Raw genomic sequence first — 59,440 nt, forward strand, 5'->3', positions numbered from 1 at the left:
AGGAGACGACCGTGTCCAAGAACCCAGCTAAAGTCTGGCATCTTGGAGCGTGTTCTTTCTTTTCTGCGTTTCTTTGTCCGCACCTAGACAAAGCAGAGGGCGCTTCCTCCGCTCAATGAAAAGGACTGTTGACGTTTTTAGTGTAAACATGAATTTTGAGGGAATATTTTACCTACCTTGAAATTTTAAAATTCTAGCCGGCCATGATTCATTTTTTAGTATTGCTAGTAGCTTTTTTGACAAAAGAAGAAAAGTATTAAATTGGAATTTGCAGAAAAGTCGGAACTCCCCTCCCAAAAAACTTTTTAAGACAAAATAAAAAGAGCCGTTTTCCCCTTACCCTTGTCAACCCTGTTGAGTAAGGCTTTGTTTGACAAAGAAAGTGTTGGCCAATCTTGAGCTTAATTGAACGTTTATTTCTTTTTTACGGGCTCTTAAAACACAACGCAGGCAAAAAACGATTGAGCTAGTACCACGTTAGTGAGATTTTACCAGTACGAGTAAGTTGCTAGCTCGTTCAGTTTGTACCATGGTTTGGCTAAGTTTTAAACAGTAATGCATAACTAATATTGACACAGATGTTCGGTTGAGCTCAAAATTGGCTGTAGCAGTCTCTCTAACAAAGCCCAAGTCAAGTGAGGGATGGATACTTAATTATGAGGATAAAGTTCCTTAATTCTTCCGCTAACCGTCTCAGTCCAGTGATGGCGTGGTCCTTGCTCAGGGTAAGATTTGGCTTTGGGAATCGATGATAGGAAAATAAAATATTGCACTAACAATTGTCGTGGATGACAAATGCAGCTGATGAAGGTTGCCAGGGACACAAATGCCGGGGGGAAAACGCGTAAGAACATTACTTTCGTTATGCGTTATTGCGGGGACAAAATCCGAGCAAACAAGTAATGTCACCTTTCCATTTTGAAGTTTCAGATACCAGAGCTCTTAAGATAACAACTCTCCAGAGCTTTTTTGCCGATAAACAGCTCAAGCGACATTTATGTTTTCACGTTAAAAAAGGCTTTCCCTTTATGTCACACTTCCTTTTCTTTTCAGAGGAAAAGCATTCAGAGCTCGCAAGATTTACGTTCCTCTGGCATTCTTGATTTCAAATCGCACCCTCTTCCCATATTGAGGGATTCCAACACAACTAAGGAAATGCGGCCTTGTCTCGTTTGTGTCAGACCGGTTGGGATAAGGTAAAGGCTGTCTGATGGTAAACCCCAGAATGTTCAACGATCCTTTATCCCATTTATGATCAGTAGAATACGACGCACATTTGCCATATTGAAGAAAAAGGGACGTTGGGGAGCTACTTGGCCTAAATTTTTCCACCAAAAAGGCTCGTACCGCCACATTATATCCTAGTGCGAGAATGTTGTTTTATTCTAGACAACCTTCGATTCGTTCCTTTCATTACTAAGAAAATACTCCTAACATAACCTTCTAGTTCTGTCAACTTCCAAAATTGTCAGGAAACTTGTAGATCGAAAGACAAGTTCCAGCGTTGTATACAGTAGGCCAGAGATCAACAGTCGTTCTTCGTAGGTAACTGGTAAGCCCCCTTGAACGAAAGTGTCGCTTTCGTTCCGGAAGAAAAAGTTCCCATGTTCTTCTTTGGCGAACAAGTAGGAAAAGGAATCCCTCTCACTTTGGATTGGCAACTTGACATGACCTGTCGGGCCATCCTTGCCAACATCTACATCCAAATGAGAAACTGGCATCCACGAATGGTACGAGCAATCTCGAATCCGAGTCGGAAATGCTTGTGTTTTTTTTTTCAAGATTCCTAACTCCACAAATATCTATTAGTAGAACAATGTTGGCCAATAACATTCTTTGAAGCTTACTATTTAACTTCCGTTCCTAAATTTTGGAGTGGGTAAGAAATGTCTTGAATGATATTAGAAGCAGTTCAAGTTGAAGGCTTAAAGCGGCACAAATATTGTTTTACTGCTTGAACCGTAATAGAATTGGAGTATTTTGTTTTTAATATGGAAAAGTAGACCCATCTCAAATCCCGACTCAGTGGCACAAATCTGGACTCGTCATAATTTTTCCACACTTTTTGACAACTTGAGTTCCGTATTTAAAAGAAAGGTAAATTTTTATTGCGTGATCATTTCTCATTAGATCGGCATTTAGTACGAATTCGATATATATTACAATCTAGTCTTCTTGCCCGTTCTGGGTCTTCCAAGGTCGAAGCCTGAGAACTTTAAGAAGGATGTGGTTTCCCTTTTCGATTAAACGACAAACTTAGGTTTGTCGCCCATAAGTAAACAAAAAGTCTTAGTTAACGGGAAGAATATTTGCTTTGCAGGATGAGTATTGGTCTGAAGTTTAAGAGGCACTAATACTGCATCATCTTTAGCTTGGACGATGGTCTGTTCCAAAAGTTACGAGTCCGTGTGGCACTCTCAGGCCATCGTCGCAAAACTCTCTTTCTTGGCATCAACTTCAGCTAAATGGTACATTCAAATTGCCCCATTGTGAAAATACCCAAAGCACCCTTTATTGTTCCTTCTGGCTGAGTTGTTACCAAGCATAATGAAATCAGACCCCCAATCTTTTAAAGCAATGAAGTGAATCTTAGATCGAGAAAAAATGATACTATAGTACATAAGTTGGATGTTTTCCCCCATCTAAGATTTATTTTTTTACTCTATGAAAGGGCTGGGCTCAGGTTGCGCACCGTAAAAGAATAATTTTAAGCCAGTTCTTGAACAAGTGGAATATGGCCGGATTTAGAATTAACATGTTGGAAGAAAGTGAAGAAAATACGAATTTTCTTCAAATGTGAAGCAAGTTGCTTGAACATTAATATTCAACTTTTGGAGGCAGCTACCTGAACAAATAGTAGTCAAACTCATAAGTACAATTTTGAATGTTTTGGAGCATATAAAGAGGAGTTCGATTTTGGGACACCCTGTAGACGAAATGATGTGATGGAAGAACTCGTTTTCCTGTTAGGGTCCAGTAGTTTTTACAGTGGTTGCCCTTCTTGTAAGGAAGGCAGACAGTGCCCAAATGGAGGGCCAATTTGTACGATAGGATAATATGCACGGTCAAAGAACTCTTTGGACCCTTGTACAAAGTCATTAAAAACAATGGGCAGAAGGTGAGTTTAGGGTAGAGAAGAATTTAAGGGCTATACACTTTTTCTGCGAGACAGCACTTGAGCAGGATTTTTGGTCCCATCCTTACGCATCAAAGTATTTTGGAAATGAAGACAATTTGCCCATCTGTACCTGGTAAGTTTGATCTGTTCTCGTTATTTGAATGAAGGGTCCCTGTGTGAGATGGGAGAACCAAGTTAGAAGTTCAAAGTCATAGTGAAAGGACTCTTTTGTTACGAACCTCCCGACGAAAGAAGATTCTAGACTGGCCTTTAGATTAACCTTTCAGCACCAAATACTTTAAAAGCATTAAGCGAGTCTTCTCAAATTAGAAATGAACCAGAGTTTAGGGAATGCAGGAAGTTGCTTGTTACACTTACTTCCGTACATATTTTGAAAGCGATGAGGTGATGATTAATGAAGCTCGGAAAAATAATGTTGTAACAGAAAAGTTATTTTTTTTAGTTATTTTTTCATTTTTCATTTGCCGAATGTGACGAATTTGCGAGCTTTGAGATCAAAACTTATTTTTTCTTGGCTATTAATTTCTGAATCTAAACTTCAAAATGCACGCTTTTCCTCGGTGGTCAGTTGGTGGCGAGCATCAGTATAGAACGTACACTGCATGTTGATGTGACTAAAGTCAAAGCACTGGATTTGCCTAAAGGAAGAAATATCGAGTCTCAAAATCTCCCTCTACCGGTTGAAGGGTGCAAAACAGGAGACGTTGCTGAGTTCACAAGGGTTGTAGTTTGACAGCATTTTTCATGATTTTCTTTGCCTTCCCCTTTCCTCTTTTTTAGTTATACTTCGTTGATTGGCGCATATTTGAGGATCATTTTGTATCCACTAACCAAATTTTCTAGTTTTTTATTGCTTAGGCAAGCAACAAAAGCCCCAAAACGTGCAAAGAAAGATGAGAGCCCTTTTAAAAGATCAGTTATTTGCATGCTTTCAATCAGTTATTTCCTCCCAAAAATCAATCAAAAAAAGAACAGATGTTTATCCTCTGAAAGCAAGTTATTTTTCCGAGCCTTAATGATTAATAACATTAAAACAATGCTCCCAGAAGATCCCAATGCTCCCCTTTTTATCGCAATGGAATGACTTTTAACATGAAAAGTGCGTAGTTTCACGTTTCGTTTTTGCTCGCCATGTAGGCCTCTACAATATTGAAGGGAGGGCCCTAACTCAAGTGGCTCCAGATCAAGACCTTGAGAAAGTGATATATAAAATGTTGACGTTTTCTGGTCACGTCGCTTACGTGACAACAAAGGCCAACAAGGCTGTGGGTTTAATCAGACGTCACTTCACCACTCGCAACCTATCAATAATGATAAAGTTGTTTAAAAGATTCGTACGATCATCCCTGGAATATGGATATCCAGTTTGGTCCCCGTCCTTGAAGAAGGATGAAGTGAGGTTGGAGTCTGTCTTGAGGCGTTTTACGAGAAGTTTGCGTGGAGTTCAAAATCTCACTTTTTAGGAATAGACTCGTTGAAGGCCCGTCGAATAAAAACTGAACTTTAGGAGACGGACAAACTCCTAAATGGCCGGAAAGCCCGGTCAAAGGCCGGATAATTTTTTTCTTTCTTTGTTCCATCGACAAACACAACAAACAACTGGTCAAAAATTCCCTCAAGCTATTCAAACGGCATGTCCAAGTCCTTTAATTGACCGTGACCTCTTCAGACAACCGCACCCCAAGCGGGTTTTGTCTTTTCATCCCCCAAGTTCTACACCCAAAATTGGACTTCATAACATCACACAGTTTTCACCAATACTCCTGAATCAACCGGAACTCGACGTTGGAGTGGTTAGACATTGAAGCCCTAGAATTGAGGCTTACGAATGAGGGGAATCCCAAATCCTTATAAGCAAAATGAGGACGAGGCTAAAACGAGGAATCTGTCTGAAGGCCATGCGCAGGCAAAGCCTTCGTCCATAGCCTTTGAAAATCATGATTCGATACTCGTTCAAAGTACATCTTTCACTATTATCTATAACCTTAGATTTGATCATCCCTGCAACAGATTTGCAATGTTTGTCTTTCTTGGATCTTGGGGTTTTCTATGGGATAAGCATTCTGGTTGATTGGAAACCTTGTTTCTTGTACCATTAAAGAAGTGGCTGATTCAACGAAAGGCCACGAAAACATTGAGAAGGAAAGATGTACTATAAGTTTGTCGGGTTATCCTGAACACGGCAGAAATAAAGATCGTTAATCCGGATTACAAGTCTGTTATCTTTCAATTGATAGTACTTTGTTCACCAAAGAGAATTGAACTTGAGTACAGACTACATATGTCCACGGACTTCTAGAGACGTGAACTGCGAACGGAAGCCAAAATTTCGTATCTCCTAAACCGTTCATCTTATTCCAAATAAGTGCTTCATACGACCACAATATATTGTTAAATAGATGACCTTGGGCAAATTTCAGCCCAAATCTATGCTTAGGGAACTCAGGAGACATGGTTCAAGTTATGTAGCAAACACTACATAAAATTCGAATTTTCGGCCTGCTCTTGGTCAGCTACACAAGCTTTTGACAACATAACTTTGAAACGATTCACTTTACAAGTAAATGATATAAAAAAGACCTACCTTTAATTGAATAGGACTACGTTTCTTATTTTACTACTTTGATTCGAAAAGTGGCTCAGAGTTGCTATGACCAAGAGCAGGCCGATTTGGCGGGAACTCGTTTGCAGTCCATATTTCTAGAAGTCCGTGATATATCTTAGATTAACCAAGGAGAACTCTGAACACATATAAAGTTCTCCTTGGAATAACCCATTAAATTGTTAAAATAGAAAAACCCGTAAACTTTACACTGAAGGCCAAGATTAGAGGGAGAGCACATGTTCCAGGAAAATCTTGGAAATGCTTAAATGCTCAGCTGACGAGTCAACAAGTCCAGACTGTTCCAAACAAGCATTACTCCTCGCCGGATAATTTATTGTCCACAGTAAAATGAGCATGTAATAGCTCAAAGACGAACTCAGTCAAACAGAAGTTCAGCGGAAAAGAGTAACCTTTCAATGAAAGTCGAGGGTAAATGGTCTTGAAGATTTATTTGATTGTCAAGAAAACATCCAGATCAGCACGATTTTGGTCCATCTGTTTTCTTATGTGAGTTCTTGGAATCATTGACTTCAACCAAAAGAGCATGCATAACACATAATGAAACCATAAAACAAGATTTTGTCGGGTTCATCAATGCATCAATTGTGTCATGCTCTTTTCAATAATGTTATGACAAAGTGCAAAACGGCAAAACCTTTTAGACACAAAAAGGTGCGAAATTTCGGACAAAATGGACATCAATTTGTTTAGACTGATGTCAAGGAATGTTCACCTTGCATTTTTCTTGTTCTTGTAAATCTGCACCATTAATCTTCTTAAAGAAGAAATGGAATTAATCTTTTTCAAAAAGATAAATTAGTTACCCAGGAGGGAATAAGGAAAAAGCTATGGTGCCTGTTTTGTACTATACTACTTAAGTATCTTTACGCCTTTCTTAGCTTGTCTCTTTGGATCTGAAACTGGCAACTTTTCATAACTGTTCTCACTTGTTTCTCAATCATGTCCCGCTCATAACAATGATGGGTTGAACTTCTTTTGGCCCATGTAATTCAATAATTGACGTCAATTGTTAAAGATATAGCTCTTCACATATTTATTTCGGGGGCAGCCATTGAATAATAAAGTGTTAACGAATTCTAACGCCAAGAAAGCTCTTATTTCAATCAAAACACCGTTTTCAGGCCAAATATGCGAATGAAATGTAAATTAAAAGTGAAGAGTACTAATGTGTGAAAAAGTGGGCTTTAGCAATACAAGTTCTTTTTATATAATTTGCCCCTCCCTAATGATAACCACGCCAATCATTAGTCGAAGTCGAGGCTTCGTTGACAAGCAATGTGGAGACCTCGAAGTGCAATCAACTAAGTCTACCGAATGTTGCAAAAATGGGATTTTTCTATTATTAAGTTGTACTAATAATTCCTCGACATTATTGAGTATATTTGAAATCAGTATGTTACTAGACAGGTACTCTCACTGGTACATCAACAAATGATATTTGGCACTAGAATCGCCCACAAATTCCATTTGATCTAAGGTTGGCAATTGAAAAAACAAAAAGTGATGGTTGTTGCAAGTCATGGCAACTGAAAATTGCGCTAAGAGCAAAGCAACCCGTTTTATACTCGTACATTGGAATATCTTTATTTACAAGAAATCGAGTTTGGGCAAAGCGCTTGATTACAATTTTTCTGATTTTTTATATATTTCATTTGCTGTAATCCAGCACTTGGATTGAGATAAACACCTTGAATGCAGAACCGGGTCTAGGTTTGACAAGTGGTGCCACTTAAATGAGTACAAACTAACTTCCAACCCCGCCATCGGAAGGGAGATGTCATGTAGTTAGTGCTTGTGCTCTCTCTGTATCATCTTCATAGTCGCATATAAATTAATAAATTGATTAATTTATGAGTACATGCGCATGTCCTTTGGTTTGTGGAACGGAGCCTAACTCTCTCAGCGATTGATGGATCGAGTATTTTGAGTTTGTGTGTCTGGAGAACATTTCCATCGCAAGCACTAACCCAACCATACATTAGGATCACTTATACACGTGTTTTAAGTGAGGGCAAACAAGTGGCCCTAGTGGGCAAAAGTAGACTTAAAATAGTGATTGGAGGTGTCGGAAATTCACTTCTTCGGTCGCCCCTCGGAATCTGTCGGAGAGAGAGTCAAGTCAGTGTAATCTTCTAATATCCCATGCCAATTAAACTTGCATTCCAATAAAACATTTTTAGACGTGCTCAAATTGCTAGAGCTCTGGCTCCTCTGCATTCGTAGGTAAGTGATAAGGACAAAACGAACCATGGATGGGTCTCTCGAATGTCAAAGATCACTCAACTTGGCCAAGAGGGCCTTGTCATCCACCACACTTTTGCATCATCCGAGGTCCAATTCATTAAACAGGATCAACCCGGATCCTTCTACATCAGTCAGATATGCTCAATTTAGCAACTCCACCGTGGTGTATGGGTTCCTTTACGTTGTGATCATTCGGCAAAAAAACATTAATACGTATACGGCATTTATGAGAGCTAATTGCTAAGTGATGTAAAACATTTTAGACACTCTGTGGAGGAGGTAACATTTATCCCGTATATAGGTAATATATTCTTCCAATATGCACTGAAATTCAAAGCAAACGCACCACTTAAATATTTTACTTGGCTGAATTTGCCTCTGATAATCGCCGAGTAAAATGGTAAATTCAACGCCGTGGCAGATGTTATTACATTTGTTCTATAACTTCTCAACAGGATATCGATTATCATGCACTTGCCATAGAACAAAGCTCTTCCAATGTAATGTAGGCCTATCAAACAAAGCTTTCTCCTTTGAAGCTCCAAGACGTATCCCATGGTTCAATGAGTATTCCGCAGGCCCATTATATCCCAATCGTGGGCACGGCAGATATTTGGCAAAATGCATTTCCTATGCCATGGAGGTGTTCGACTTGATCCACTGTCAATCTCATCTGATTATACTTGGCATGGTATGAAAACTATATTCGCCTTTGGTGTCTAAGTAGAGATGGTATTCTAGTCATGCCTCAATAATTGGTCAGCATGCACACGCACCTTTACAGGAACCAGCCTTTCCCATTGGTCGGTTTCTTAGTATTCACGTGAACTTGTTGGGGGCTGATCCCGGCAAGTGAACAAATGTGTTACTGAATACTGACAATTGTGGATAGGCTCAGTCGTTGGGCCTTTTCTGTGCCCGGGGCCCCAAGCGGAAACATTGCGTGCGAGGTCTCTTATGGCATTGGATTGCCCTTTTAGGGGTCCGAGATGATATCAAGACTGATCGTGGTCGACACTTTGTGTCGTAACTATGAATAGACTTACTGGGAGCTAAATTGCATTTTACTACATCCTATCATTCCCAATCCAATGGGTTGGTAGAACGATTGCACAAATAAAATGAAAGCCACCAATAAGGCCAAAACCACCATGGTAAAGGGTAGGGACCAACTTCCACTCTTAATTCTGGACCTTGGAACCCCTTGGCGTGCTAATTCGGCTAATTTGATACATGGGACTGGTGAGCTCTTTCAACCTGGATATTCTGCTGTCCGACCATCCAAGCTTCTACACTGCTTAAAAGCAAAAAATCACAGAACTCAACTTCTCTAACCTGTATATTTCAACATGAACTGCCTCCTTTCCTTCAAATCTTGGATCTATTGGCTTCGTGATATTCGCATTGGTTTGCTCTTCCGGGACACTGAAATGGTCTCTTTCGTATTCTCGCTTCTCTCCACAGATAGTTCCTGGATTTTCGACTGCGGTTTTAAAGGAACAATATTTGGTTCTTCACTTCCAAAGAAAATATCCTTTGTAATTGTGTGATTTTGTTAGATCTCTGTAGGTCAGGTGGTTCATTTAAACTAAGAAACAAGGTAATTCAAACGTGTCGATTTACGCAGGATAATGTTTTTTTGCAATGACTTAGCGAATGCAAAAAGCATGCCATCTTTTTGTATTCGCTGAGTGATATTTTTCTCCCTTGAAACCTGAGGCGTGTTCCTTTGAAGGCATTCAATCGAGCCTAGTCGTTAATTAACTTTGATGTAAACCCGGATTTTAGTGGCGCCTTCAAATTATGTGTTTTCATTCATACCCTGAGTATTTCTCACGGAAAAATTATGAAGTGTTTTATCTTATTCGTTTTGTTCTGTCTTGTTAAGGTGACACTATTAGGTCAAGTAAAGAGAGATATTACCAATCGTGAGAACAAGGATACTACTCTTTGCAGCATTGAATGGATCATCTTAAGTAAAAGTAAACGCAGTCACTGGTCCACACGTTTAAAAAATGAAGAATGCAGGAGTCAACAGAAAAGTTAAAGTTGTAAAGCTTAAGACAAAATTTTGCTTCATCGTTGTTATTCGGACCTTGATAACTTCAATTGGGGGGTATAAAACATACTTGGTCTAACGCAGGCGAAAGAAGACAAATTACCGTTTACAAGCATCAGAAAGACCATTTTTTTGGTTTTTTATCATGTTTTTGATTTTCATTCATGACCACTCAAATGGCGGTCAATTAGTAACATTTGGAATTAGCAACAGCGTTTGAGATTGCGAAAGATTGAAGACGTCTAAGTTGCAAAAAAACACTTCAAATGGTTGGGAATGGCAAGCGTAGGATGAGAATGTTGCCCCAATCCACTTGGAACATAAAACTCTTGAACCCTCTTATTCTAATTTTTCATCCGCTTCAGCAGAAAATCAGCCTGAGGGCGTTTCATAATTGTGGTTTCTCAAATGCCCACATTCACAACTTGAGCTTGAACAGAATTATTTGATTCGTTGATCGATATGACATTCATGAATATGTGCATCAAGTTTGTTTTATTTCTGACAAGTAGTAGAAACCAGCACATTAGACAATACCTTCTGAGCTCACAGTTTTTCTGTTTCTAATGTCAACGATATCAAAGACTCTTCAGCACAATGTGCCAGATACATATGATCCAAAACAAAATTCTTGATGTCTGGCAAACAGTTTTCAATACTAAGAAGATTAAGAAAACCTATGGTACAGTTATAACTAGACGCCCAAAATATGCGGTTACATGTAGAAGGCCTTGACTTGATTTTATGATTTCAATTTTTAAGACCTTTTGCCTGAGACAAATGAAACTTGATACACATATCCTTCAAAATATCAATTATTATTGTCTCAGCTTAAGTCGGTTATCAGCCACATGAATGTATTTTGAGTAGCCGCAATTATAAAAACGCCGGGCATGTTGTCACAATTTTGCCAGAAGAGGGCTAGATCACTTGTTCCCTATATCATTCCATGTATGTAATGAATTCGACATGTCAAAACTTTTCATTCCAACATTTGAGTGAGGCCCAAGATAAGAATCAGAAATGACTATAGATGCTCACTGAATAACAAGAAGATACTTCTTCGGCCACTGACCACTTCAATGCAATTCTACGGATATTGGATAGGCAGGCCAATTCCAAACTTTAACACTCGATCCAGAGATTTACGAGAGCCGACTTGTCTCGATTTCGCCGACTCTACTTCTATCTTTATTTCATTGTTCGGCTAAACTTCAATTGTTTTTCTTATTCCTCTTCCACTACAATTGGTTTGTGTCTTTGTACTACACATTGCAGTTGCTTCTTTTCCTGAACAATGTTAGCCAAATAATTTATGTACAATTGTTCATCCGTCCATAAAATGTCCTTCTGTAATCAAATCTGATCACAGTGCATCTCTTCCCCATGAATAAGGCTATCGTGCCCGAATCGTTAGCAAGTATTCATTTAGTTATAGAGACATTGTCCAATTGTCGTTCTCGCCAAAACATTTACTTATTTATATGCTACTACTGTTGTTGCCTTTGGCTAAAAGTCTTGTTCAGGATGTAATATAACTATTTCTCAGTTGCAAAGTAGATGAATAGCTTTACATGAGTTGTCAAAATCATCAAAACAAAAGACATTTTTTTTGCACTTTTGGAACAAACGCTTTGAGAGAGGCCTAGTGTAAACACTTTGTCAAGTCGATCTAGTCAGAGTGCTTGAAGATTTATTTTCGCACATACATTCCAAAGGCTAATTTCTATGAACTGCTTAATCATACATCGTTCGTTGCATGCGATCCAAAACACTCCTAGATCCTTGTTTGTCCTTCATTATCTCATTTAATGATTATTCACAACTGCCATGAAGTAGATAGGCGCTTGGTCGTTTTGGAGGTCAATGAGCTGATCAAACCTAAGTTTTGGTCCACTTTTGCCTTCTCGATTGAACTTCGATATCCCTACCCCAAAATATTTGGATTCTATAAACCAGACCATATGCCTGATAATTTAAATTATAATACAGCTGTCAGGGGTCTTACGTTCAGGGATGCCGTGGTAGTGTCGATGGTTGTGACAACCGAACGGGTCGTAAAGTCTTGGGCAGCTGTAAATAAGAACACCGAGGCCACGCCTAGAGAGGCCACCACAATAAACAACCACACAAAACGCCCGTGGGAGCTCACGCGGTTCAGGTGATGCCACCCATGTAAACTGGTCGAGGCACAGAATTCCCGAAAGGCCACACCCAAGGCCAGTTCGCCATAATTGGAATCTCGTCGTGAGATGACCTCTTTGGTCCTCGGGGTCTCTCTGTCTACATTGAGAAACGCCACATTTTCTCTTAAGTTGTTTTCAGTCATTGTAAAGCCTTTGGTAGGGTTTCTAGTAATCGAGTTGAAGCCACTTTCCAGGAGCAACTCACTTGAAAAATAACAGCCTTTTTGTCCCCTGTCTTGATTAATGTTCTTAAAAAACGAGTGGTCTCTTCGACCCTATTATTGGTGGGTCTTCGTGAAATGACTTCCCCAGTTTGGAGTCATCGCAGATATCAATCACCAACCTATGATGATGAAACAAAAAACGAAGACTCAGAGCGAGCTCCCGACTTCGCCTCAAAGACTCGGGGCGGCCTTCGTCAGCTCCTCTCTCGTTCACTCTCCCTTAGGAGTTTTCTCTCGGCAAAGTTTGCGTTATGACCACGAAAAGGCCATTTTCTCGGAAGAGAGTCGGAGATAACGGTTAGAAAGTGGACGCTCGAAACATGTATTCGGAAAAAGAAAAGTTGTTCAATCTTGGCAATATGAAAACACATTCATTTCAGGAACTTCAATGTACACTGAAAAGTGTATTTTGGGATGTATCTCTCTGTCTTAATCTTGGGCAATTTAGGATCGAGGCTGAAAATCTTTTTAGACTCTGCTTAATGCATCATGATTTGGGAAACCTTCGCTTCAAAGATTGTCCATTGATAAAAAATGCTTAGGCTTTAAGGTAATCGCCCAAATTGAATCAACTTGACAAAAGACAAGAGCCAGACCATTTTCGTTTAAACAATTGGAACCACATAAGTGAATCAGCAATGGCTGATAGGCGGTTAATTTATTACTTTAAAAAGGATGAAGTGCCTTTTGGGACCTTTCAATTCGATCTCCTTTGGTCTAAACTTATTTACCTGGCAAATGTTATTAAGTTTCTAAGGTGATCTAATCAAGCGATGAAGCTATTCACGCTGTTTGAAAAGAAAAGCTGAGGTAAAAATATAACGTAACCAACTTTTATCAAAAAAAAAATCTTTTTTCAAATTATTGAACGAAATCCATAAAAAAATGCAAATAGATGAAACCTCTCATCGGGGGGAAAAAGAAAGATTTGCATCTTTTGAGCGGCCCAGTTAAAAAACAAAACAGAGAAGGTTTCGTTTAGACAACCATGTGCATTAGAACCAAACGCAGGATGCAATGACAGAACCTTCTGTAGATGGACGTCTAGATGAGCAGATGATCTGTCAATGCTCCAGACATACACAAGTTATGGTTGTGGTCAGCAATGACCTGATTATATTATTTTTCCGTGTCTGAAATGAACCACCTTTTTGATTGGTGGATGGTTTGTTGGAACTTATGGGTCCCGCCTGGGCATCGAAAGTAGCTTTCCCATTGTCCATAAACACTTACATAATCATCATCAAGTCCAGTAGGCTTCCTACGCTACACAAAATATGCTTTACGTTCTGCACTTGAGAAGGCGCTTTGTGAGCTAGCCTTTTCCAAATGTACGACCGATTGGGCTGATTCCTTTCTGTTGAACTGTAATACGTTTGAGTAGTTTTTGGCCAGCTCTATCAAAATCTTATGTATAATTAGTGATCCAGGTCACATAATGTCCGGAAATGAATTGGCATTCATGGCTTCTTGCGATTAGCTTATTTAGCAATCTACCGTGTCTCTTCCTCATTTCGCTTGGGCTGTGTCTATAGGGCCGCTATAGTAAATACATTTGCTCTCACCAAAGGTGGTCGTTGGAATGTTCCACGTTGAACAACAACACTAACTTCTCCGTTACGGATTGCGTACTCCCTGGTTTGATTTGAGTCTCATGAATCATTTATCTTCCATCAGTATTCTTCAAAGTGTGTGGATAAGCATTGTTTGCATCTAGTGATGAGGGAGAAGGGGGATCATCCCCTGGGCAACGCATCATCGGCAAACAATTTAAGGTTGGTGTCTGCATGAGGTTGGTTCTTCATGTATTGTACTGCATGTCTATTCAACGTCCAAATGCTTCATTGAGAAAGGTCTGGGACCTCTCTTCTGTCAGAAAACGGCGGTAACCACTCAACAACAATAATGGCTTCACCTTCCTTTGTTTGAAAAATTTGGCCTGATTCTCCATCAAAAGGTGACTGATTCGTCTTTACATTTGAGTTTTCGATTGCGTGAAAATTTATTGGAACCAGGCTAAAATAAACTCAAATATATATCATCATACCATGAGAACGAATATTCTTCGAGAAGGATTTAAAAATGGACATTTCTTAACTTAGGAATGACCCACCTGCAACCCTAATTCTTGGGATCGGTCGCACTGCCTTGGAAAAGTAGGACATTGTCGAATTATACGCCTTCTTACTTATTATTAGAACCTTGAAAAAGTATGTTACAGAACAGTTAACGTTCCTTGAAATAAACTATATTTAGTTTAAAAAAGACTTATGATGAAAGATTTACCACAAGATTAGTACCATCAAAGCCACAGAATATTGTCCCAATGTGGATGTTAAAGAAAAAATCGTATTTTCGACCACACAAGGAAAAGCAGCCGCGCACCACAATCGAGGAAATATGAAACATATTCATACAGTAATTGCAAATCATGAAACCTAACATAACCACAATGCAAATAAATTTGAAAGTTGGGACTTGCAATTAGTTTTTTTTTTATCCTAACAAGGACGAAAATCATGGTTCAACACAACTGAAATTCACAGTCGACTTTTCCTATCCATGAAATGAACGCTTATAATCCGAACCTTGTTATCTCTGTGTTTTAAATGCATCCATCAATTCGCAACTGATTGGATTTTTTGCAAAGAATAGCAAAATACCCGTAACTCATAAGTTGGAGAAGTGACATGAAATTGATAAACCTGATGCTAAACCTAAAAAACAGGCATTTCAAGATTATAAAGTTGAATAAACAAATTGCATTACTCTTTGACTTCAAAATGATAAAACTTTCTAATTTAGAAAATAAAGAAATGCAACCAAAGTTAAGTTTCAACTAAAATTGCTGCAATTGTAGTTTTCTGTAAATAAAAACTATAGTTCTTTTAATTAATTATGTGGTTAATGTTACAATCAAAAGCAAACGTAATCAGAAATTTTGCTACATTTTCGGATAATTGCATATGAGCAATTGTTTGAACGCAAAATGTCGTTGTCATTGTGCGTCCAAAATAAATCCAGAAGCTACTCGTACCTCTAAGTTTTATAACATTCAAATCCATGGAGTTGAATCCTACGGCAAGCTTTTATTGACGTATGTAAAAAGATATAACAAATCCTAGGTCCTAAACCAAACCTACTCTTGCAGGATTTAAGTCAGGCTTTCAACAACTTTTTGACTAAAATTCCTGATCAACCATTATTCAAGGGCTAGCCCTCCTGTCCTGTTGTGTTATATCAAGGACATATCAACAATCTAGGTATAGATCACGTCAATTAGCAACAGATGGCAAAACAAGCGGGCAATAAATCAGCTGTACCGTACGTATGTCAAAAGTCTCTCCAACACCGTATGTGGTAAATGGTCCCATGATTTATGAATGGAACAAGTGGCTTCCGTTCAATTCAGTTTCTGTAATCACTGACCATGATTAAGCAATTTTCATCTCGCCCAAACATGTTAACACCACCCGTGCCAAGTCCAGAATAATGTTGCCGTCGACCTGACAAAGGCAGGGAAGAGCTCCAAGTAGAACAAACCCCTTGCATATCCGTTAAACTAGTCGCTAAACATTAATGACATTTTTAGTGAAGGCGCCTTACAGCACCTTTTGATCTATCTAAATATGTTTAGAAGCAGAAGTAGGCAATAGTAGGCCCGGTTGGCGTCAACGTGCTTGGGAAAAATAGAACTTAGCTCAATCTTGGTCGACCATGTGAACTTAGGCAAAGCTACTAAATATGGCCGTGCCATGTTTTAATTTTAGCATCCTAATCGGTTACACGAATAGCTAAAAAGAATGCGAATGATATATTTTTCTTTTGAAAGCGCCTCGCATATAGGTAGCTTTTGTCGAAATAATGTGCCAATATGCAAGGCTTCCACATGTTGGTTGAGGACCTTTAAAATCTTTCATTTCAAAGGCCTGTAGCGTATTCCGAAGGTCGAAGCTGCCACTGATTTCCCCAAGGCCTTCATTCATTCCAACGAGGAATTGCCGATTCAAATTACAACTCAACTTTAAGAAGCGATTAATTGGGAACAATTTCCATGTTCCATCCACCTCTTTGTCAATTCTATTTGATTCATCCTATTGTCATGGTTTCAACAGTATTCAAAATCCATTTTAAGGTGCAATTTTTTCACCTCGATCACTGGTTCGTCTGAGTCATTTATTCAAATGTTACGCAACGGTCCAACTTTAGATTGCAGTCTAAGTCATCGGCAGAAATGGCATTGTTGTGCGGCTTTATTCCAATATTGGTCTGAATCTTGGGCTATCGTATATTGTAAAGCTTCGCACCCGTTTCATCCGCCGTATGCCGACGAGAAGCCCAAAAAGATTAGGTCAAGATCGATATAGTGGTTCCAAACTTTCGTGGCCTTTCTCGCCAACGTACTTAACCAAATTATGATTTGCATGATATCTACGCCTGGCAGGGGCCTTATCAGGCATGAAATGGAATGCATTATGCACTTACAAAAACGTGCTGGTGCAAAATGAACACGTCCAAATGACGAGCAATTTTCCCTACAGGTCTGAATGAGAAAACTGCCAAAGAGAACGAAGAGCTTTTTTGTCCCTTGAAGTTGTAATCATCACTTGGTCTAAAACCAGACCACCTCATTTGACTAAGTTTACTTTATATGTCGGCTGCAATAACAAAAAGTGTTTTTTCTAGACCCAAATTTGGCAAACGACTTTACTTGAATCACTCGACATCAAATAACAAACCAACATTTCTCATTCAAATGGAACATTTTCTAGCCATTCCCTTTGAAGCCTTTGAGAATAAGTCGGTTAGAGTCGGAGGTTGTTACATAAGTCCTTGCTGATTCCTGGATGAGACTTAGGCCTGAATTCAACTGAAATGAAATTGACTGACCCACACAACCATTCAACTTAAATCATTCTCAAACGTGGGCGTTATGCAAATCCCATTCGCAAAGAAAAAGGACAGGCTTTTTCATCGTCGTGGCATCTGAAAAAAACGGCATGATAACGATAAATACGTTTTGCTTCATTTATTTCCATTCTCTGAATTGGCAACGAACCTCTCGTAAATAGTTATTGCAACTAATTGGACAATAATAATACCCGTTTTTAAGGGTTGCACGAGTGTTTTGACACGATACTCCTCCAAGGACTTCCGCTTTAGACACCTGATCCTGGTCATTGCATTCATTTATCAAGTATTTGAAATGATCTGGAAATCATGTTCAGTAAACAAAAAAAGAAAAAAATTATGGTTTTCGTCCATATCGTATACTACTGTAACCTCCCAAGCCCTACTTGTGTTCTGAGTGGGAGAACAGTGAACATTCTTTTGGGCCAAAATCGTGCGCAATAAAAGTTTTCAACACGGGTCTTTATTGAACCGATTTCTCCAAACATTGAGATTTCACTTATCTTTCACAATTACACAGAGCTCAAAAGAAACGGGAACAGCATGCCATAAGGATATCTCTGATACATGATATGAATGATACCGGAATTCCATCAAGTTCAAAGAGATGCGCCAGCGACCATTGTTACATTTTGCAGCTTGAAATGGAAAAGGTAGAGCCGTAAAATATCTTCTTTTCAAAGTGGCCCTTGACCGGATAGTATTTTCTTGTGGCCATTGATGTAACGAGAATGTGCTTTTATTGTTGTAATAAAACCTTATTGCTTTTTATAGGCGTCTTCCGACTTACTGACTGTACTTCTAGTTTTTTTTCATGTGAGGGCTTTCCTTATGATTACATAATGTTTTTCAACTCATCAAGGTTACTTGCCCCATCTAATGGATTTACGAAATTTCTTGCCCCAACCAGCAATGTTCACTCATGAGTCATGACTCAAATCAGGTACTAGAGCAACCAATAACCTCGTTTCTGCAACCATACGCTCACATATGGTATTGGCAGGTAGTAATACACTTACAATTACATAAGATGTGCGGGAAAGAACGTTCGACTCATATCCAAAGTCGAGGGTTACTAAGAGAAAAATCTCAATGCCTTGGTTCGTTTAAAAACCCGATCACTTTTAAAAATCCTCACACTCAGTTCTTGAGTACCAGTGAAACCAAGATGCAAAAGCTTTTGGTAAGCGTGAACCCTACTTCAGAATTTGATTCATGTTTAGTTCAATTCGGATTTTTCTAACAGGTTGTTGCTTTTTTTGCCGTGGCCGCATGTGTGGCTGAACCCAAGGCCAATCATGAGTCTCATCGCAGATCCTTTGGATTCGGAGTTACTGGAGGTACTAGACCAGCACAAGTAGGAGGATACGGAACCAAGCGATCGGCTGATGGAGAACCCAATATTGCTTCCCTGGCCGACCATGAATACGATTCTTTTGACGTGGAGACACCTGCGATCGCTTTGGGGGGGCACGACCATAGTGACCACGGTGGTGGATATGCCAATTCCAGGCGTGGACGTTACATATATTGACACTAAGTGATTAATGAATGAAAATGAAAACCATTTCCATATAACTAACAAGATTTCAGAAAATAAAATTTGTTTTGAATTACTCTACCACTCACTTACGTGTCTTACAATTGGCTTCTTATAGACTGGTGATTTTGATTCTATGGGCCTAAATCAACCGTTAAGTTAACCTTTTCTTTAGAACTAGACTTGCTAAAGTGTAAAGAAGAGCTACTCAACGAGGCGGTAAATCATTTGATCGCCCTAACATTTAACGTGTTTATTCCCCAGGTTTTGCTCTAATATCTATGTATGTTAAGTGTTTAGGCGTGGTCAAGAGAGATAATGAAACCCAATATTTATGCCCTGAACAATAAGTTGATTCGGCGGAAATAATGTTTTAGAACTAGCATTCAATGTGATCAAAAGATCGGGTCCAACAAAATAGCCCCAAATTTTGACCCAAAATCTGCCATAGGGAACTCAGGAAAGGTAGCCAAAGTCTTGTAGTAACGTCTAGAAACGACTGGTTTTTTTCAATCTCCTCTCTGACAGCAACACAAGATTTCAACAATGACACTTTGGATCAAACCACTCCAAAGTTGAATGTTGCAAAAATGGCTTGCATTTAAATGCGATGATTTATGCATGATGAAAAGAGACTCAGTGTTGCTCTAACGCGTGGCAAGGCCATTTGGCTGAAAACCCTTGTTTCAGGAAGTCCGTGATGGTACCCACAACACTGATAAAGAGATTGCCCCAATTCCGAGGCTTCTAGAAACAACTTTCATTCCTACAAAAAAAAACCAAAAAAAAACCGTTTTTGGTGATAGTTCAGATCAGAATATTACAGAGCCGGGCAGAAGTTTCTGGACAAAACTTTGAACCTTGTTAACTACACGAGGATTAATATCAGAACAAAACTTTTCAGTAGAAGATTATTGATTCAAACATACTGCGCATTTCCATGTTCAGTGTGACCACTGTGGTAGTTGATAACGGATTTAGGCAGCTTATTAACGCGTCACAAGCCTCTTTGACATCGGTTTTGGAGAATTCTAGCAAGTTTCTCTTCATGGAAAACTTCAAGCTCTCAAAGCTGTTGCTAGGGTTGCATTTGAACTTCCTATGTAGTTCTAATAGTGTTTTCATAGTCTGTAGTTCAACTAATAATCACATGGGTTGAACTTGCTTTGTCACAATTTGGAAGCTCTTTTGAAGCAAATACATGGCCTTCTTCCTCTTGTGGCCTGGTGCTGAGCTTTAGATTTACATGGACTTTTTTGTGGGGAGAGTCCTTTCAAGCCAACCATAGCTCAGTAATATGCTCCAAAATGCTATCCTAGACTTCATGCTAGTAGGAGAAATGTGAACTGCCCTGACGTTACTAGCTCAAATGATGAATCTAAAAGCCATTACTTTAGAGAGATGATTGGGATTCATAATTGGGGGAACATCATACCTCTCTGAAGCTATCAAGCAATTATATTGGGGATTAATTGCACCGTCAACAGTCAAAACAGGTTTATGAGAAAAATTCAGACCATTCCTTGACTCTGCTTGCAGATTTGGAGCAACTTTTTTGTTCCCTTGAACCGTACTGCAATCATCTTGGTGGTAACATGATAGCGTTTACCTCTGACATTGGATATGAGTCCAAGATCCTCTTTGATTGCCCTGCTCACTGTCCTTGTGTTCACACCCCTTATTTGGGCATGTCTGGTCATACCTGGTCATAGACACGCCTTGATTGTTCTCTTTGTTCTGTTTAAGTGTCCCACAAAATGTATGGTCAATCCCTCCTTAGCCTCGTGGTTGTTCCTCAACATCAAACAATGTGAATCTTGGATACCTTGTCTGGTTGGCATTAGCCTTAGGGCTCTTACTGACCTGAAGCAATCTTGTGATAATATTGCGGTGTTGCTTTATGAGTTTCATTGTGGAAGTGAATTCCAAATTTGGTTTCAAAACAGAGGCTTTCCTGAATTTTTTGGACGATTTTTATTGCTGAAATGTTCAAATCTAACATGCACTTTTTAATCTGAAGGCTCTGAAAATGTTGTACAGATAGCGCTACCTCAACTCTGTAATCCACGTAAAACATCGAAAGAAAAAGCATTTAGAGAGCTTAGTTAAAACATGTTATGAGCGTCTTTAGTTATGCATTCATTTGAAATATCATCGACATCAGCACAGGGCGATTTTATTGGGTATCAGTGTCTAATAATTTCGAAAAAATATTTTTTTTCAGTTTGAAAAAGCACAAAAAAATGTTAAGATCAAGAAAAAGAACCAGGGCAAGTACATAGCCTTGAGGGAGGCCACTTGTCAGTTGGCCCAAAAGGGATCCAACCCTTTGTCTCCTGCCATTCTGCCACAGCTCATTCTAGTTGCGTGGATTTTTGTACCCACTGTATGCGTTGGGGTTTCCTATAAGTTCTGCCAGGTCCCTGGGCTCGGAACATACCAGAATGCCTCTTAAAACATGCCAGATCAAGACCAGAATATGACAGATTAAAACCAGAACATGCGAGATAAAACCCAGAACATGCGAGATAAAAACCAGAATATGCAAGAAAATATTAGAGAAAGAAACTACAAATAACATCTCATATTTGTACCTTTCTGCTACAGGTGGAGTTCGTTATAACATTGCAGCCTGAATAACCAACAATGGTTGACTTCATATAACAACATTTTAGTAGTTTAGAGCATGATTGTACTCCTATTTCAATGTGTCTAGGGTCCAGGGAAAAGTGCAATGATCAGTAGACAGTCTGAAAATCTACAAACTTAAAATGTCAAAAATGTTATTTCCAAGGTCGTAATCCAAAACGAGTATAATCAAGTAACGCCTAGGAGAAAGGCACAATCTTCAAAATGAGTTTTCCAAATAATGCCATTAAAGTTTCCGTACAAGTAAAATCTAATCAGTCAACTAGTCAGGATTGTTCCAAAATTGTTGATCAATGAGGGAGGATTTTGAAGGTTTAGTTGATTCCATTACCTTTTAACCGTAAGCGTCAAATAGTGTGTAATGGGCTATTTGGGTATTCTAAGGCGGTTGGGATAACTCCCTCTGGGTCATCTTCTTCATAAGGGGAGTATTACTCAAGTCATTGACTGGTTGATGCAGCATTTCTGAGACATTGGCCTGGGTGGAGTTATGCCCGGCTTCCATGTTTATGCTCCCGGAAGTTGTATCCAAGATCACGCCATGGCCAGCCAAGAAGTCCATGCCCAAAACGGCGCCCGTTGCCGAGCCACATGAAACTCATGCTCGCCCACCCATTCATTGACCTTCATTGTGCACCGGAGCGTATCTGACCTTTTTAGTGGGCTTCTTGAGGTCATAAGGAATGCGGTAGCCACTCCCTCATTTGCCTCAAACTTGGCTTGAGGAAGCAGGCTAACTGAGGCTTCTGTGTCCACCAAAGCTTGGATTTTGCATCCTTTCACGACCATCTGGACAGTGGAACGGTTTTGACCATCAGATATCACCTTGTGAACACTTATCTCCTTCCTTGGGCGCGCCGTAGCGATGTGACCTTTCTCATGACAAGAGCAGCAGGTAACTCCTTTCCTCTCAAGCTCCTGAGAGCTCGGGTTATCCGACTTTGCCTTGCTTTGAGACTGACCTTCCGTCTTGATCGTGAGAGGACACTTGTGCAGGCCCTCCTCCATGAGTGCGTTTTCCACCACTTTGTCCCACTTGGCGTTCGAATGATATAAGACAAAAACTTGGATAGATTAGATAGACGTGGTCAATACCTTTACCTCCATTATGTACGGTTGGAATATTCAATGGCGGTGACAAAAAGGTGATATTGAGCGGAATTTCATTCTTTTCAAGGCCATATTCCTCTCGGGGACCCAAGTAAAGATTCGATCTCGTTTCTTGGCAATGTAAAATCTCCTTTGTTCAGCATGTGATTCGATTGCAATCTACACGCTTTTTGGTTGAACGGTTTCTATTTCAAATAAATAAACATACAAGGATTAACTCCAAGTCACTTACAAAATCAACCTAATACAATTCGCCACAACATCAAAACAAACAACATTACAACTGAGTCTTCTCATCAAAAGGAGTCAATCCTCTATCAAATATCATATCAACTAGCACTTCAGGATAACTCATCGAAACCAACGCCAATGACCAAATTCCAAATCCAGCAGGCAAGGCTACAAGAATTTTGGCCGTTCCTACCGGAAACTAACTTCGTGTCGTCTGCATTAGAAGAGAGACTGGCAATATTTTAAGCTTTTGAATCAGGGCAATGAATATTCTGAAGAGGAGAGGCCCTAAAATGGAGCCCTTTGGGACACCTGACTTGACTTTATGTATTTCACTAAGCGACCCTTCAGCCTAGACTATTTTGCTTCCTATCACAAATGAAACGTATCATCCAATCGCGAACCTTGCCTTGGATCCCAATGTTACGAAACCTATTCAAAAAAGGCCATAATCTACTTCATCAGCGGCCTTGACAAATTGTAGATTGACAAAATTCAATGAGGGCTGTCATGTTGGCGTCATCAATTTGCGAAGATATTGCCATCTACCGTTGAAAGAGCCGGTTTCTTGAACAGTGATTCGTTTAGAATTGCAAATTTGGCATCTTTTCGAATGAATTTGGCATTTAATTTTATACAGTCTGATCAAGGATTGGTTAAGCTAACATATATCTTCACCTTTTTCAGTCATTCAGTTTTTGTCATTGATGCATTTGACTAATTAATGCATTTCCTTTTAGATTTATGTACTGATCCAGACATGAGGGTCCTCAGGGAGAGCTAGCCTGGAGAAAAAAGAGAGAGCAGACATCCTGCTTTCTTTTTTGGCTTCATTCTGCAGGGCGCCTTACTTGCCTCTTTGGATTTAACCAGTCCCTTTCTTTAACTCAGAGCTTGACTCTTAGATGGTGGGACAACAGCACCATGAGAAACAGATTACTGTGAGTTATTTTCACCTTGAAAACGATAATTCATTTTTTATCAGATTGCAATAAAAAGAATCAAAGGAGCTTGTTAATGTTGTCTGATTATTTGTGCGACAAGCAGGAGGTTCAAAATAGGCTGAATGTCAATTGGACTTTTTTGACAAGATTTATGAACCAAAAGAGCAAGGATCTTGGAGATTGGCTAAATGGTTACACAATGAAATGCAAAATGCCCCAATCAACGCGGGATGACAAAATTGGCGAGCGCAATCCGCCGTGTTTTCATTTTTCCACGTGCAGCTGACCAAGGAACACGTAATCCAGAAGGCTTGGAGTGTATCCAGAAATGTTTTTATAAGGGACGTTATGTATACAACCTGTTTGGAAACCGGCATTACGACAAAAGCATACATGCAAGTAGTTTCTTTACTGAGCCAAATGGGTGGTAGGATGAAAAACCAAGATGTCAGGTACTACCTTTTTTAAAGTTCCGCTCAAATCATAGTTTTTAGGCACTTTTATAAAACAAAAGCCAAAATTGTATGTCTCCTAAACCATTCATTGTATTCCAAATAAGCACTTAAAACAGCCACAAGATATTGTTGAATAGAAGCACTTGGCCAAATTTGAACCCAAATCTATGCTTAGGGAAGCAGGGGACATGGCCAAAGTTATGTTATAAATGCTAAATAAAATTCGAACTTTGGTCTGCTATATGAGCTTTTGACTACATAAATTTGTAACAATTCACTTTACAAGTAAATGATGTGAAAATTGTCTACCTTTAAGTGAAGAGATCTACGTTTCTTATTTTATTACTTTAGTTTGAAAAGTGGCTCAGGGTGGCTATGACCAAGAGCAGGCTGATTGAGTGGGAAGCTCGTTTGCAGTCCATATTTCTAGAAGTCCGTGGCTCAATTGGGGAAGTCTACATCATAGCACGTGGAGTGTTGATCTCCTTTTCCCTGCATGAGCCAAGACCCAATTAAAAATAATATTTGAAGGCTTATTTCGAATACCCTGGATCTTTTCTTCTCATTGTCAGGCGTTTGAATACAATTAATGGTCTCTGCTCTATCACGTTTGGTTTAATCAAATTGGCATATGATGCTTCGAATTCAATCTGTATTCATTTTTAACCCAGAGGCTCTGAACTTGCCCCCGAGGTAGTGCATTTTTTTTTAGCTCTGATACACTCCTATTTTTTTATTTACAAAATTGACTCGCCCTTGTTGGCCGACCCGGAGGAAAAGACGGGAAGGTAAGACGCCAATTGTCTCTGGTTTTGCGCTCTTGAGCCGGTAGGGGGCAGGACTCCAGATCTTAGGAGAACTAGCCGTTGACAGAGAAATTTCATTCATCTCTGTAACAGAAACCTGGCTTCAACCAGGGGTCTTAGATGAAGAACTACCCATAGTTGGTTTCAACTTAGTTCATTGTGATAGGGTATGTCCTGACAATCCCATTTTTCCGCACGGGGGTTTATGCCTAAATGTTAGGAATGATTTGCACATTAGTCATGTACACATGTCAAATAGAGAAGTAGAGGCCTTAGTTTGTCATATATGAGGGCTTGATCTTTCTATTGAAACAATGTATAGACCCCTCTCTTGTACAGTAAGCTCTTTTATGTCAGCTCTCCAATTCACTGGAAATGAGTTGGATCAGGCAGTTTGCTCGAAAGCTTTCTTTGTAGGGGATTTCAATTTTCCGGTTAGCGTTGTAGAGTGGGAGACTAGTCCCAATCGGTATATTCCCATGTCGAAATCGACGCCTCAGTCGTTCGAAAAGCTGGAGGAGTTTGCTATCTTGTGCAATTTCTCTCAGCATGTAGGGGAAGCCACCAGAACAAATAATGTTCTGGGCTTGGTCTTTCCCAATGACCCTGATCTGATTCAGTATGTCCATGTGACAACTAGTAATCTTTCAGATCATCATGTTCTTAAGATAGGGTAGACCAATACTTAAAAGCCGGCGTGCTCTAGAGTAAGCCCGGCAAAAAGGTCGGTCTGGTCTCTGATACTATTCGTCTTCAAAAGCAGCCATAAGCTTTGTCCCAACCCAGGATTTAGGGGCAATTCTAGTGACCATAGAGGCTTAATGTACGTTTGGAGAGCACCTTCAAGCCCTCGAGAATCCTGGCTATTTCAAACAATGAAGTCCACATCTCTTCTTTCTCGGGCTCCTTTATCGGTTAACTTGCTTCCCTCTAATATTCGTAGGGAAAACGTAGGCCTCATTGATCCGGTAGCATCTTTCAAGTCAGACTTGGACAATTTTTTTAGGAGCATTCTAGATCAACCCTACATTCAAGGACTAGCTCGTTCTGCCATCTCGAACTCATTGGTAGACCGAATATCACATAAAGATTGAAGGATAGTAAATAGATGAATTATAACTGTTCATTTTGATAGTACTCGGGGATTACATTCCTTGTAGCGGTTAGAAAAGCCCGCGAAAAAACAAACGAAAAAAAACCACTAATTGAGTAAATGAATGGCAATTCCCATTTATTCACCCACACACAAACACTACGAACACTACACGTGCACATCAACCAAGGAACATCAGAGAGAGTCACACCTTGGTTCGAAATTTCTGGGCGATAAGAACAGCAGCAAACTAAAATGAAGTTTGGTAGAACAGTTTGCGCTTTTTTGCAGTTCTATTAAAAAGAAATATTCCCAATACGGATTTGAATGTCTCTAGCTACTTTTTTATCAGCATCTGCCATTTTATCCTGGCCTCCCCAGATTTTTTACTTGATTGCTTACAGATCCTTCATCATTATTTTCTCTCCTATGACTAAATTTGGCTTTTTTGTTCTTCACTTTTGTTTTGGTTGGGTAGAATCCAGGAACTCAGGTCTAAATTGGATCCAAAACTGTTTGAAACAGTAACGGATTCTCTTCCAATGTCCTGGACAAAGTATGAGAATTTCTTTGATGGAGGAAAAAATCTCGCTCTTTTTGAAAATGATAACTACATGCATTCATTCATTATCGCTTGAATTGGTTTCTTGAGGATTCTGTTTTAAGTACATTTGTTCGTAACCTATTGGTTCCGTATTGTCATTTGTATTTTTGAGTGTTAGTTTATTCGTATTAATGATGGTAGCCAACTTTTGAAAAGTTGGCGTCGAGGCTAGACAATGTTTAGACTTCATCTTGGCAAGGAGGAATCTTTCTACAGTCAGTAAACCCGTCATTACCTATTGAGGCTTTCGTTGCTTTGGTCAATTGGACACGGGTGTTTTAGGAAACACAGACAACCATGAGTTGAGAAATGTACTTTTTCAACGAATTTAGAGGTTGGGGAGGAAGCAAACTCTACATTGAGGGAGGAACAGGAGAAGGTTGATGAGAAAACAAGTTGACCTGTTGAAGAAAGCAACCTTGTCCAGATGAAGAAAAGGCTGCTGTTTTGACCATCATAAATGGTATTGAAAGCTTCTCAAGAAAGGCTGTGAAAGGTTAGAATATCCAATTTACACGTGCTGTGAGTTGTGAATCGCTGCTTCGTCGAATTTATGTGATAAAATTTGTGTCGTATAACTGGACAGTAAAACAATTATCAAACGTTGTTTACCTGGTCCTATTAGTGCTTGTCTTTTACTCATTCATAAACGAATTAAAACCAAAAAAATGCTGGATTGAAAAAAGTGCTCTTTCAATGCTCTTAGTTTGGTAACGCCCAATCTTGCGTTGGACTATTATGCCGACGTTACCAATCATTTTTTCACACATCGTATAAAATTGGATTAGGTTCCAATTTAAATATGTGTGAATGCGGTCGAGAATGTGATGTGAACGGTGTATGTGATCACAAAATGTGTCAAAAAAACGGTCGTTAAAATGCACCACAATCAGGGATGAGAAATCATTAAAAACCATTTTTGACCAGGTGGCAGAAATTGGCAGAAATTCCTTCAAAGTCGAATTTTGCCAACGAGGATGGCAACGAGGATTCCCTGGGATGGGAAATTATTAAAAGTCATTTTTGACCAGCTGGTTTTTTTTTGCCATCGCTGACCACAACTCCGAGGTACAAGCTTTAAAAAACTGGCCACTGGAAACTGAACCTTAATTAGTCGCTTTAAATCAGGACTCCCGTGGATAGAAAAAAATCAATCAATATCATTTTCATACTCTTATTATCCTCCCTTTGTCCACAAAACTCAACTTTGTTTGCCGTCAATATTTGCTTTTGAAATAACTGGCGTCAATAATAGTGTTGCTCAAATTATACAATTGCAATATTCCACCTTTGCCAACAGATTTGCACTTGTTGCAAGTAGCTAAAAACGATATTGATTGATTGTTTCCCAATTCTTTTGATTGAAATGAGAAGCTTCAGATAGTTTTTGGCTATCAATTTGTTCATTCTTGCCCACTTAAGAGGTTTCTTGTGAACTCAATGGATAGTTTAGTATATAAAGTTGGGTGCCTAGATTTTGTAAAAGTACAGCAAAGAGGTTAAAAAGGGCAAAAAACGATTCAATGCATATTTACACATTTTTTGCACGTTTCGCAACGTTTTTTCAAGTTCTGACAACTTTGCTTTGTGTTTTGTCAACTTCAAAAAAATCGGCTGTAAAGTCAACTTTCTTTCCAAAGTCATTATTACAAATTGCCAAAGAGTAACATTATGTAAACTAAATGCCCTCACTTGGTGAAAAATTGATATCAACTTACTTGTTATTGGGCCTTTTCACACTGTTGCAAGAATTATATCAAGCTTAATGTACTCAGGACTATCTCACTACCTCTAAAAAGCCTGATGACATTTAGAGGACCAAAATTAAACCTGCAATCGGAAGTTGTGAAGGCTCATTTAAATGCAAACGATACATTTAGGGATCGTCCCTGGCCTCCATCATTATTCCCTTGGAACACATTGTATGAAGTCTTACCAACATATAACCCAAAGTCGTTTGATGAACAAAATAAAGCCATCTCCATCCCATTTACACAATTTTATGACTTTCCTTTGGTGTTCTATGCATGCTTACCGAAGTTTATGTATCATGTTGAAGAAAGGGTAACCAATGTCTAATTGAACCGGAATTTGAAGGGTCCAACTGCATGCATTTAAATTAACCAAATTGGCATTTTCCAATCAAGCATCTGCAGTAAAAAAAGTTACAAATCAAGTAGGGGCCCTAATTTTGAGATTTGCTCTCGTATCCTGTAGAGGAAGACCATTTTACAAACGATGTGCACAATCAAGTTAACTAAATTATCAATGGAATTAGTTGGAAGTGAAATGTTGTGTTACAAAATTGAAAAAAAAAAAATAATCATTTTTTAAGGATAGTTTTGGTACCGTTGAACTACTGTGTCTCAATCTCCAAAAACTGTTTTGGTCAAACAAGCAAGTAAGTTGAAATGGTTGACTAATTTCATCCAAGCATAGCATAAGTTGTCAGGGTACCTTGTCTATTTGTTCCGTTGAGTCATTGAAGAGAAAGGGAAGAAGGGTAAAAATGAGTTTGTTTTTTGGAGCCGGTAACCATGGAACAGTCCAGCTCCTACCGATTGATTGCAATCTGAACTTTCGGCTGTAATCCATCCATTCTAAAAACTGGTCTGCCTGGCTTGCCCGCAGTGCACGCTTTTGGCCTTGCTTTCTCTGTGATTGAGTCGCAGAAAAAGAAATATAAAAGGGTAATATAAAAGGGTTTTTACTGCAGCTGAATCGGTAACTTTAGCGATAGTTTGAACTAGATATTTCTTCATATTGCTTATACCAATGGGCTAAAAATGGAACAATAACCATGGTATTTGAGAGGTTATTCATATAAGCACAATGAAAATTTGCGCAGATGTAGTTAGTTGATTTTGTGATCCAAAATTTTAAATCTAGTTCTGGCACTCATTCAAACGCGAACAAGGTATAAAATCGAGTCAATGAGTGATAAGTACTATTTTTTGTTTCATTTTAATCGCACTATCTAGAAGTTTTGAAATGGTAAGATATTTTTGGAATGAACCCTAGAACGGAGCATATACAAAACAGCATCTTTTGCAATGAAAGTCTTGATTTTTAATATTTGGTGGAAAAGGAACTACGAGGTTGGCAAATTTACAGAATCCTTCAATGATGCCTACACTTCACGGTCGCAATGTACAAGCTAATGCCAAAATATCTGAGACAAAAACATTGCTCCAAACAGGGCTCAGATTATTCGCTGATTGACAGTGCCAGGGGACGTCACGCTCCTTTTTCTGCAAAACAGAGGAAGGCCAACTTTCTGCTCAGCACTGTGTGCTTTAAGTTTTTAACTTGCAAACTTACTTTAATCGTTCTATTCTACAAGTTATTATTTGAGTACTAATTAAAATGACTATCTGACACACTGGCAAAGCAATGATTTTAAGTATTTGTTATAAAAATGAACAATCTTTTGGATTATGCCGTATTATTCACTACTACTAACATTATTACATATTGCTCTCTTTCATTCTTTTTCTATGACAATTGTGTCCAATAGAGAGAACAGATTTAAACAGTTCAGATAACAATTTGCACATGTAGATCAAGATCTTAAACTTGCCTTTACTTAAAAACTAAATTGTAAGAACATGCATTAACAACTTAAGAGTATGATTGCTTACCCTGTAATCAAGAACTACAAGTACATTATTAAATTTTTTCGTCATATCATTACAAATATGAGTCTATGAAACAAGTAGATGATGACGATGACAATGAGGATAGCATATCATTTCAAACACAAAGATGGTTTTTTTTCTTCTTAATTCTAAGTTACAACCAGTTTACTTGTTAAAGGCTTCTATTTCGAGTAAAAACGCATGTTTTTAGGGCAAATAGTTAGGCAAAAGCAATGTGGCACTTACAGGCTTTACTTATGATTGGCATCATTTTAGAGGAATAACTAAATTCTCACTTTGATGCCCTGTCGTTGATCATTTCACTTTGTTGTTTGCAAGTTATTGTGGTTCTACCCTCCAAAAACAACTCACATAGAATAGTTCAGCTCGAGCTCCTGGATTGGATCTGGATGGGCTGGATAGCGATTTGAGCTGAGCATGACCATGGACACTGGTTGCTGGACACTGGTCACAAATTCCCCTGAGAACTTGGTTACTGAACATTCAAACTCCTTTACTATAGACTGTTCAGGCCAATGAAAGCTAGCATTGTTGCTAGTCTAGTAACCTGAATTGTAAATTTGGCAACCAACCTGTATGGCTTTCAAAAATCCAAACTTGACCCCCCAAGTCTGGAGGTGAACTGGGATAGTGGGACCCATCACCGCAACCACCCTGACAACACTGTCCTGATGGGTTTGGTCATCAATTTGTAAGCTGAGCAGCCCAAATAAATCGAAAAAAGTTCATCATTTTCGAATGTCACTTTCGTGGTCCCCAGTTGATCTGTCTTGGGAGGCGTTCATACTTAAAATGCAGAGAAATTGACACTGCACTGGTGGTGGACACCAGCCAGGTCTTACTCAAGGGGTACACGAACTTTGAAATCTCGAAGCACTCACTTTTTACTCAAAATTAACATCTCCATTGATCGTAATCCGCCGATTTATTAGTATGAGGAGTTTGTTGATCAAGTCAAAAGTCGGCCTCTCTCTGTTTTAGCGGGAAAGATTTGAAAAAGAGTATTCCGTCCGCTTTAGCTCAGCTGTCCCTGCCAGGGCTAAGGACTAATAGTAACATTGGATCAAAGCCAATCTTTTCCCTGTCTACAGGCACTAAAAATCAAGGTTAAATGTGATCTGAAAGTGAAAGATTAATTCTTCAAAAAATACATTGAAGGTTGAATACATTGAAGGCTACATGCACAGGTCATATAATGTCAAAAGCATAAAAATTGCAGAAAAATATTTTTTAAAGCACTTTTGATATTTGAAAATTAGCTTTTAATTTTTATTTTATTTAGAACCCCTATAGTGGTTCTTTTATTTAGTAGACTCAAGGGCAGGATTTTGTCCAAGATCAGAATCGTGAATCCAGGCTAGTTCGAACAATGAAGTCCACCTCTCTTCTTTTTCTGGCTCCATCATTGTTTAATTTGCTTCCCTCTGATATTCGAAGGGAATACTTTGGCCTTGTTGATCCGGTAGCATCTTTCAAGTCAGACTTGGACATTTTTTTTCGATAGCATTCCAGATTAACCGTAAATTCAAGGAGTAGCCCGGTCTGTCAACTCAAAGTCGTTGGTAGACTAAATATCATATAAATTTTAAAAGGTAAAAGATAGACGAACATAACCTTTCATTTCAATAGTATTGGGGATTACAATCCTTGTAGCCGTTAGAAAACAAACCAAAAAAGAAATTAATAAGGAAATTTGACGATGCTTTGCTCGATTTTGATATTTTCTTGCTATATTATTCAGTGCGACACGTCTGTCATTGGAATATTAGTAGATTTACAAGTTTACCTGAGGGTTTTTGTTACTTAGAACCATGGCATTTCGATGGAAGTAGTGGGTATTTCTAGTGTGCCTGCTAACATGTCTCCACTTCTCAAGATTCGATATCACTTCAATTTACCCAGTATGACTGACATGAGGAGAAGTGCACACCTTTTCAAAAGATAATCATAGCGTCATTTGGCCCAGTAACCATGAAAATAGACTAGCGTCTTTAATGTGGCGGAATATATATTTTTGGCACAATACTGCACCTGATCGAAGTAAAGAAAATTGTTCCAATAGTTTGAATGAGCTATCTTAAGAAGCCAGTCTTTGAATTACCTTTTATAGATCACCGTTCACAAAATTTAGCAATCACTTCATTGGTCATTAAACCACTTTCCACATCAGTTGGAAAATGGCCGAAACATCAAATGGACATTGAATTCTTTCTCTCTCCTCTGAAATGCTAATTAGATAGCTGAGTTTAACTGAGGCAATACTTCAGTTCCATGTTTTATAACAATATCTTGCAAAATTTCTTCGTGACGTAAACTCGTTTTGCTCAACGCACGAGGAAAGAGTGGCTAGTGCAAGAGCAAACTTCACCTCCTTGATGTTTGGTTGCCTCTTGGAACACTTGAAGCAAGATTTGATTATCTCTTTATTGCGACTCTTTTTAACGTCACTCACGAGGTAAAATACTTTCAAGTAGGTCAATAAACATTATTCAAATGTGGATTGATACAAAAAAATGGAAAATAACAAAACATTAAAAGAAATTGAATAGTTGACTAGAACTTGAAATCACACAATGTAAGGATGACAATCATTTGTTCAGTGCGCATAAGAAACTTAAGAGGGGAAGAGCAAACAACTCATTATTGTAATTCTGAGTCTGCTGCGATTGGCGAACCGAGTCAAGTTGAGCGGTTATATTGCATTATTATATATTATATAGGCCACTCAAAACACGGTGTGTAAAATATGGCATAGTGGCTACAAATCAAGATGTTTTAGCGGCCATCAGTGAATTAAGACTTTCGAGTTCTCCTGGCCCTGATGGAAGACATCTCAGTTTCTGATGAGATGCTCACTGGTTCTTGCTCCTGTTTTCTCTTCCTAGAAGCGTTGCATCTTGGATCAAGGCAAATTTCCCTCGTCTCTGAAGCTAGCTCATGTTGTGCCAATTTTCAGAAGGGGGAAAGATAAGCCATTTTCTCACTTCGAACATTGCAAAAATGTTTGGGGAGATCATGAAGTTCAAAGTTGTAGAATTTCTTGCAATCCATGAAGTCCTTCCTCTTAGCCAGCATGGGTTTCGAGCACATTTTAGCAAAGGTACCTATATGATTGAGTTTACTATGGAGCAAGTCATTGAGAGACTTGAGTGTCGTGAGTCCGTTGATGTAGTTTATCTCGACTTTGCCAAGGCCTTTGACAAGGTAGATCATGGCCTTTTAGTTAACAGGCTCCATGAAATTGGGATCCAAGGCAGGGTTCTCAATTGGTTAAAAAGTTTTATTTCTGGTAGGAAGCAATTGGTTAAGGTTGAGGGATCCCTTAGTGACATACATGATGTCAAGTCAGGTGTTCCCCAGGGTTCGATCTTAGGGCCCCTCGTGTTTATAATATTCGTTGCCCCGCTTCAAAAGCTTAGTATTACCGTCAGTCTCTCTTCTTACGCTGACGATACAAAGTTAGTTTCTGGTAGGAATGGCCAAGATTGCACTAGCCAAGGACGACGTCATCGTCGTGATGAAGTCGTCCTTGCACTAGCCTTGCAAAGGACCTAGAAAGAATCTACTCTTGGGTCACTGAGAGCAATATGGCCCTGAACGGAATGAAATTCCGCTCAATGACCTTCGGGTCAACTCCTTTGAATACTCCACTCGTAGATAATGGAGGTAAAGATATCGAGCAGATCTCATCTATGAACGATCTAGGTTTAGTCCTCCGAAACAATAGAAAGTTCGAAGAGCGCATCCAGTTTAAGGTGCATAAAGCTTTGCAAATGTGTGGTTGGATATATCGCACAGTTAAGTCCAGAGATAGCATCACGATGTTAACTCTGTACAAGTCGATTATTCAGCCACATCTTGAATATGCTTCACCAAGGTGGCTTCACCCTTTTGGGCTCCAATTAGCTCAGCAGGTTTTCAAAAGGTCGAACAAGTCTAAAGATGTTCACTGGGAACATCACATGAAGGAGAGAGCTCTCGTATTTTTTGGCGGACTTCCTTACCGCTACTGGGATTGGAATCCCAGCAGTTCAAGACGAGAAACTTATTCATTTTATTTAGCTTTTATTTATATATATTATTTGATCGACCAATGAATTAGAGTTGGCTGATTTGGCTAACCCGTGGGGACTGTACACTATTCAGAGAAGGTGTTAAAGGTATCTGGTACTGTACATTTTTCAAACGCATTCATGAGCTTTGTCCCAACCCAGGATTTAGGGTCAATTCTAGTGACCGTAGAGGCTTAATGTGCGTTTTGAGAGCACCTTCAAGCCCTCGAGAATCCAGGCTAGTTAAAACAATAAAGTCCAACTCTCTTCTTTCTCGAGCTCTTTCTTTGTTTGATTTGCTTCCCTCTAATATTCGTAGGGAATACGTAGGCCTTGTTGATCCGGTTGCATCTTTCAAGTCAGACTTGGACAAAATTTTATATGACCTTTCAGATCAACCCTACATTCAAGGACTAAATAAGGACAAGACCAAATATCATATAAATATTGAAAGGTAATAGATTAACGCATTGTAACTGGGGATTATATTCCCTGTAACGGTTAGGAGCCCTTGACTAGGGACTAGAAAGGGGAAGAATAAGTTATTCAATGGACATTTCTTTTTGTTAACGATTCTGAAACAGAGACTAAAACAGCTGAATTATCTATTTTTTGCAAGTTTCAAATATTCTACAGCTTAAGTTGCATTAACTTTGCATTTTAGTCATTTTTTTTTGCGTTTTCCTGAGTAGCCCTAGAGTCATCAAAGACATGATGTATGGTGATAGAGATAAGTGTGAACTTAAAAGACTGTACCAACTGATTTTCCTCAGTCTATCGGCAACATCCTCACCAATTAACAGCCACATCTAGCTAATTCTATAACTCCGATTCCGGAACTGGCTCGATGGCTCCACTCCAACGCCTTTTACTTGGTTCAGGTGAGCGTTGAATCACTCGTTGAAGTCGTCTCAGACGATGGTGACACCAAGTCAAATCTTAAAGTTTCTTGCTCTGCTTCGTTTACTTTCTAGTTTTGATCTGGTTGGGGGGTTCTCAAATAGGCAACGGACAGGATATCACAATTCCTTCCGATGGATGCTCATGGCGTACAGAAATCTATGGACACATAAATCAATGTGATGGTAACGAGGTAAGATGAGGCGGCCGTGGTTCCCAACTGTACAAAATTTGGAACTGAGCCCTACCGTATTCAACCGATCCCATTTATGAGAGAGGAGACATACAGTAATATTGGCGAGGATTCGTTTATCCGTTGAGAGGTCCAATATGTTGAATGTAGTTTTACACATTTCTTCATAAAGTGGCATAAAGAAGCTTATCTAGAACAGATCTGACGTTGCTTTGCGACTAAAAGGCGACCATGAAGTTTTCGACCCGTTGAAAAACCTCTCATTCCACTTCTCCTGTAATTCAACTTTCCATACCTTCTAAATGTGAATTTAATATTAGCTTCCCGAATCACGGAGGCTTAACATGCGCGGCATCTAGGGTGAATTTAAGGGTAAACTACTTGAAATATCCTTGTCTTTTGGGCTCCATTACTCATTACTGTGGAAGGGCAGGTACAGAGATGACAAGTTCCCTGTCATAGGATTCTGCCAATCAAGAACACTTTGAGCCGATCAACGAGATGTCTGTGTTGCACGTTTTTCCCTGAGACAACGACGTCTAACTCTGAATGAACAAATAGCAAAAATGATGTTGTTTTGCAAAATGTCTCGCCAAGAGTCCCATTTATCTCCATTCAAAGTGGTATCCACCAACTTCGAACAGGGCTTCCTCCAAGGTCGAAACTTGACGAAAGTCTTGATAGTGTAGTCCTTGTTAATCTGGTTCAAATTCTTCTTGGTGCTGGCCTTCAGGATCTTCGAGGTCATTTCAACCTTTCTTTGCCAAACGCTTTACACTGAATGGTCCAAGGGTTTCATTTGCGAGATGATGGAGACAATCACTCTTTGGTAGTGTTTGGACTCTTCTTTGGTGAAACCGGATATCGTGTTTGGAAGCTTCCTTTCACCTCCTTTATTCAAGCTGCACATGGAGAGAGAAGAAATTATGAGAACTTTGAATTGTAATCGAATAAAACGAACCAATTTCAGGTTATTAGGTCATGAAAGAGCTATGGTTCCTTGGTTAAGCATCTGTCAATAGTAAGATTTTCAAGAAAGATTACTTAGATAGGAGACCAGTCTCATGGAGGCCTTGCTTCAATGCTTCAAAGTGTGCAATGAATTCTAAACAATAAGTCATCCTTGACATGGGTCGGGGAGATGAATCTTTGCGAGGGCATCTTCTCCTCATCAGCTATGAAGCTAATCACTAAGCCATATCTCCTCCCTGATGTTTGATTAGTTTGTGAGATCGAAATACCAATACTAACATACTCGTAACTTGTTTTCAGGCTAATTGTTTGTCGATTAGGTGCGAGTAAATATTTGCAAACAAACGAATTGTAACTGTTGCTAGTTCAAAGAGAATTCGATATGGACAGTAATGCTAGAGTTATTCGATAACAGATATTGCTTTGTTCCAGGTTGTAGTTGGATCTTGCGGCTCAGGAGACGGCAGAGATTGTAACGGGCTCACGCATCAGCTTTTGTGCTGTGATTTGGACAACTTTTATTATTCGAATTGTTTGGAATTCTATGGTGGATATGGGGTTCATCTGAGTTGTCCTGAGTTAACCAAAGACCCAGATACCATGGTGGAAGCTGCATGTGGATCCGAGAAAGGCTTGGATTGTCACAACGGTTCATCTCACAGTGTAAGACAGAGTGGGGTCATCTATACTCAAAATTTTCCTTGTAGCAACATGGACAAGCAGGATGTAGACACTAAGCGGGAATAACTTTGATACCATTTTAGGTGAAATGCTGTCATGGGCATCAATTCGATGGGTCAAGGGTGGGTTCATCTGGTGAATGTTATTGGCTCTATGGAGGTCGTGGACAGCCTGTTCAATGCACTAGGAACGATGAAGCAGTGTTTGGTCGTTGTGGATCTGGGCAAGCCGCCCGTTGCACGAATAACCAATGGCACGGAATCCAATGTTGCAGGTTAATCATCGTTCAGGGAGAAGATCAATAAAGTTCCAACATTGACAAATTATGTTCCGGCATTTAAGAAAAGAATTGCAAGAATTGCTAACGCCGTGACCCTTGAATTTTGAATGCAGAGGGAAGCAAATGAAGCTATTCTTTCTTATCATAAATCATTATAAACAAAGATCATTGCATATGGGTATAAACGAATTGATGTTCATTGAACACAGAGGATGATATCCGTATGTAAAAGGGGATTGTGTTATTCAATACTTTAGTATGCATGTGAAATGATGATAACATTTGGTGGCTTCAATATGTTTGCATTTAAGTCTGCAACACATTTCAAAACTCTTGGGTTTCAATTCAACCAATTTTTTGTAGTTTTGTAGTTTGAACTAAGCTTCATGAAACGTCGAGCGTTGAAACAACTGCCTTACTAGCGGAAAAACTATCTGCACCCCTGGGGGAAATCTAAGCACAAAGTGACTGCACAAAATTTCGATGATCAATAGACAACCGTTTATTTGGCTCCTCATTTCAACGACTTAATGCAAAGACTTCTCACAAGGAAGCTTTACCGACCTCACAGTGTCCAATACTGGTTTTCCGTCATGACTTTTGCGACATTGTTTCAAACCTTCAACAATCATTATCCTTTCCAGAGTCTCAGTCTTGACTCCTTAAAGCATTACAATGCCAAGGCTCTTTAACTAAAACTGTTGACACAATATCTTCAAATGTTACGCATTAGGACTCCTTGAGTCAAAAAACACAATTTATCTCTTTAGAGAAGAATGGCATTGATTGGGCAAAAAAACCATAAAATATTGGTAATCTAAAATTTGAGTAAAAGTAATTGTAACGGGTAACGATATTATTTTGTTTTTCGAGTAACGGTTGTGTAAGGAATGACTATTTTTGACCGAAGTAAGTGTAACTGTAATTCGGTCCCTTTATTGAGGAACGACTAATGGCCTGCAATACATACATAGTTTTTGAGTGATATGTAATGGAAATTGTCTTGGCTTATGTCGATGTCTTGAATTAAATCTTTATTACTCATGTGGGTGGGTATCTTCAAGGAACGTATCCATTGGTATTTCGGGCGTTGGAAAGGAAAGTCCTTTAAATGTTACATTGATCATCTTGATCTCTGCGTGGCAAGGAGAAGAAGTGGAGTAATAGTGTGGGCCTATCAGGAAACAACCGGAGGGTTGTTGGGTTAATGCAATTCCAACTTTTACCAGTGGACGTTTTCAAATTGTCGGCGTCATCAATCTCCGAAACTATCACCATCTACCAGTCAAAGGGCCGGTTTATTAAAAAAAAATCACTCGCTTAAATTAGAAATTTGGCACCATTTCGAACGAATTTAGCACTCAATTCCATTCAGTATGATCAAGGCAAAGTTATGGTTTCATTGGCTTGTTTAAGCATTAGACCTTTGCCAATGTTGCTTTTTTGCCCATTATTTGACTTTATCTGTGGAATTTGGCTTGAAAAGCTTGGCTCAACTCAGCAGTAGTCTTGATCATGTACTCTACATGGCTTGATTTAGCATGATTGGTCCCGAAAGATCTGGCCACCCTGCTCTCTTTCAGTGCTACCATATTTGACTCGTTCGCGTAACATTTGCACTAAAAAATGGATTCTTTTTTTTTCCTGAAAGTTCCGACATTTCGAATAGGTGCTCTAGAAATGCGTCATGGAATGTATTAATGTCTACCAAAGGATGAAACAATCTAAAAAGAACAGACTTCATTGTCGTTTTTTTTCTCAAAAACACTCAACTGTCTCTAAGTCGGACACCTTTCTTGGATCAAAGCGGAGGATTGCACAGTAGTGGCATCAATCTCGTCAAGGTCTCCCCATGAAAACAAACCATTCGGTTTAAGGGCCGAACCTAGGGCGCTCAATCATTTTATATTCCTTACCCATTTTTCGTCCATGCTTTCTTTTATTATTCCCCTACTATACACAAGACCCTAAATAAAGCATCATCATCATCATCATCATCATCATATCAGTCCAACTGAACATTGTTCATTAGTCTTGACACATATTAGATGACGTAGGCGTCTTACATTTGAGGGATTTGAATGTAAAACATGCCCTAACGCCAGGCTTAATATGCTAAAAAGAGGCTGGTTTACCCAATTTGTTATTGAATTGAGCAAAAACGGTGTAATTTTAATTCAATCGCCATTTGGACCGTTTTGGGGCGCTTTTTCCCGCCAGCCAACTGGCAGCACTGACATTTTACAGCTGCCAGCAGGCTTGCACATTCCGCAACGTGTCGCTTTCTTTGTTTGGACGTGGTAAAAGGCCCAAGGCCTGGATCCTGTCAAGTGAGACGAGTGAGACGCCCAGCTTCGGCATCCGTTAAGTGGATCTGAGCCAGCCTTCCTCGGTCATCATGGCCAGCTCGAAGAAATCGGGCTCGGGTGAGCCCGACACCACGGGTCTCTTCCATGACTTGGTCAAGTTCCAGGGCAATGGCGAATTCGATAAGGCCCTCAAGACGTGCAACAAGATCCTGAATGTGCGCCCGAAGGACGCCTCGGCCTTCCATTGCAAGATGGTGTGTCTCATCCAGACCGACAAGTTCGAGGCTTGTCTCCAGCAGATGGACGAGCACGAGGCCATGGCCGCAGCCTTGGTCTTTGAGCGGGCCTACGCCCTGTACCGCCTCAACCGCTCCGCCCCAGCCTTGGCCATTTTGAACCAGAAGAAGACCTTGAATCTGCGCGAAAAGGAGCTCAAGGCCCAGGTCTTGTATCGCATGGAAGGTGAGACCATGATCCACCCTATGAAGCCCAAGCCCAAATCCATTTCGTGAGGGACGAATCAAATATGTATTCAGATTAGGTTAGAGCCCATGGAATATTGAACAAGTTTGATCACAGATTGATCACACAACTTCAGTCGAACTTCGAGGGAATGAATCTAGATTTGACGATAAAGTTCGATCTAACGACATGTTCTCCGCTCACGGCCAATAGCGTTCAATCGAGCTTCAATGGCACAAGTGGATAGTAGATAAAAGATGTCATTTTGTGATCAATCTGACTGAGAAGAGTTTTTCCTCTGTTTTATCTCTTTTTTTTTTTGTTTAAACCAACTGAAAAATACGCGATACTCTCGAAAATTGGACTCGGGGTTTTGTACAGCGCTTGGACAGGGGATGCTCAAACTTTTGATGCATTGAGTTCGATTGAGGTGCCAATCAATATATCTAATAGAATCAGTGGAAAGAAACCGCCAAGCGCTCACTCGCATCGAACCAGTCAATTCGCGACCCTAGGATCCCCAACCAAATTCCAATGGTTCAGATCAGATCATAGATATTCTCTTATTTTCATCCTCTTCACTCATTTCAGAGTTCGAGGCCAGTTTCAACTTGTACCGCGACATCATGAAGAACACGTCCGCGGATGACGACGATTTCGAAACCGAACGTCTGACCAATTTGAGTGCGGCCGCCGTCCAATTGGACAAAGACTCCGGCATCACCGATCTCGATACCTACGAGCTCATCTACAATCAGGCCTGTCATCTTCTCGCCCAGGGCAAATGGTTGGAGGCCGAGAAGGGCCTGTCCCAGGCCTTGAAAGCGGCCCAGGCCTTTCTCGCCGAAGAGGACGATTCTGAGGAGGACATCGAACGCGAAACCGGCATCATCCGCGTGCAAATGGGCTACGCTCTGCAGATGCAAGGTCGCGACAAAGAGGCTCAGGTCCTGTACAACCAGGTGTTGAAGAACAAGCCCTCGGATGCGGGCCTGATCGCCGTGGCCTCAAACAATCTCCTGTCCTTGAACAAGGATCAGAACATCTTCGACTCCAAGAAGCGGATCAAGGCCGCCAAGGCTGACGGGGTGGAGCAGAAACTGACCAAGGCCAACCAGTTCGCCATCGCGCGGAATAACGCCCTCTTGGCCATGTACACCAATCAAGTGGACCTATGCCGAGAGCTCATTGAAGAATTGGCCCGCAAGTTCGACCTGGACCCTCAAGATCGACAATTCATCCTGGCCGGGGCCCTTTCTCGGGCTGGTCAGACGAAAGAGGCCGTGGATCTGTTGCTGTCGGATAAAGGTGCCAAAAGCGATCTGGAGCGGGTGTTGGTGGCCTGTCAGATCTATTTGGAGCGATCCCAGGTCCGTGAAGCCGTGGACCTGTTGAACCAATTGCCCAAAGCCGACAAGTATCGCACGGGGATCCTGAGCACCATGGTCACACTCTATTTGGCCCTGGAGGATCGGAAGAGTGCGGCTCAGCTCTTGAAAGAGGCCGTAGCGTTTAACTCGAAGAGCAAGAATAAGGGCGACATGGCCGTGGTTTGGCGGAAGACGGCCGAGTTCCACCTCAAAGGCGACGAACCCAGTGTGGCGGCTCAATCCTTGGAGGAGCTGCTGAAGACCAACCCTCAGGATCGACAGACCTTGGCCCAATTGGTGATGGCTTATGCCAAGTTTGATCTGGAGAAGGCCTTAGCCACGAGTAAGAAGCTACCCGAATTCCGCGAAGTGGATGTGGATGTGGATGGTCTGGAGAACTCCGCCTTCTTCGGGCCCAAGCATAGCAAGAAAACGCCCAAAGCGGGAGGTGTGGCCTCGCCCGACGCTAGCAAGAACCCTCCAGGCTCGGACCTGGTCAAGAAGAAGAAGCCCAAGAAGAAGCGGAAGACGAAACTGCCCAAGAACTACGATCCGACTGTGGAACCGGATCCGGAGCGTTGGCTGCCCAAGCGTGAACGCACCGGTCATCGACGTCCCAAGAGAGATCGAAGGAAGGGCGAGAAGTTCACCGGAGCCCAAGGAACCGCAGCCGGTCAGAGTGAGACCTATGATTATTCCCAGAAGAAGGCCGGAGCCGTGCCCAAAGGCAATCTGAAAAGTCCGGCTCCGGAGGCGCCCGTGGGACCAAGACAGGCCCATAAGAAGCCTCAGCAAAAGAAGAAGCAAAAGAAACGGTTCTAACTTGTACTGTCGTGTTCGTTCTGGGAAATGAAATTCAGCTGAACCATTTCGAATCAAGTTATGATGTGTATTCTCTTTCTATCTACAAACTGGTACATGCTCCGAAATAGAGCGTGATAGAGAAACTGTATACAGTTTCTGGATATTAACTCATATGTAGAAGTGTCCTAACTAATACCTAGATCTGAGATAAAAGGTTAAGGGCCATTTTGAGCAGAACAGGCATTTGCTACTTCGCCTTATCGATTTCATGGAGCGAAAGGCTACAATGGAAATCTAAGGGTCCAAGAAGGATGTTGCGAATTGCATATGATTTCGTACTGCGTTTCTTTTGAGCCACCTTAAAAAAAACCGAGGTCAATATTTCAAGAACAATAGGTTGAGTGTAACCATTGATAAAACAAGATTAGTCCTGTTCAGTCCTAGGAGTAAAGCGGTTGATTTCAACATTTCTTTAAACGGACGCCTCATACAACTGGTGGAACAAGGACGAACTGAACAGACGGTCAGGTTCTTGGGTTGATATCTCGACGAAATATTTCATTGGAATGGGTCACGGCATTAGAAAACAGTTTTTTTTTCTAGCAAAAAACGCAATACCTTCGAGACTGCGATGTGTTCTTTACTTTGCACTATTTAAAAGCAAACTGGAGTACGGACTTACTTGAATGCTTTGGGGGAAATCATGGTATACAGATTCTGGCCTCTCTGCAGAAGAAAGCAATCAGATGGATTGACGGGACAAAAGTCAAATCCCACACCAGCCCAATCTTCAAGAGATGGAACATTATTTTAAGGATTGATGATTTGGCACCAGTGAACAGATTATGTTCAATTCCGTGAGCGGGAACGTTTCGGGGGTTGTGGATCAGTACACTCACAAACAACGAAGGGGTAATCGGGTCGTCTTTGACTTGCCCTTATTGCGATTGTCGTGGTTCCAAACGCTCCCCGACTACCAATTTCCTAAGGCCTGGAACTCGTTTTTTCGTGAAATGAACTCTTTAATGCATAATGACCTTTCAACGAATCAATGGATCTCATATATGACAGAAATAATCACGCACTCATACTCAACAGTGTGTAACATACGGAATTGCTACTCTTTTGCCGGGGATGACCATTTATGGACTCTCCCGACCCAAGTAAAGACAATTTCCACATACTTGTTTGAGGCTACCTGTCTCCTCGGCCCCGCAACAGTCAAGTCCCTAGTTCGAACTAGTTCGAACGTGCTCCCCCCCCCCTGACTGACCGTATGTCCAAGAGGACGAGAGGACGAAGGGGTCCCCGTTGATATAAGCCCCATGGCTTATGAGGGACCAGGTTTGATGTATGTAACAATTGTGCAACTTGTTTTATCACAGCTATACCCGAAATACAAAAATGTTATGTGCCCAGTTGTTGGAAGCTAAGATGCACTATAAAAGGTTGCGATTGTTTTTACAAAACACTTGCCCTCCCAGCTCGTATTCTATAATTCAAATCCCAACGCCCTGCCAATCCAATGGTCAAAAAGGCGTTTTTGAAGAACAAAAGCACAACTGAACAAATGATTGTACGCAGGGTGCATCCAACATGTATTCTTTAACATTTAGCACGCTTTGTGCAAACTCACAGCAGGACATGAATCATAGCGATGCGTTTTCACCAATACCCTCAACGTGACTCGAGTCTCCTTGATCGTCGTCATCGTCGTCATTTTCCAAGGTCAACGGCTCCATTTCGCAATCCTCGTTCCAGTCCTCAAGGGCAGATTCCAGATCACCGCTGGTCCCGCCATTGAGGTTATCATTGGTACTCCTCAGATCGTCAAAGGTGTTGGGATCCATGTCTTCCGAGGGAGGATTGGGCGTGCGCAGACTCGTGTTGGAATCCTCATGGAACGATCCCAAAATGTCGTCCTCTTCATGGTGAGTGTCTGGTTCGTTCACTCCATTGAACGTGCTAGGTTCCAAGGACAGAGTCTGAGAGTCCTCATCAAACGTCGAGCTTTCCATATCGTGAAGCGGATTCATTGACGCCTTGGATTCTTCGGCATAACTTGTGGACTTGGCCGGATTGGAATCGTCTTCAAGACCAGACGAAGATTGTTTGTCGACCAAGAGCTCGTCAAATGGCGATGGTTTGTCCTTGGAGTTCGAATGGGTTTCTTTCGATTGGCCTTGAGCGGTCTCCTCGTCCTCATCGACCGATGGATGGGAGGAATGAGCGTTGGATAGTCTTATCGAGTCAACATCCGTCTTGCTGTTGCTTTCTTCGTCGTCCATGGAGGGTTTTCGTTGAAGACCCAAAAAGGCCAAAGGGCCTTCTTGACCACTGGGTTTCTTTTCTTCCTTGGACTCCAGAGGCTTCAGATAAGCCTTGGCCATCACTTCGTTCGGGTCATACGACTCGATCTTGTCATCATCGTCATCAGTTTCCTTGGCCGACACCTTGTTAAACACGGCCCAAGACGAAGAACTGGAGGAATGGGAGGCTGACGATCGGCCTTTTCGAGCCTTTTTGGCCACCTCCCGACTCGGATAGGCGGATAAGCAGCCATTCAAGGCCAGATGTTTGGCTGGAAGGGTCAATTCATCATTACGTTAGCAAAGTGACTTGCGATCGACTGACGCACAACAATCGTTGACTCTCACCCATTTTATTGCCGGACGGAGATTTGAAGCCGCAGCAGCAGTACATATCTTTGCTCTGGATACAGGGCACGCCCAATGTGAATTCGGGTTTGCCCGGGGATTTATGGAATATCTCCACATGAGCACTCATGGATTTGGCGCAACAAGTGGAAAATCGGCATTTGGTGCAACATAAATACGCCCTGTAAGGAAATTTCCAAATGATTTAGTTACATAGACTCACAACTTTCCCCCCTTTCTCTCTTCGGTGGTCGATGAAAGCTACTTACGTGAAGTGAGATTTTTGAACGAGTTTGACGCCGCATTCGCTACAGTTTTCCGATTCCACGTCATAAATTATCAGGTCCTCGAGGTTTTGGCCCGCAAATGCGGTTTGTTGCTGGACACTCTTGATCCATGCGGGCTTGCGCACGGCTAGTCGAACATTTCGCTCGATGGGTTTCGGGATTTTCAGCGGCGTCTCATTGCCCATGTAAGTGTAACGCTCTAACTCTGTAATCAAAAGGCCCATTTGCTTGGTTTGAATACCCGTAATTGAGTAGACAGATGCCCAATTGAATTGACCAAGACTTACTTTCAAAGGATCGGTAGGAGGCGTGATCGCGCTCGATGTGTTTCCTCATGGAACCGTCCTTGAGGAAAGTCAAGCAACACTTCTTGCACGTGAGTTTCTTATCCTGATGCTCTTGGAGATGCTGGACGAACGACACAGCCACATTCGAGCTATAGCCTTTATCACTGCACAGGGTGAAGGTCTTCAAGCATCTGGGGCATTGCAACTTATCCGTACGATCATGGCTCTCTTGGAAATGATCAATCACATCTCGATGGAACGAGCTCCGATAAGCGCAAATGTGACACCCATAGGGCAACTCGCTACCCACGTGGAAGGCCTCCATGTGGGCCAAAAGTAAGGGCTTCGTCTCAAAGCCCTGATCACAGATCCGACACACGAACTCGAAACCCTTCATGAAATGCACCCGATCCAGATGGGTCTGCAACCCGAAGGGCGTGTCAAAGTCCTTGAAGCAGTACTTGCATTGGCACAGATCCACCAGATCCACGGCGGCGGCTCTCTCACTCTCCACGTGTAAGCTCAGATGCTTCATGAACTCGATGTTGTTCATGTAGATCTTCTTGCACAGATGACACTTGAATACCATGTCGGCTTTGAACTCGCCGGACAAGATCTCACTGGCGCCTTCGATGGTGCCGTAGTAGAAGCTTTCCATATCGATTTCGGGCTTGTTGGACGATTTCGGCTTCTTGGCCACGACCTCTTCCGACGAATTGACCGAGGAGGACTTGCGTTTGTTGTTCCCACTGGAGTTGCTGTTCAACTGCGTGATGGCTGGGTGCTTGAGAGGGGTTCGCTTGGAGTTCGGTTCCACGAGTCCATTCCCAGGACCGGAATCGATCCCCGACGGCTTGGACTGAAAACATGGGAAGAGTAAGAATGAGTGGTTTTGGTCCATTTTTGCGGCTTCAGGATCGATTCATGTCAGAAGTATCTAAAAACCAGCTACACAGTCGGTAACTCGGTCCGACATTTTCGAATGGAATTCATTTTAGTGTTCTTTTTTTTTTTTTTTTAAGTTCCCGTCAAGTAAGTCAATGCTGATTAAAAAAAAGGGCCAACACGCTCCTCTTCACCCTCGACTAGGCCGGGGTTTTAAAAGCGAAATTTTAGACTCCGAGCATTATTTGACTTGGAACCGGAAAGAGTCCCACTCCTGCATGTGCTCTCCGTGTCTGGAATATGTCCCTCACTCATATAATTTCCTTTACTTTTGCAATTCGTTGAAACAAAACGGATGCATGCTTCTTTCCATGGCAACAAAGCTCTATCTAGAAAAGCAAAATCAACATTTTCTTGAAATTTGCCAAAAAGCCATAGCGAGTAAAAACAAAACAAAATAACTTTGCCGTGATTCTCGGATGCCATCGGAGTTACGACAAGTGCATGAAATTGTTTGGGTTTTGCTTACAGGTGGGCGCACGGTGCTCATTCGCCAATCTCGGAAGGGCTCGTCGGTGATCTCCTTGATTCGGGCAGAAAATGTGGTATTCTGAGTCCGAGCAATTGCCGTGACGTCTGAGATCTTGCTAATGATGGTATTGAAACTGAGCAACGGGTAATGAGCAATCACTTCGCGGAACGAGAGTTCGTCCAGGAATTGTTGAATGGTATTGGTTGACAACACAGACAGCGTGTTCTGGAATGCGAAGCAAAAATGTTGTGGAACCTGTTCCAAGGATATATTATATCTCATACTCTCTAGTCGTCTCGTACTTGAAACATTTTGGGCACAACTTTCTTGAGGTACTCCATAATTTGAATATTGGTCTGGGCTCGTTTGGGCGAAGTGGTCGCATTCTGAGTCACGATGGTGAAGCCCATCATTTTCAGTCGTTGGCGATCAATGGAGAAGTCCGTCACGATATGAGAGTTCTGATTGATCCAAATGGGCAGAGGCTTGAAGATCTGGGCGAATCGACTGGCCAGCGTCACATTCTTGGCCGGCTCGGTGGCTCTCAATCGAATGCAACCCGTGTGACGGTCCAGAATGCCCAACACCTCAACTTTGACCTGTTAAACCCATGTTTTGAAGATTGTATTACACACCATAATAATCAGTCAATCAGACAACAGACTGCCTCACCTCTCGTTTGCATCCGTCCGAGGAGGTGGTGCCTAATGAGATCACCCCAATTTCCACAGACTTGCCCGGTCCGCCCAAAGATGACACTTCGTCGTGAACGGTGGCTGTGCACACGCCACGTAAGGCCTGATAATACTGGGAGACCGTGGCCTGATCCACCTTCACCCATTGGACCACGTTCTGAATGTTGGTCTGACAGCACCAATGATAGATGAGTTTGAGCACCACCATGGGCGGCTGCGTGGTCAGTTCGAAGATGGAGCCGCGGAACACGGACACGAGTTGGGCCGTGGCGGTGAGATGCTTCTCCGAGATCCACACATAGCCTCCGGAATGGGGGAACTTCTTGCTATCCGAGTACATGCCCAATTTCAGCTTGAACGGCTGACCGTGGGGCGAGGTCGCGTATTGCTCCGATGGCACCAGTCCCATTTGAATGAGCCATTCCGTGAACTTGGCCGGGGAGTACACCAACAAAGATTTGACCTTGACATCTAGGATGAGAAACTGTTTTTTTTTTAACATTACTGGCTCTGGTGCCATTCAACTAGACAATTCTGAACATCAATGTCAGCCTAGGCCATGTTAGACTTGTCAAGTTCAAAGTGTTTTCATGAAATAAAAATCTGGTGGCGGTGGGCCGCTGCCGACTGACCTAGTTCCGAGCGTTTGGCCGATGGATTTTGCACCATTTTCTGGGGTTTGGGCGTGACGGCCAAGGCCGGAAAGGGATGCTTGGTCCGATCCGAACGCGATTGAGGCACATCAGCCGCGGGAGCGGATTCCGTCAGATCCACCACAGGCGGTTGAGGCGCGGTAGGGCGGGGCGGGACCGGTGGGGCGCCCGAGCGAATGGCCACAGCGTGCGGCACAGGTCGACGGGCGCGGTATGAGGCGCTGGCCCGCGGTCCGGGAGCGGAAAGAGGTGGGTGGGGCACTGAAATCAACGTGAAATAAAGCCTCAACCGCCGGATTGAAATCCTAAGGAGAGTTTAGGTTTACCGGCCGCAGAGAGTCGGGGCGATGTTAGTCGCGGAGTAGACATGCGTGGACCGGGTAAGCGGGGCGTGGACATGACCATACGGGTGCCGCCCATTCGCACGGGCAAGGGGGCGCGACTAACCGAATTGGGCAAGGACGTCAACACGTTGGTGGTGGCTCCGTGAGCGGTCGAGGTGTTGATGGTGCCCAAAATGCGACCCGTGCGCGGATCCAGCAAGTAACGAAAAGAACTGGGCGCCATGACCGGCGTTAACGGAGTGGGCCCGTTATTGGGCGGGAGACCCACGGGTAACCGTGGTAAGGTCAAAGGTACGGAGGGCAAGACGGGCAACCGCGGGCCAGCCGCACTCGAAACGCTTGCGTTGGTCACGGTCGTGGTGGTGGTCACGCGGAATTGGACTTGACCATTTTCCTGCGGCGTGATACGGGCACCGGCCGCGGCCAGATTTTCCAATTTTTTCATACTTTTGCCGAATTCACGGGCCAACCGTTGGGCATTGTTGGCTTGCACCTCCGTTAAAGGGTCATCATCGCAACTCATGAACAACGGCACGTCACGCCGCACCCGCATTTGCGAAGCCGGTCCAGGTCGTCGCACTAATTCAATGGGGGTGGCGTTTTTCCCGCCATTTGCCTCCGTCCCGGTCGGTTGCTGGGCCACGGGCGGAGTCACTTCCGCCATTTCTTCGTCGTCTGAGAGTGACACAGTGGCCACGGGTGCGTCCGACGATCCCGTCTCACCCGCCATCGTGTTTCACCCGCTTAACGGATCCCTGCAACGCACCACGGTCAATGTCCAGCACGGGGAGAACTGTTGATATTCCTGGGTTCCATGAAGCTATGCCTCGCCCTAGCTGAATAAACTCAAAAATCTGGCCTCATCGTAATAGCCGCATTCAATACCATAGGATGGTGGGGGTTTTCGGCCCTCAGCCCGATTCACAGTCGACTTTAGCTGGTCTGATTCGGCCTTCCGGCCGGGATTGGAGATTGGCCGCAAAAAAACCGTAAATGAGAAGCTGACATAGGGATGAAAGTCAGAGCCAAATGGCTATTTGCAACGGTGGTGTAAGACGGTTAAGGAACCAGTGGGTGGAGCTAGAGCGATGAGGCGGAGTGGCCAGGTCAGGCCAGAGGAAACTTGAGGTGAACTGAGGGTTGGGGGATGGGCAATGGGGAGTTGGACATCCCTGATGTGTGGGCTGTATCCCTGGTACCCATGTGGATTTGGCCATGAGAAATTAAATCGGGCATTAGGGGCATCCCGGAATGCAGCTGAATATTTCTGAACGATAAACTTTTCAACAAAGATCATGAAATGAAAGAAATAATGGATGAAAGAAATGGAAGAATAATTCTTTATAAATTATCATTAGTTTTAACTGGGTGATATTTGCATTGCCACTATCTAGAAAACTATTTCTGTAGTCTCGAATTTAGAGTACCAAAGGTGAAGGCTCTGTATTAGAAGAGTAGGAGCTACTGATGGGATCAAATAAATAATCACGGGAGGTTGCGACTAGGGCTACCAATTTACATTTTCAGTGGCATCTGACAACATTAGTGACAAATTAGGAAACCCGCTAATTAGTCACAAAAAGTAACACTGATTTTTTCTTCGTTCAAACCAGGGTTAAATGTTTGGTCAAACCTAACCTTTTACGTTACATTGGAAACGACTGGTGCTATAACTTTCCTATCTTTCTAGCACTCCTGATTTTGAAAATTTGTTTGAGCCTATCACTAGTAGGAGCATGAAAGGCGACCTCTGACGGGGGCAGTCTTCAAGATCCAAGAAGCCGTCATTTGTAACAAATGAAACTGTCACAGTTTTAAATGACAATGCAATAGGTCTTTTCCTGCCAACAGCTTTTTGTTAGTGGTTTCTTGAATCTTGGAGGAAGTGCTTGTCAGAGGTCCCTTTTCATGCTTGTACTCTTCTACTAGAGAGCCCTACACAAGACTAAAGTTTGAATTTTCAGCATTGAAGATGAAGCAATGAAGAGTGAAAGCAAGTGCATTGTGATTTATTACTGCAGCTGAATTGGTAACCATGGGAAAGAGCCATTCCAGGCAATGGAAGGCAGCACCTCTACATATCAGAAATCATACCCTCACAGCCATTCAGCTATCATATATTTGTTCAAATGACTCACTAGTGGCACACTCTCTTGGGCTCTGTGCTTTCATGGCTTAGCCATTCAGCTATCATATATTTGTTCAAATGACTCACTAGTGGCACACTCTCTTGGGCTCTGTGCTTTCATGGCTTAGCCATTCAGCTATCATATATTTGTTCAAATGACTCACTAGTGGCACACTCTCTTGGGCTCTGTGCTTTCATGGCTTAGCCATTGTGCATTCATTTATTTTGGTCTGGCGGTAATAAAAATTCCCCTGAGTTGGACAATACTTAACCATTAATCAACCTGTAACCTTAGTTATTTAGACTATAATATTTGTTATGTTGTTGACAGGGCTCACATAGAGTAGTGAATAACATCCTACATATTTTTCAATTTAACTTTTTAGGATCAACTTACTCTTTCAGAAAGTTGAACAAATTACCAAGAAAAATCAATTCACTTTGATTAGGATTTAGTAGAGGATTTAGGTTCTATCTCATGGTGCATTTTGTGCCTTTTCAATTGCTCTAGGTTGTGAATCTATAATTGAGTGCAGCAGTTGACCAAGTCATAACTTGAAATAGCCATTTGTGTATCATTTGGATCAAAATGTAATTTGAGACCTGAACTGAAGAAATCAAAGGGATCAAATTCAGTGGGACTGATTAGCAAACTACACATGCAGACTGACGGATCCTTTCAGTGTGCATCATGTCAGGCACATGCTGGCATTTTATTTCTCAACCTATGTTTCACCTCCGTATCTGACTTGAGATGTATTGAAGAGTCTGCCAAGTTCAATTTTGTTGATTTTTACATCTTCTGGCACAGAAAAGATAGGAGTTTGGAATCAACGTTCAGCTCCCCTACAGAGCAGGAAAAAGAGTAAGCTTAGTCATTGTGCTAGAACCCAAATGTTTGACAAGGCTGCAACCTTGTTAACTAATTGTACAATCCAATGGCATGGTTCAAATGAGACTGGACGCAATAAGCTAGTCAAGTGAATTGTAGTAAGCCAAATAAAGTGAGATGCACCAAGTTGAGACTCTCATACCCTTAGGATACCTGACCCATTATCCTGCCATCCAAGAGTCAAGCAAAGCGATACAAAACTAGGCAGGTTAAAAAGGAACATCTGGGCTAACGCTGACATGCATCCGAGTTCACCCTACCCACTGCGCCCATCCAGTGCCGGAAACTGGCTCATCCTGTTCATTTTCTCATGAGCCTGATTGTTCTCGGCCGCATTTGTATATTGTTGACCACGTCAACTCGAGCCCTGCTTTAGTGCTGACAGCTTAGGAAAAGAGGCAAAGAAAAGACTGACTTCAGAGTATTTGAGTGCTTGATTGACCGGACAATTCCCGACTTGATCATCGTGCTTAATCATTGGATTTCACCATGGACGGCATGCTCTTGGTAAGGAGGATATCCTCAATATTGGGTTGGATAAATGATGGATAATGACGATGGTGGCTTCGGTCGGTTTCTAGGCTCCTTCTTTGTACGCCATCAAAGGCATCGCCATTCTGGACAATGACGGTCGACGGATCTTGGCCAACTATTACGATGCGGACGTGTTTCCCGGGATCAAGGAGCAGAAGGCTTTCGAGAAGAGTCTTTTTGCCAAGACGGCCAAGGCCAACGGCGAGATCATCATGTTGGACGGTCTGACCTGCCTCTATCGATCCAATGTCGACCTCTTCTTCTATGTCATGGGATCTGTCCACGAAAACGAGGTCAGAACCACTCACTACCCATCAAAACATGGTCAAATAGTCAAATCAAACGAGATTGTCATGGATAGTTTAGCGGGAGCGTATGTGTACTTGTTCAAAGGCTGGCAGGGCCTCAGACATATGGGCTCACCCCTGGGCTCGACCCCCTCGAACCCTTCAATAGGATATCGTTCGTATCTTGGTTGAATACTGTTTAGTTCTTAGGATTGAAGTCCTGCCCAATAACCAAGATGGTTCACGCTAGCGATGTTTCTTGTGAAGCAGTCGATTCGAAAGTTATAGAGGAGATCGTTCTATTGTTGTAATGCAAAGGTTGGATTTCCCAACCTACCTTCGCCCGGATTGACCCTTTCATAAAGTAGTTATGACTCAAAGCTATGCAACACCCTAATCCGACGAAGGAAGGACCCCCAAAGTAAGGGTGAGACTAGTATTGTATTTGTCCGGCGGTTTATGTTGAACCCAACAAAAACTTCACATTTTGTACCGTCTAAGTAACATATACACGCCAGTTGCATCTCTTTTTTACTCAGGTATTGACCCTATGTCGCGTGTTTTAATTGTCAGTTTCATCTTCCTTATTTTGACTGTCAAAATCCAAATTGATCTTGAGTTTTTAATTAGCGCGGGAAGAGAGAGTGCCAAATGGCTAATACATTTTGCAGTATGCCACCGCATAGCCAAAAAAAAATTCTATTGGGGGGGCTGAATTCAATTCATATCCTTAGGAATGTCAGGGTCGAGAATTAACAGTGTGGAATTGAGTTCCAAAAACAAATAAATAATGTACTGTGTTCTTCCTCCCAAGAGAAACTGGCCCTAGGCTAGAATTACGCGCTTCAATTTTCAGCATGGTCGAAACACTCGATCTAAAGTTATGACGTCTCCAAACTCACTAAATATATAACTCTTGGATTAATTTTCTTCCAGTTGCTTTTGATGTCCGTACTGAATTGCGTGTACGACACCGTGAGTCAGATCTTGCGTAAGAATGTGGAGAAGCGTTCGTTATTTGACCACCTGGATATCATCATGTTGGCTTTGGACGAGATCTGTGATGGGGGCATCATCCTGGAGTCCGATCCCAATGCCGTGGTGTCTCGTGTGGCTCTCCGGACCGACGATATTCCCTTGGGCGAGCAAACGGTGGCTCAGGTAAAGCCTCTATTTACCATATGCTCAGTCAGTCGCTTTGGCGGTATGGGTCAGACCAAAACCAATGTGACATTTCCACTTTCCAACACGTGTCTTCAGTTGAATCAAAAGCCATTTCAAAGCGAGGTCTGTTTTTCCCAAAAAAATGAATGTAAGATCAGAGTTTGTGAGGGCAAAATGAAAATTTATTATCTTATACGAAAGGCATGTATAAGTGCTAAAAGTTGTAGTTCATTGCTTTTCACGAGTGGATAAAAAGTAACTTACCTAATACAATGAGTAGAAAGTAAAGAAAGTTAAGCAGACAATACATACAAGAGACAATCTTTTAGAGTTGGGCTTTTTCGTGAGAACTGTAGCTGAAACCGAAAAAAAACCCTGATTTTTTAGGCCACATTGATCTTTTGGCTAAGTTTATTTATAGTTTCAAAAGAGCCTTTCAAAAAGTTACGTAATCAGATTTTTTTGAGTTTTGTCAAAATAAATATTCACAAACATATTGTTCATTGCTTTTGCCACTCCAACCACCTTCTTGGTGTATGGTTGTTTTTTTTTAAATCAAAATACTAAAAGACATCAACAAGTACCCATAAACCGGTGGGTTATTATGCTGATAATAAAGGCATTGAATATTCTGAAAAAAAAATAGAATAATTTCAACACATCTTTTACTTGTATACATTTTCTTCTTGCTCAGCTAGGTAAATTTAAAATTTGCACATATGTGATCGATCAATCGTTGCGTTGCAATATTCTGAAATCGTCTTACAAACATTTGGAAACATTGATTACAATTTAACTCAACAATGAATGAAGTGTGGCGACATTTATTTCGACCCATTAGTCTGGGTATTTGAGTTCATATATAACTATTCATATACTTGGGAGCCAAATCCGATGAACTATTACAACTATTTGAATTCATATAACCCATCAGTGACTTGATAGCCCATACCCCATTACTTAACAAATGGTAACTAAGTGTTCTCTTAATGTCCATTAACGATATTTTTTTTTTTTTAAGTTTTAGCTTTTAGGCACTTCTTAATGAGAGCGAAAATCACCAATTCAATTACACTAAAGCTATGAAAACGATTGCTCAAAAGTACTAACCCGACTTCTAATTGTTGGTTAGAGGTCTCAGCAAGTAATGCGAACATGTGAGATGAAGAATAGTTATGTATTCAAATGAACGCTTTTAGTAGTAAGATTAAATTCAATTTGTCTTTATTAAAAACAAACATGATAAATCATCGTTGTTGACCAAACCTGACCCCTTGAAACCTCATCGAGTACTAGAATAATGGTGAATATATTTATTGCTCTTACGAAACAAGAGTCACATTTGTTCTGGTACTGACCTATTTCAACTTTGGGTATCCCTTTGAAGCCATCGGTAACTCTTTATTTGTTAAGGTTCAAGCCAAGATTGGGGCCAAGATGGCGGCCACTTCAGCTGTAAGTCCGAGTGTTGGGTTGGGGATTTTTGGCATTTGGCTGGTGGATCAGGGTGTGACAAATGAATAACGGCGGGTCTCATTCTTCCCTTTTGAGTTTTGTTTCTAGCGTATTTTCCAGTTTTGGGATTGGTTGAAGTTTTGTTTGGCAAGGTGACAGATATCCATTTCTTTTCCAGGTATTCCAATCTGCCAAGGAGCAACTCAAGTGGTCGCTCTTGAAATGAATTACCAGGTTGCATTCATATTTATACACGGATATATACTTCGTGATGTTCATTTTTCGTTTTTGAATTAAAGTTTTTACCTATTGGAGCAACTCGAATGTTTTTAGTTATTATTAAGTAACAAGAAAATTCGATTCAAGTTATTTGGTTATAAAGCATGAAGAGCATTTATTACGATTAGAAAAGTTCCTCGTGATTTAGATCTGTTGTGTTTCGTCACAGTGGTAGTGAAGGCGCATGAATAGAATGAATAGATCATAAAAAACAACGCGGAAAGGCGTGGCTTAGATTAATGTGAGAGTAAATTAGGTGGGTGGGCGGTGTCGTTAATTTTCTCCAGGCGAGCGAATATCGTCGATCTTCAAGATCATCTTCACGAGCTGCGTGGCCAAAAGAATCTGAGACTTCTTACTGTGGAGTGTCTCTAACACATGCGCCTTTCTCATATCTGAAAAAAGCAAAAAAAAAAAAATATCGCCAATATTAAATTACTCAGCATCAATCCATCCTAAAAAGGCAAGTTATGACTTGCAATAGCAGGAAAATTCTTATTTCGAGAAGGTTTTTCACCTGTTTAAAAGATATACGCTCGTCAGTCTATATTAGATATGAAGAGTGATAGTGCTTTCAAAATACTCTCGCACGATTGTACTTCAAACGATCATGATCAGTCTTGCGCCGATTACGACCAGGCAAAACAATGTGCTTGAATTGTACCCCCTAAAGTTGTAAAGTTGCTTGGTGTTCTTACCGTTGCTGCCCGCTCCCATGCAATCCACGCCCAAGGCAGGGTTCTTCTCGGCCACTTGCTGTGCTTTGATCTCGGTGATGGTTCGGATTGGGTCCAAACCCGAGTTCTCGGCCAGTGCCATTGGAATCATTTCCAAGGCATCTGAGAACGCTCTGAAGGCATACTGCTCAATGGTCTTGATCTGAAACGAAGACCAGATCAAATGGAGATGAAATTCCAAGCAACTGGGTTGTGGTTCTTGGATTGGAAAGAAGTGAGGCTTCAGAACATTTAGTAATCACAGTGTTCATTGGATTGACAGATTAAATATAGTTGATCATCATTGTTTTCAGTTAGCTTCGTCTTTAATGAGAACTTGATAGCTTACCTTATCGGCTTCCTTGCCAACGGCCAAGGCACACGAGATCTCGGAAGCTCCTCCACCATAAACCACCCGACTGTCGCGCACCAGATTTCGGACCACGCACAACGCATCGTGCATGCTTCGCTTGGCCTCATCGATGATCTATGAGGGCATGAAAGGATTGGTGATTTAGTATCCAGTTGATCAACGAGTCTAGATCGTGCTGTGTGAGGCAAGTTCAGAATCAAAGGTAAAATCATGGCTTTTGGTCATTGGATTGACAGATTTGATATAATGCACATCATGCTTTGGAGGTTGCAGTTTGCAAAAAAAAACTATGAAGAATTGTTCAAGTACCATTTGAGTGCCTCCGCGGAGGAAGATGGTGACAGCCTTCGAATTCTGGCATTCCTCGATGACGAGCATACGGTCCTTGGTGGTGCCGAAGGTCATCTCACGGACAATACCAGCCTTGCCGAGCTTGTCGCCTGTGAGTTCTTGGAACCGAGGTACAATGCGACCCCCTGTGGCGATAGCAATCAACTGCAATGTAGTAAGATTTGGGTCAGATTTGGGTCCAATAATCAAAATTGACAAGGTTGCGGGAGTTTTTATATTGTTTTCCGTTACGCAAATAATGACTCCACGCAACCTAGGCCGCTCGTCTCGCTGGCACTAGAGACACGAGGATGAAAAGGCTCCTGAACTCACCTCGATTTCGGGTCCACCCACCCATCGTACTGCGGGGAGATCGCGTTGAAGCAACAAGTGGTTGGCTTCGTCGTCGAAGCCCCACTGACAAATGGCCAGCGTGGCTCCGGCGTCTTTGACCTGTTTGACCATCTCGTCGAACTTCTCCAATTCGTATTTCCGGAGCAGTCGATAATCTTCAACAGAGGTCACGTCCAACTTGTGCTTGGTCTTGGGTTTGGGGGGTTCAAACGGACAGGTGAGAATGGCCAACTTGACGTCTTTCAGTTGCTACGAAAGAAAAGAGAGTGGTAAAACAAGGGTGTCTTTTTCCAGGAAGTACACGATTTACATGAATATACTTCATTATCAAAATAAATCTGTTCAATCAGAAGGTGGATAACCGGGCCCTATATGGGGCCCGGGTCCAAACCCTCCAGGCGTTTTGATCTGGCATGGGTCTGGCTACGGTATCTCATAGACCGAGATCCGAAGAATTCAATCATGCCCTCGTATGAACATATAAACTCCATAACTTGACTTCCTCAAGAGGATTGATATCTTCCGTGAAAGCATGCCAATGACAACCTCGTCATCGAAATCTCCACAGTGATAGAAAGAGCATAACCAATTTCCTATTCATAACACTAAACTAGGGTCAATCAAAAAGAAGGACAAACAATTAGATGGTTTCCACATTACTGTACAATTGTGATAAGAAAACTCGTGTCGCGATTCCATGAAGTTGTTACCTTGGGCATTTGGGGATGCGAAAAGTCCTTGTCCACAATGACGCCCTTGACCAACATGGAGTCTTCCATGCGCCCACCCACTTTGGCCTCGACATTAATGAGCTCGAAATTGACATCCCGTCGCTCAATGTCGGCCACCGATAAAATGGCGTGCACGGCAATCTCGGCCATCTGGCGATGACACTTGTTAATGATCTTCGAGCCCAGCGTGGTCATGGCCGTTTGGATCAGGTTCTCGGGATTCTTGGGGTCCACCTCAAAGCGATCGGCCACGGATTCTAAATGGTCCACGGCACATTTGGCCGCCAACTCGAATCCATCGGCGATCCGAATGGGGTGGATGCCCCGATCGATCAAGGCCTCGGCCTGCTCCAACAAAGCCCCGCAGAGCACCACCACGCCCGTGGTCCCGTCCCCAATCTCGTCATCCTGCGACTGCGATAACTGAACCATCAGCTTGGCCACCTCGTGGTCCACATCCATCATCTTCAGGATGGTGGCCCCGTCGTTCGTGATGGTGATGTCATTGTCCGAACTGACCATGAGCTTGTCCAAACCCTTGGGACCTAACGAGGTGCGCAACGTGGACGAAATCGAACGTGCTGCCATAATGTGACTCTAAAAAAGTAGACCCATCAAACCATCTATCCTGAAGAATTCGATTCTATTTCGCCTTTGATCGCTTACTTTCACGGCATCTTTGCCGGTCAATCGATTTTGATTGGCTTGATCCCGGAGGATGAGGAAGGGCCGCCCGTACTCATCAAAGGCCAAGCTTCCGATCGAGTTGGCCGCCATGATTTACGATCCACGGATGGCTGAGATTTTCCACGATTTCCAGGACGATATCCAAATCCACCCTTACTCTTCGTTGTTCCTGTCTGGCTTTCAGCTGAACCGCACCGTGATGTTTGTCGGAGATCGATCGAGGCAATCCCTAACTTCAGTGTGGCCAGGTCATTACTAGCCTTACAGGCCAGATTAGAGGTGAAAAGAAGCCAAAAACCAATTTTGAATTAGCATCAAGTAGAGGGCCTCTATCATCGAGCTTTTATCCTTTATTACATGAGACCAGCACATTAAACTTTCTAGAATGCATGCTATGAACGGCTAAAATTTGTCAATGGGCGATGCCTGTGTGACAAAATATGCGTGCCAATGGATAAATTGTGCAAGGGGTAGTTGGGAGGGATGGGATGGTCGAGTTCATCGAGTCAGTCGGAAATAATGGGTCTGTGTTAATCATACGGCGAATGGCCATTTCACAGACTTCTCTCTGTCCGACAACCATTATGTCAGGTTTTTACTATTTGGTGGCTTAAATGCCCAACTAGCAACCCTAGTAAAGAACGGCCAGATCCAGCTGGTCCAAACT

General features: G+C 41.6%; 7 protein-coding genes across 8 annotated transcripts in view; 4 read left to right on the plus strand and 3 right to left on the minus strand.

Moving 5' to 3' along the window:
- LOC131882649 (uncharacterized) overlaps positions 1 to 12,818 on the minus strand; it is a 24,087-nt gene extending 11,269 nt beyond the window's left edge. The window contains exon 1 of the mRNA XM_059229872.1: positions 12,077 to 12,818. Within this exon, the coding sequence (XP_059085855.1) occupies positions 12,077 to 12,397 (321 nt within the window). The 5' untranslated portion in view covers positions 12,398 to 12,818. The remainder of the gene's footprint in view (positions 1 to 12,076) is intronic.
- Positions 12,819 to 18,373: 5,555 nt separating this feature from the next.
- Positions 18,374 to 19,017, plus strand: LOC131882698 (uncharacterized). The gene is made up of 2 exons (XM_059229938.1): positions 18,374 to 18,572; positions 18,636 to 19,017. The coding sequence occupies exons 1-2, from the start codon at positions 18,420 to 18,422 to the stop codon at positions 18,921 to 18,923; spliced, it is 441 nt and encodes a 146-aa protein (XP_059085921.1). The 5' UTR covers positions 18,374 to 18,419; the 3' UTR covers positions 18,924 to 19,017.
- A 16,246-nt stretch (positions 19,018 to 35,263) lies between these two features.
- Positions 35,264 to 37,647, plus strand: LOC131882676 (uncharacterized). The gene is made up of 4 exons (XM_059229906.1): positions 35,264 to 35,413; positions 35,507 to 35,625; positions 37,030 to 37,260; positions 37,362 to 37,647. The coding sequence occupies exons 1-4, from the start codon at positions 35,380 to 35,382 to the stop codon at positions 37,581 to 37,583; spliced, it is 606 nt and encodes a 201-aa protein (XP_059085889.1). The 5' UTR covers positions 35,264 to 35,379; the 3' UTR covers positions 37,584 to 37,647.
- A 2,167-nt stretch (positions 37,648 to 39,814) lies between these two features.
- LOC131882657 (signal recognition particle subunit SRP72-like) lies at positions 39,815 to 42,578 on the plus strand. Its single transcript, XM_059229884.1, has 2 exons — positions 39,815 to 40,329; positions 40,921 to 42,578. The coding sequence occupies exons 1-2, from the start codon at positions 39,957 to 39,959 to the stop codon at positions 42,519 to 42,521; spliced, it is 1,974 nt and encodes a 657-aa protein (XP_059085867.1). The 5' UTR covers positions 39,815 to 39,956; the 3' UTR covers positions 42,522 to 42,578.
- A 1,499-nt stretch (positions 42,579 to 44,077) lies between these two features.
- Positions 44,078 to 49,946, minus strand: LOC131882601 (uncharacterized). Its single transcript, XM_059229802.1, has 9 exons — positions 48,826 to 49,946; positions 48,479 to 48,760; positions 47,824 to 48,317; positions 47,454 to 47,750; positions 47,149 to 47,376; positions 45,735 to 46,593; positions 45,430 to 45,652; positions 45,161 to 45,342; positions 44,078 to 45,084 (listed from the first exon to the last, which is right to left on the minus strand). The coding sequence occupies exons 1-9, from the start codon at positions 49,571 to 49,573 to the stop codon at positions 44,153 to 44,155; spliced, it is 4,245 nt and encodes a 1,414-aa protein (XP_059085785.1). The 5' UTR covers positions 49,574 to 49,946; the 3' UTR covers positions 44,078 to 44,152.
- A 2,259-nt stretch (positions 49,947 to 52,205) lies between these two features.
- Positions 52,206 to 55,621, plus strand: LOC131882684 (coatomer subunit zeta-1-like). Of its 2 annotated transcripts, XM_059229920.1 has the most exons (5): positions 52,206 to 52,370; positions 52,445 to 52,690; positions 53,621 to 53,845; positions 55,262 to 55,303; positions 55,482 to 55,621. In XM_059229920.1, the coding sequence occupies exons 1-5, from the start codon at positions 52,353 to 52,355 to the stop codon at positions 55,527 to 55,529; spliced, it is 579 nt and encodes a 192-aa protein (XP_059085903.1). In that variant the 5' UTR covers positions 52,206 to 52,352; the 3' UTR covers positions 55,530 to 55,621. The 2 variants fall into 2 exon arrangements, with proteins under 2 accessions (XP_059085903.1, XP_059085911.1); XM_059229928.1 differs by lacking the exon at positions 55,262 to 55,303 and having other exon boundaries at positions 52,211 to 52,370.
- A 48-nt stretch (positions 55,622 to 55,669) lies between these two features.
- On the minus strand, positions 55,670 to 59,005 carry LOC131882667 (T-complex protein 1 subunit epsilon-like). The gene is made up of 7 exons (XM_059229894.1): positions 58,753 to 59,005; positions 58,066 to 58,683; positions 57,335 to 57,604; positions 56,981 to 57,166; positions 56,648 to 56,785; positions 56,281 to 56,461; positions 55,670 to 55,977 (listed from the first exon to the last, which is right to left on the minus strand). Exons 1-7 carry the CDS (start codon positions 58,861 to 58,863, stop codon positions 55,856 to 55,858), a joined length of 1,626 nt encoding a protein of 541 aa, XP_059085877.1. The 5' UTR covers positions 58,864 to 59,005; the 3' UTR covers positions 55,670 to 55,855.
- Between the last annotated feature and the right edge of the window lie 435 nt (positions 59,006 to 59,440).

Source organism: Tigriopus californicus, chromosome 1 (assembly GCF_007210705.1).
Source record: "Tigriopus californicus strain San Diego chromosome 1, Tcal_SD_v2.1, whole genome shotgun sequence".
NCBI lineage: Eukaryota > Metazoa > Arthropoda > Copepoda > Harpacticoida > Harpacticidae > Tigriopus > Tigriopus californicus.

Bases quoted from the DNA above. Each gene is read 5' to 3' on its own strand.
- LOC131882698 (XM_059229938.1), top strand. From the start codon at position 18,420: ATGTGCGGGAAAGAACGTTCGACTCATATCCAAAGTCGAGGGTTACTA. The intron at 18,573-18,635 runs GTAAGCGTGAAC...TTTTTCTAACAG, and splicing joins CCAAGATGCAAAAGCTTTTG to GTTGTTGCTTTTTTTGCCGT.
- LOC131882676 (XM_059229906.1), top strand. From the start codon at position 35,380: ATGGCTCCACTCCAACGCCTTTTACTTGGTTCAG. The intron at 35,414-35,506 runs GTGAGCGTTGAA...TTTACTTTCTAG, and splicing joins ACGCCTTTTACTTGGTTCAG to TTTTGATCTGGTTGGGGGGT. The intron at 37,261-37,361 runs GTAAGACAGAGT...ATACCATTTTAG, and splicing joins ACAACGGTTCATCTCACAGT to GTGAAATGCTGTCATGGGCA.
- LOC131882657 (XM_059229884.1), top strand. From the start codon at position 39,957: ATGGCCAGCTCGAAGAAATCGGGCTCGGGTGAGCCCGACACCACGGGT. The intron at 40,330-40,920 runs GTGAGACCATGA...CACTCATTTCAG, and splicing joins GGTCTTGTATCGCATGGAAG to AGTTCGAGGCCAGTTTCAAC.
- LOC131882601 (XM_059229802.1), bottom strand. From the start codon at position 49,573: ATGGCGGGTGAGACGGGATCGTCGGACGCACCCGTGGCCACTGTGTCA. The intron at 45,653-45,734 runs GTAAGTCTTGGT...TTTTGATTACAG, and splicing joins CTCCTACCGATCCTTTGAAA to AGTTAGAGCGTTACACTTAC. The intron at 45,085-45,160 runs GTGAGAGTCAAC...TGACCCTTCCAG, and splicing joins TCCGTCCGGCAATAAAATGG to CCAAACATCTGGCCTTGAAT.
- LOC131882684 (XM_059229920.1), top strand. The intron at 53,846-55,261 runs GTAAAGCCTCTA...TTATTTGTTAAG, and splicing joins GCGAGCAAACGGTGGCTCAG to GTTCAAGCCAAGATTGGGGC. The intron at 55,304-55,481 runs GTAAGTCCGAGT...TTTCTTTTCCAG, and splicing joins AGATGGCGGCCACTTCAGCT to GTATTCCAATCTGCCAAGGA.
- LOC131882667 (XM_059229894.1), bottom strand. From the start codon at position 58,863: ATGGCGGCCAACTCGATCGGAAGCTTGGCCTTTGATGAGTACGGGCGG. The intron at 58,684-58,752 runs GTAAGCGATCAA...CTACTTTTTTAG, and splicing joins CCGGCAAAGATGCCGTGAAA to AGTCACATTATGGCAGCACG. The intron at 57,167-57,334 runs GTGAGTTCAGGA...ACTACATTGCAG, and splicing joins TGGGTGGACCCGAAATCGAG to TTGATTGCTATCGCCACAGG.